At 40.8% G+C, this 68,176-nt stretch overlaps 1 protein-coding gene across 1 annotated transcript; it reads left to right on the forward strand.

Moving 5' to 3' along the window:
* Positions 1-8,973: 8,973 nt before the first annotated feature.
* LOC128298283 (uncharacterized) lies at positions 8,974-53,318 on the forward strand. Its single transcript, XM_053034028.1, has 10 exons — positions 8,974-9,585; positions 48,230-48,524; positions 48,594-49,300; positions 49,936-50,068; positions 50,161-50,385; positions 51,594-51,774; positions 51,843-52,097; positions 52,611-52,942; positions 53,026-53,198; positions 53,265-53,318. Exons 1-10 carry the CDS (start codon positions 8,974-8,976, stop codon positions 53,316-53,318), a joined length of 2,967 nt encoding a protein of 988 aa, XP_052889988.1.
* The last annotated feature ends 14,858 nt before the right edge of the window (positions 53,319-68,176 follow it).

Consider the following 68,176-nt stretch of genomic DNA (forward strand, 5'->3'; position numbering starts at 1 on the left):
AGCATGAATTTAAACAAAGTTTAACCATAACAATGAAACGAAACTTTAAAAATGTACAAACTTTGCTCAAGTATTTTGACTGTAAGAAAAGCAATTTAAGAAAGAAAATATATAGATAATTTTATATATTTCATGTTATGTCAAAATGATAACATAAACAAATTCTGTAAACACAGTATTTAAAACTGGATATCGAAAAATAAATAAAACAATTTCTAGCAGCAAAACACAACTTAGGTGACTCGAAACAACGCAAGCACTTTTTTGTAATAACATGAAATTTTATTTCATTTTTGTATTTTATTTCATTTTTATAAAAGAGAATTCATACTTTTTAATTGTTCTTTTTTAATTACATATTCTTCCACTTTTTATCATACTATTTTGGACTGCCTAGTTGGCCTGAATCTGAATTACTTACTACTTTTAAAATAAAAAGTCACTCGTCTTTTTAAATTATGGAGTAATTCGGCCACTCAATATTTCATTTTAGTTTACCAGAAATCCGAATGTCTATGTTCTTAGTAGCTAGTTACTATTAATCCAACCAAAATGTTTTACCCTTTCAGTTAGTAATCGAGGTACATTTGCGTAAAATCCACTTTCAACATACGATTAGAAAAAAGTAGATAAATTTTCTCACACATGACTAGCATGGGAATTTGGTCCGAGATTTGAGAATTAGCGTCTTGAAATTTTCCGAAGTGATGGTTTTGTGTTTGTTGAGTATGAACTTCATACAATATCAATCAAAAAGTCGATTGGATTGATAGTTCACAAAGTTGTTTTTTTCTAAGAAGTCGGTTAAGTCATTCTAAAACACGGCTTGAACCAAATTCCTCTATGTTTTGGTGCACCCTCCTGGTGTAACCCGTAGTACTTATCTACGTAGCGGTTTCGAAGATGGTAGGGAACAGTCTACACTAAAAACTAAATGTCAAAGTACGCTGCGTTGAAATTTCCGTTGTTATAATACCAAGAGGGATGTCTGCGCTTAGAGACTGTCCCCCAAACTGTCAAAGACGATGCATTTGAGATGTTTGGTATGTTCGTAGTGGAATCAGGCATTCTGTCCCTTGTTAGAGTCTTCTGCAGGTCATGTTGCACATCATGTAACTGCTGCATGACAAAAATGAATTCTTGAGCCTCGTGCCAAAAGAGAAAAATCTATGCTCGACTCAACCATATTTAAGACATAGTGCATATTTACAATAGGTTGATTTGATCGGTGTCGGATTTATTCCTTAACGCGATAGTTGGAAGTTTAAGCCCGAGGCTTTGTTAGAAAATTGTAACACCTTAAAGTAACACTCGACTCAACCGTTTTGTGCTGATCCCTCCGAAATACAAACAGCTGACAAAAAGTCAACATCACCATGCTGATTTTAAAATGATGATGTACAATATGTTTGAAAACTGTCTTCAATATAATATAAGTACAAGGCACATTCCTAATGACACATACTGATCATGATCATGATCATGAGTATATCATGTGTATATGTATCCGTGGCTATATCAGCTAAGACTCGCAACATATACTCCGGAGAAGATTACGAGTCTTATTGTGGAATTTTTACAAACGTCAGCGCCTAATCTTAGCGCCTTTGGGAAACAAAGCAAAGTACAAAGTAGTAAATACAAAAAGTATAATAAATAATCTCGAGCCATTTACATCAATTCGACTTTTATATCTTAAAAGTATCACAGTTAACTAACCTTTTTTGTAAATATTGATCCCTCTTGATTATTGTTCTTCTGTTGAAATTCGTAAAACTATATAAGTAATGCAAATAAAGGAGAAAATTGGAGAATGGATTTAAAGTGATCTCTTTTTTCCTGCCCGCAAACTCTTAAAAGTCATCAAACACAACGTTAAGACATGCCACAATTGGTTCATCTGTTCCAGCACCAGTTTCGTTCTCATCATAACCACTTCATCTCTATTACTTCACCCACGTCACTTTCTACACCGGCCACTCTACATTGCCGCTGGTGTCGATTTCCAAACGCGTGCATATGCTTTTCATTCAGGTTTGTCTTTACCCGAAACCTGTAAACACTAGCCAACCGTGCCGATGTATCTTTGAGCTGTGGGAATCTACCGACCGGCCAAGGCCGACCGATCAGCGAAACCATCGAGCCCTTCCGAGCCGGGCGGTGAGGAATCTGCGAAATGAATCCGTCACGACGGCCGGCGCGGTTTGGGCACGATTGATAATGGTGCTACAAATGAGCTTCACTTGCTGTTTGTTCATCGAAAACCGTGTAGTAAATGCGGCAGGCTCATTATTGCATATTAATTCGGTAGTTCCATGTTAGATTTATAAGGCAGTTTTGTGGGTGCAGCTGTAGTAGCTATTCTAATAAACCATGCGCATTAACTTGGCATTTAAACAATTGTTTTAGATATTTTTCGATAATTTTGTATGTACACTCCACTACTCACAAGGTGTCTATACTTTGAATTTCATTCTGAGATCTGATTTGTTTCAAACAATTTATTTATGAGATAAAATGATTTTTGAGTTCAAAGTCAATAAGCATCTTCTGTTGAAGAGACCGAAAATAAAAGCTGTTACAAAAGAAATAACTAAACTGATACATCGTTCATTGAAAGCTATATTTAGTTCATCCTATTGTGGCGGCATTAAAGTGCCACTCGTATTCAAGTCGATCGAGCAATCGATCAACAATCATAGAAACCGTGCGTAAAAAAGTGACGAATTCTTCTCGCATACGGCTTATACGAGAAACACTCTGTTTTTCCCCGCCTGATGCGTGACGATGATTCACGTCGAATGGCCTTGGATTGTGAGTGTACGCATTGCGTTTTCCTTCTGGCAGGCGCTGCGAAAGCAGAACCGCACTGACAGCTGTCAAGGATGGGGAGCTCTTCTAGGGGAAGAAGATCTCAAACTCGAGCGGAGTTTTGCTTTTAATTAAACGACTCAAAGCAGAGCGAACCATCGCCGGGTGAGTGACATTGATACTTGGCCCGGTAATTGGGTGTTTCGGTGTGTCATTTTTGAAGATGCTATTCACTTGCAGGCCCTCCACGAACTGAAGGCAATCATTTCGGTCCTAAAGAGGCTTGATGTTCTATGATAATTGCTGCGGATGCAGTGAACGCGAGGTGGGAGCAATGCAGAACACATTCGAACACCTTCGATAGATCAATCATTAGAGGGAAAAAAAATCTTCAGGTGGTCAGAACGAAGGTAAAGAACATCGAGATGTGTTGGAATTTCCGAAGAAGCTTAAATCCTTCATACATAACCAGCTTCTGCTAGGGTCAAACGTCACACTGACAACTTTTCATTATTCTAATAACGGTCCTTCCAAATACGTGTCACACCGGCCATCAAAAGAACCTCCGGTGGAACGTGTATCATCTTCGCTATGGCCGTTGGCGTTGCCTGTCACGATCGGTTGCCGAGGAGGTGTCGAAGGTGAACTCGTTCCGTTGCAGTTGCACAATTTTTGCAACACAAGTGCCTGTCAATACATCGATCCATCAAACTGGGTGGGACGATCCGTACGACAAGCGGATCATAATCACTCCCGTGCGGACAGTATAAAGCGAACGGGCCGGTCGGTAAATAAACAGCAACAGTTTATTTGTTGCCATTGACTCACATTTCATGCAAAATGTGAGAATCGTTTCCAATAGCGAAAGAAGAATGTTTTGCATGAATGTACTTCGTGTATATAGTCAATAAATTAAAAACAGTTTTTTGTTGTGGTTAAAATCTCGAAGAGATCATCAAAAACCCGATAATATCTATGGAAAACCCCAATAAAGGCTGTGATTAACTTCAAGGAAAACTTCTGAATTACTTGTAGAATGTTACCGGAATTCCCTGTATATTTGTATTACTAAAGAACGATTCCTCAGGATAAAGGGTGTCCCCGACAGTATAAGCACGATTTCTAAATGACGTATCTTGTAAACGGATGGCGTAAAACAGGTGATTCTTGATATGCTTGATTGTTTACATTCAGAGCTACTAGAAAATGCATTAAAACTATTTTTTCGATAGCGTTTGTTGAAATGCGAGGCATTTCCGTCGAAAAGCGCTAAAGTATTTTGCACAAATGATGCTCGACACCTAAGATTTCGCTAAGTCAATTAGCAAAATCGGAAGGTGTGAGTATCGGAATCGTACGAACCGCCATCCAAAAGTTTCGAGAAGAGTCCAGCGAAAAGTGGCCGGAATCCTGGTCCTGTCGATCAGCGGTTGGACAGGGACATAGCAAAAGCGTTCAAGCAAAGAAAGGAAAGTTCCATTCGCGATGTGGCTCAAAACCTGGGTAATTCAAAAAGTAACATCCAACGTGCCAAGGCAAGATTGAATTTAAAAACGTATAAGAAACAAAAGAAACCGAAACGGATTACAAAGCAGGCCGCATGCGATAAATATCGGGCTCGGAAGCTGTACGACAAGCTGCTGTGTCACCAATACTCATGCATCGTGATGGATGATGAGTCGTACGTAAATTTTGACTTCAAAACTCTTCTGGGGGGTCAATATTACACGGTGCCTGCAAGCCAGGGCATCGAAGAAGCCGAATAATCTATATTTCCAGAAAAATTCTGAAAATAGGCGATGTTGTGGCAAGCCATTTGCGAATGCGGTATGATGTCCGAACCGTTCAGTGACAACGGAGACGATGAGGACCAATTCGTAGATCCGGGAGTGTTTGAATCGACGTTTGCTGCTCATGAAACGAAAACATGCTGTTCCAGAGTTGTTTTGGCCGGATTTGGCCTCTGTTTGCTATGTCAAAGACACGATCGCATAGTATGAAGAACAGCGCGGATCAAACGGTAGGCGGAGTAGGCGGTCGCCTAGGGCCGCGCCGTGTTGGGGGCCCCAATAAATTTGTGCCTATTGTGCGATTTTTGAAAATTTTAAAACAAAATTAAATTATAGCAAAAAAATAATTTATTTACAAGGTAGAAAATTGATCAAAAATATCTTCCTTGGTTATATAAAACATTTTTTTCTATGTGATAAATTAAATGCAGAGAAGAATATCGACTTTGTGACTTTAAAGTATAAACGAAATTGCACCAGGACCAGGACACTAATTTTCCCGTTGGTCGTGAAAAATTTCTTCGAAAACTACCAGTTTCCGAATTTAAAGTACCAGGAGAGCATGCACGGTAGAGGTAGCTCCTGGTAATGCGCCGTAAGGTATGCAATGTTTATACACGAACTTTGCAACCAACTTGCAACGCAATGCGCCGTAAGGTATGCAATGTTTATACACTAACCTTGCAACCAACTTGCAATGCAAGTTTGGTGCATGCAAGAAACTTGCAGCAAGATGGCGCGCAAGATGGCGTCCAACTTCGTACTTGCATGCAAGCTTGCATGCAAACTTGCATGCAAGTTCTTGCAAGCAAATTCTTGCATGCAAACTTGCATGCAAGTTTGCATGCAAGTTTGTATGCGAGTTTGTATGCAAGTTTGCATGCAAGAACTTGCATGCAAGAACTTGCATGCAAACTTGCATGCAAGTACGAAGTTGGGCGCCATCTTGCGCGCCATTTTGCTGCAAGTTTCTTGCTTGCACCAAACTTGCATTGCAAGTTGGTTGCAAGGTTAGTGTATAAAAATGGCATACCTTACGGCGCATTGCGTTGCAAATTGGTTGCAAAGTTAGTGTATAAACATTGCATACCTTACGGCGCAGTACCAGGAGCTACCTCTACCGTGCATGCTCTCCTGGTACTTTAAATTCGGAAACTGGTAGTTTTCGAAGAAATTTTTCACGACCAACGGGAAAGTTAGTGTTTAAACATTGCATACCTTTCGGCGGTTTTCGACCAAAATTGCTGTACTAGGTGCTACCTCTTCCGTGGATGCTTTCCTGGTATCGGCAATCTGAAAACAGCTGGTTTTGTATGGAATTTCGTACCAGCTAATGGCGATCCAAGTAGTGGCGTTATCGTTCTCCTTAGCGCATACAAACGTTTATATATAGAGACTAGCTTACTAGGCCCGTTTACAGGGCTACGCAACAGAACTCTGAGATGTACGCAAGGGAGCTTTCTTTCCGAGTCTTTGCTGGTGTTGTTACGTCATGTTTGAAGTACATCTCCCTAACACCGATAATGCCGTAGCAAAATTATGGGCCCCCCTTGAAAAATTCCGCCCTGGGCCTCCAAGGGGATTGATCCTCCACTGATGAAGAACATCAGGTAAGGTACGTGCCGAAGGAAATGAATCCTCCGAACAGCCCTGAAGCCAGACCGATTGAGTTAATTTGGGCGCTAACCATGGCACAATTGAGAAAGCATTTTAAAGCTGCTGAAAACATCGACAGTTTTCAAAAATTCTGGAAGAAAGTGTCAAAAATCGTTCGTGACAAGTCTGTGCTGAACCTGATGGAAGGCGTCAGATTAAAAGTGCAATTATAGGCATACGATAACATTTTTTTATTTTTTCTTGTTGGAAATAGTACAGAACACTCCACCAATTCTATTCATCGAATAAGCATTAAGTTTCGGGAACAGTTTTTTTTTATCTAACTTTTAAATCGTGCTTATCGTGCTAAATTCGGGGACACCCTTTATGATGGGGAGGCACTGGATGATTTCCTCAAAAGTGTCATGTAGTCCGGTGAAATCACAACAGTTTGTTGTGGTCGGAACAATTCAGCAAAATCTTAAGTAACAACCATTTACTGCTCAACAGTGATTTTCCTGTAGCATTCCAAAGCTGTTGAAGCAGTTTGATGCAGTCCCGGGTAGTCCAGAGGAACTGGTGTAGTTCCAAGTTGAAAGCAGGACGAAAACTTCTTCAGAAAAATTCGTAGTAGCTTGGAGAAATGCGGAGCTGAAGCTGAGAATAAGTTGAAACGTTGTAGTGGAATAGTTGAGATGGATTCGTCAATTAATTCTAGATTTTTTTCGGGGAATCTCTGTGATGGAGTAATAATGACATTCGTTTTAATGCTGCAGTAGGGGTACTAAAATCATTACGGACTATTCCTCCATATGTCTGGATGAATAGAACCAATTTATACAAAATAATACAAGAACAGAACAATACAATACAATTCTGATTTAATTAAAATGCAGCAGTTGAAGCTAATCAAACTGATAAAGAATAAGGTTTTGTTAATGTGATCAATTACGGGGTAATACATTGGACATTAAATGCCTTGACCGAAGTTGCAACAAGCTTTCTACATTTAAATTTGTTTGTACAATAAACACGACAGAAGAAAACCTTTCCCATATTTCTCAGCCAAGCTCCATCGGGCAAAGGTGTCACAAAACAATTACAATCAACAACGAACACAGCAAAGGTGGTGGCGCCTATCTTTCCACAGCTGATCATCGTTTGTAGCACAGAATCTTCAACACCCGATCATCGAAACGAAAGCAAAAGTGAGGGAAAACGAAAAACCGTGGCAAACGTGCTCGAGGGGGATGTTCATCCCTCTCCCCCATCATAAGCAGCAACTCGATTGATGCACGAACTGAAAAGCTCACCACCTGAAAGCTCCGATCGAGTTCGACGATCGCGGCCTCCTTCGTGAATACGTGCGTTTCGCTTTCGTTGCTGAGGCAACAACCGAACAACCTGTGGGGAATGTTGTTGGGGCAGGCTGATGTCTTTCGTCGGCACGGTACCGATCGGTTTCAGTCGTTCGTTGTCTTTCGCTCGTTGCGGTCACTGGCGGTGGGTTTCACAATACGCGGGCCATATCCCCTATATCGCGGGTGCGTGCGTTGGTTCGCGTGTTTCTTGCACGCCGCACTGGTTTGGCGGCTGCAAATGGTACGCACGGCAGAAGGGTGCGTTTGCTGAGTGTTTGTGGCTGGTCGGTTTGTTGTTTCTCGCGTGAATGTTTCGAATGCTTTTCCTCGCCACTTTTCACGTGCAATTGATGTTTTGTTTGTTTGGCGGTTAAAGTGAGTGATTTTGAGAAAAAATGACGACCGCGTGAAGGATACGTACCGTAGTGCGTTAGAAACGGTAGCACGACAAGCGCGGATGGTATTTGTGTGAACAGTTTCACGGACAAAGAAAGAGGCTAAAGTGTTTGCTTGACCTCGGACAACATTGGCGCGAGGGATTTTGTACGTAAAATGTGTGAAATGGAAAACTCGTTCAAGTTTTTTAAATCAAGTTAAAGCTTCGAAATATCGCATCAGTGATAGTTTTGTGGTGAAAAGTAAATTGAGGAGCTAAATTCTACAAGAAAAAACATGTTTTTTTCAATTGATACAGTTGACAATTTTGATACAGTTGGATATTCGAAAAAGATTAATAATTCGTAAAAACATTGTTTCATTATTTTGTGTTGGTAAAAATGGTATTTTTGATGGCGATTTTTTATTGCATATTAAATCGATAATTTATATGTACAAACTTACAAACTTACAAATTAAACTTACCTTTTTTCATTCTAAAGATAACCTTAAAAACGTTTTAATAATTAAATTGTCGTCTGTAATAACCAACAAATAGGATTAAATAAGGAATTATTATCCGTTTTTGTCTTCTCATGAATTTCGCAATTTATTTCCTTGTTAAGTTAATGATATTTTGAAGTATTTCGGGTTAATTATACTTTCTCACAAATCGAAGCAATACGCTCGTTAACCTCACAACGATTTATTTCACTTCTTCTCAACTTTACCTGCACTGTTTTGTTGCCGTGAATTTTCATTTAAACAAACAAAGCCATCATAAAATGTGACAATATTGATCGTTTTTCTGCAATTTGTTCGCTTTCCCATTTGTGTTTTTATTTGTGCGTTGCGCTTGTTAAGGCGATAAAAAGTATTTAGTAAAGAAAGTGAAACACAGCACCGTGAAACCTTCGCGATATCGAACGGTGTCGTTATTGAGGAAGGAACGCAAAGCGGTAGTGAGCAGCGACTGGCTAATAAATACTTCCGAAAATAAAACACTTGCGACCAGGAACAACAACATACAAGCTGAAACAATGGTGAACAAACAATACAACGTGCATAATCCGAAGCTGCACAAATCGAAGCCGGGGTCGGGTGGTGGGGCCGGAAGTGGCAGCAGTGGACACAGCTCCCCGTCCCCGTTGCGCAGTTGCTATCCGATCATTTCCACGCGCCCGACCGGGGCCACCGACGAGGACGGGTTTTCCGTGGAAAGTGACAGCAACAATCTGTCCGATCATCAGTCGGCAGCGAGCGGAGGTGGCGCAGCCGGGTATGGTGTTGGTCACCCACGGCAGCTGCCACCGCCACCTCCTCCACCGACGCATCGACACCGAGGCACGCAAAGTACGCAGCCTCATCACCAGCAGCAGCAGCAGCAGCAACCACCACAGCAACCGCAGAACAATTTGAATGTAAGCCGCCGTTCGGCTTCGGCGGAGCTGGTGCGCGGACCGGAGAATGACGACGATGGGCTGTACGGACGCAACATTCAGTTCTACAGCGAGGGCCGGGGAGTCGGCGAAACGGATGTGGTGGGTGAAAGTGGACATACTGGACGGTTCGGTCACGGACACGGCGGCAAGGAGCTAACCATCAGCGACATTGGCCGATTTCAGTACATACTGCAGATGGATCGAGAAGTGGTGAGTGTTATTCAAATATTCCTTAGAGCAAATAGCAAGGAAGAATTACATCTTATAATTTTTAGGTTAAGAATTTGCGAAAAACTTTAAATGAAAGAATAATATTTGAGGGAATAAACAACAATTTTTTCAACGATACTGAACGATAATTAGGAATCTTCAGTAAAATATCATTTTGATCATGACATACTTATGTTCAGTTATTTATTTATAAATACATTTCAATGCATTGGCCCGACTATAATCAATTAAGCAAAAAAAATCAAATCGCATGGAAATAGTTTTTGATGATCATACATTTTCCAACCGATTACAATACTTTTTGCTCGAGCAATGTTTTATTTTTGGCCATTATCTGAAATGGTTCATTGAATAAAACTGAGCATGCCGAACAGCTAGCTAATTTAATAATAGCTACATTCTCAACAAAGCAGCATTTTCTTGAATGAATTTTTGAAATTTTCAATATTTGATCCGTATTGACAAATTGTTTAGATCAATAATCGATTGACTAAACTGGATAGCTATGGCCAAAGTTACACGAAAATTTATCGAAGATAATATTGTAATTTCAAATTTTAAGCATTCTGCATCTTTATGGAAGCTCTATAATTTGCAAAAAAAAAATAAAAAAAAATTATGAAACTTGTTTTTTTTGTTTCTGTAACAACGAAACTTAAAGGAAGCATACAAAATTAAAACCAAGTTGTATTACTTCAGAATTCCTATTGACGACGCTCACAAGAGTTCATAACATAGAAATAAAAGACTTGAATGCGAGGAAGCGAGGAACCTTTGGCACATATTTGAGTAAATAATGAAATACAAAATAATAATAAAAATTTCTGCACTGAGTTACGGAATTATCGAAATTATTCGAGGGAAGGTTTTAACACTTTATGCCAGAAAAGATTATCGTATGAAAAAGTCTTATACATTTATTTGATTTTAATGCTAACTAAATTAACCAGCTTCACATGCTCGTAATGTTTGGCATTGTTATCAAACCATAATTAACACAGGATATAAATTAAAAACATTGCTAAATTTAGTTATTTATATTACCGAATTAGGCATTAAAATCATGCCCGTCCTCGTAGTGTCAACTGATCACAGCAAAAAGACGAATTAGGAAAACATTGCTTTATTCGGATGTAGTAAACTAAGAAATCGTGACCGTTCAAGGATCGGAGTATCGATAGAAAATTAGATGGGAAAAGATTTCGATCTGCCAACAACGCATAGTGCCCCGAAACCGGCAAACCCATCGTAGCTCGTAACCAATCAACGTTCAAACAGAACAGGAGATTAGTTTTGTGACATTTACGAGAGCAAAACGGCACACAAACACCAGACAAGAAGCACGGCTTTGATTTGCCATCCACCGATGTCAGCCATTTGTTCGCTGCAATCGAAGGAAATATCAAATCAAACCGTTCGGCTTTCCCACCAACGCAACCGACACCGACCGTTCGCACGCAATATCACACCAGCGATCGGTGGGCACTTCCGTTCCAAAAATAAAACACAAAAAAAAATAAACAAGCGAAGTATTAAGACATCGAATCGCCAGCCACACGCGGTTGGGTAGTACGAGGGTCATCGCAATGATGATTTGCGCGTATGGCCTCGATCTGTCCAAAATCTCATCACCGAATAAATGGGCAAAGTTGGTTGGTCCATTTTGGGGGCATTATTTTTTAACACACGTAAAACAGCGCTCGCGCCTGAAAGAGTGTTTGTGTGTATGCATTCCTTTGTTCGACACTTGCACAGTGGCGTGTCGCACGTTGGTATACACGCATAAACGTGCAGCATAATGCGGTTCGTTTTCACACCGGCCACATTTTTCGGCAGTAGCCAGGTTAAGGTAGTCGAAAAGCCCAAAAAAATCGACAACAATTCAACATCCCAGCCCTCCTATCTGATGGGCAATCAATCAATGTGTCATGCAAAATTAGCTCTTGCTCTTGTTTTCCCCTTTGGGTGATGGGCACACAGGCAACGTAGTGCACGCGGACGCGTAATTGAACCAGTGGGACATTACTGATGTAATGCTTGTACCTCTGGGCGGACTGGCACATGGCGTTTGGGTGTGTTTCTTGAGTTTTATTTCTTTTTTCGCACGAAAATGTCACAGACGAACGCTCAAAAGTAGGTGAAGATGGTGAAGTTCATTCACGGCGTCGGCCGTCGGTTCGGACAATGCGTTTCGTTGCAGAAATGTTGCATCATCGGTTGTAGCGGCATGTTGCTGCTGTTCATTTACAATTCTGTTGTAAACAAACCCCGTGTAACGATATATCTTTCGTGTCAAAGCGTGCTTGAAAATGTGTTGCGGAGTTGTTTTTGATCGTGCTAAAATATAGCACAGAGAAAACAGACAATTAAAAAAATATTTTAGAAAATAAATAAATCAATTCACAGTACTGAAAATGATGCAAAAATTTAAAGAATATATCAAACATAGCCAAGACATAAGTCAACATAAGGCAACAGACAAGGAAGAAATGCCGATATATGGCTGATAGTACGGCAAAGAACCGTAATAAATTTGTTTTAATAAATTTCTTAATAAATGTAATTGTAAAAATGTGAAACAAAATATTAAATAAAATAAATATAATACATATAATAATAATGATATAAAATTAACCAAAACCTAGTTCTTAACTAAATATTTCTTTTCTGCATTTACAATTACTTTTTTACATTATTTGCTTTAAAAAAAGGACTTGTAACTGATACAGCATTTAAGTCACTTATACAGCACTTTAATGGTTAATTGGTTGTTTGATCTTACCTTTTTTCGTGACGATTATGCAATCAGGCTGGCATGCACCTAATACAAGATTTCAATCAAACTCGAACTAAACAACAGTGAAGCTAATGCTTCGTAATCGATTATATGTTTTTTTCTACCGACAATTCCTTGTCCGCTTCGTACGAACAGGAAGTATTTTCCACACCTCGTTATGACGCCAGCCTTCTGCGCCAGCCGGGTCAAGCCGGGCGGGTCGGTTTCGGTGCCAAATTCAACAACTTCTTCAACGCTCCTAACGGCCAGTGTCCAGTGTCCAAAGGCGCAACACAATACGCTCGACATCCATGGCCAGCTAATGCGCGCCCGTTGCTCGCACTCGAGGTCATAAATGCTTCGACAGCCGTGTTAGGCTCCCGTGCCGTATCGAGTGGGACCGCTCCGGGACGGCCGGATGACGGATCTTAGCGCCCTCAAAATCTTTAATTGGGCACGGACCTGTATGTATGTGCTTGTGTGCCCATGCACGTCTTCAAGTACGTCGCAGGGAAAGCAAAGGGCAAGGGAATGCCGGGATGCCGTGGAAAGTGGAATGGAATGGTGCCATTTATTTGGCGAGAATGGCAAACCGCAGTGAATGATTTGCATTGTGCGCGGTGAGAGTCGAATCGTGCGATTTGGATTGGTGATTTACAATAAAAGGAAATTGGGTAATAGATTATTTAGGAGAAAATGGAGATGGATTAGTGAAAAAAACATTATCCATTCCGGAATTGCTGAATATGGTGATATTTGAGGACACAAGTTTTTAATATTGGAAATGTCGTATAACGTGAACTCTAATTCATAATGTGTGGCTTTTTATCAATAATGTGATTTAAAATTTTTAAATTTAGCAACAAGATTATCGGATATAACAATAAACATTAGTTTAACGATTTGTAAAATTATTTAAATTTAAATTTATAAACCTCATCTACTTAGACATTTTTTCATCTCACGAAAAACTACACCATTTATGCTAATGTAATGGTAATAATGTCATTTAAACAGTGTGATCCTTTAAATGAACATTTAATATACTAATGAAACCTATTCAATGTATCGCTTCTACTGGCTAAACTCCCAGCAAAGGTCGCTTCATATCGCCACTGATTTACATAGCATTTACTGTGTAATCCGAGCCCTATTCGTTACATTTCCTACCCAACAGCTTCACCATTGCCAATCCCCTATGATGCGCATATTTCACAGGGCACAAGCACACCGGTCGACATTACTCAAAACTGTGCCCAATTTTGTAATGTCAGTGGAGCACACCATGCGGCATGGGCTTCTTCGGTGTTTTTCGTGTTATTTTTTCATTACGAACCGTTTACGTATCTTCCCCATCAATCTGTTTATGTTGGCAATCACTCGGCAAGTTTACGTTTACGCTGAGGGTGGCCACGAAAGAGGTAAAGCAGCGTAGAAGAAAAAAAACCCCATCACACACTCAACGTCAACCAATCTCGCGATCTTTCCTATTCTAGCGGGCAAGATTTGTATTTCCACCGCTTCCCACGCTGGAAACCGAAGAAAATCTAGATTCCCAGCCAAAAAGACAACAAAACACACGCACTCCCAGCCGAACCGAAAATCGTTGCGGATGAAACAAAAGACGAACGAAAAAAAAAAAAACAGCCACAGTGGCGTGAGGAGGAAAAAAAAGGCAACAAATCAACCTTCTCGGTGCCGATGGAAATGCATCTACCCATTTGTGCAATTGGGCTCCCACTGTTACCACGCCGCGTTAGCTGTTAATGCACATTTCTTGTGCCATACCCATGCTTTAATTCTCCCATGGCCGTCTAGAGCCGGGTGGAAAGACATACATAAAGGTCCGGGCGAGGGTTTTTGCCCCCCCGCTTTACCACTGCACTGAAATGGTTTTTAAGTGATTCTGCCGAGGTGGTGTAATGTTGCTGGCAGGTTTAACTGCAACCATAAAGCGTTTTATTAGTTCAGACGTTTTACATTCACATGGAGTAGTATTTTAAAGAAAGAACTTATTTATAATGTACAGAATTCCTGAAAACGAATACAAAGTAGGAAACTTTTATTCTAAAAAAAAAAAAAACGAGTTGAGTTGTTTAATCGATCGAAAGACTTAAATGCTAGTTAAGATAGAAACCGAATTCTTAACGTAACTAAAGGAAGGGTCCGTGATCAATTTCATTGCAGCACTTGATTCAACCGGCCGAACTGCATCATCAGGTGGTCTGGTAAGCAAATACCGATCGGATGCATCTTCCCATCGGCTTTACCGTACCGTTCGTGCCCGTTCGTTGTAATCGCGCAAAGGTCAACCACAGTCGGTCGTGACTAAGCTTAACCGCGAACAAAGCTTCAGGCAGCTTCGGTACAACCGACTGAAGCTAAGGGATGAATCCGGTTGAATTTTGTGTACGAAGCTTGCAACCCATCACGCTTGCAGAACAAAATTTAGCGCTCGTTAAATGTCATTCACGGAAAGAAGTTGTTTCACACAGGACCAATACTTCACGCTGCTGTAAATTAAACATCCTCTTTGCCTGCCACAACGGATCATTTAGTGTTGTTTGCTTCCAAAACGGCAAACAATTCTTTCAAAATCGTTTTCCATCTCCTTCGTTTTGGGGGAAGAATGTGAAGAATTTCGTCGGTTTTGGTCGACGATGTGCGCATATGGAATGTTTTGTGAATGTGCTAATTTTTTCATCATCAGCTTCATTGTATTGCAGTAAGAAGAGTAAAGAAAAACGGAAGTAAATGAAATATTATAGCTCACAGGTAGATGTGTGAAAAAAGAAAGTGAAAGTAAAGTATTGGTGAATAAACAACGGACAGCCTTTTTAATTCTTTATTTTTCTGATAAACTCATAGGTAATTAATTGTTTCAAAATGGAAGATGAAGGTTTTCATTGAGATAATTTAAAAATTAAACCACTCACTCACCCACTTTTTGTTTATAGCATCAAAGCAAAAATCAGTAGAATCGAATTTCATTCATCTTCATCTTTCATAAAAACAGACGCAAAGGCCAGATTGCTTAATAAGTAACAACCGTTTAAATCCGCATTCACAGCGTAAAGCAGCAACTAGCCGAAACATGATAGGAAGCGCACAATTTCAGCTTACCTTCGAAAGTTCAACCGCACGGCAGTGACCTTCGATACATTCCACTCGGTTCGGCCCGGTTTTGCCAGTTCATTCCACCGAGCCAACCGAACGATAGCAAAAGTTCTGCCTCTCGCCGGTCGGCCGTTTTCTTCGCGGTCGAACGAAACTGAAAGCTTGAACTTGAGCGCTTCAATATACAAAAAAAAGATGCGTTCAAGAACCAGCTCGCTAGTGGCTCTTTCCTTGGCAGCAACATTTCTTTTCTTCTTTTCTGCGAATGGTATCCGCCGCCTACCCGATTCCGTACCTTATCCGACGGTTGCGTCGGATCGAGTTATGCAAAGCAGGAAGACTCCACCCGCTGCCGGGTGCCAAAAATAAATTCTAAACCTGCCAACGCGTTCGGCAACTGGTGCGCTGGGCAGTGGGCATTGCGATAGCAGCGATGGATAGACAAAAAAAAATAACGCACATTAGCAACGTTCAGCAAACCATCAACCATCGATTCGAAGGACGGTTGGTGGAGAGAAATGTGCGAATGAAACAAAAACATCCTTCATCTGCATGTGAATTTGTCTTCGGTCGGGATGTTTTTTTTCTCCGTTTGCTGTTATTAGTGATTCCTCCATCTGCTCACACAGGCTCGGGACGAACGACGTTCAGGGCCCACCTAATGCATCATAATCGGTTCGGAATGCTGGCTAAGTGGTTCAAGAGCGCCGTGCGCTCGTCAAATTGATCTACTCGAAGGCTTTCGAAGCGTTCGAAATGCGATCATTTCGCACCGATTTCGAAACATCTTCTGCCGTATGGAAGAAGCTGAGAGGTCAACGCAAAAATAAAATCTGAAGAACCTTAGTGTTCCAGGATAAAGATGTGTCTGAAGCAGAGTTTTCAGCACAGTTCTTTCGATTTCAAGTGTCCACAGACGTTTGGATGCCGTTAAATATTGCATTGAAAATTAATTTGAATGAATGAAAAAATACCATTAATATTCATAATCTCATTTAAAATTCCAAAAGAAATAAAAGACCACTGAACAAATCTCTATACGTCCATTATGGTACCTAAATATGGAGTGCTTCCCAACCCTTTCTCTAAGTTGTCAAATCCTTTGATGAAACGATGTTGTTGATGGGCGATGAGCTGTAGCTGAAGTGATAATTTTATACAATGCTTTAACCTTAAATCTCCCTTGTATTTATCAACCGGATTGGTTACAAAAGGCGCACTTGACATTGAGCATTGAAGATCTGTTCGAGTTCGAATCCATTCCATCACCAACGATCGCTTGCAATCATCACAAACTTGAGTTGAATAGTTCGTTGAAACGATTTCCACACTTTGAGGAGCAGTCGCATGCAACAATAAAAAAATGCAACACTTTGAATGGAAGCCCAACGGCAACTTTGCATAAATGCCTTCCATCTCAACCATTTCTTCACACCGGCCCAGTTAAGTTCCTTTTCGGGCGATGGTATCTTGGAGTGCCGGATGCAAATCAATCCCCGTTCCTAAACTTGACCATCAGCACCGGGTGAATTAAGCACCATCAGAAGGTGGAGATGTTTTGCAACGTAGCGATCCAGTTCGATCGCGCCGGATCGAAGCGAACTGTCATCGGCCAACTCGTCCAATCCGATCAGCAGCGGTGAGCATTCAGCTTAATGGGTTGCTTGCTCGAAGCTCTCAGCGTTGGCATTGGCACGGGTTTCCACAAATGAACCCCCGAATGTCCTTCAACCAGGCGCATGTGTGCCATGCTCTAAACACACGCTCTGGCCAACCTACCGCTGAATGCGATGGGTTTGACCAGGTGGCTACCTCGGCTACCAGCAGCCGGACGATCGCAACCCTTCACGAAGTCAGAGTTCAAATTGATCGTTCTGTGGACGTTCAAAAGATGCACGGAATGACCCGAACGATAACTATGCGTTGACATTGAAAGTGGTGGCAGAGCAGCGTGCTTAGGCCACAAAAGTCAGACATGCTAACGATGGTGAGCTAAAAATATAAATGTATATTTATGAGCAGCTAGTTCCTCCTTTTCTTTGTGCTCATGTGTGTGTGTGTTTGTGCTTGCGTGATGCTTCCAAAAATCGAAGCTATCGCTTGTTCGAGGATCGTTTTGGAAGAAAAGTATTGCGATATGCTTGGGGATGAGGGTATTTGGAGTGTTCGGGTGTTACCAAAAGCTATTCGGCTTAGTCGTTTACTGTTGATCATGTGTGTCATCAGCGTCGTTAAGGTGACACAATTTTGGAGGCAAAACAAGTGATCGGATATCTGTGCATAAGATGTGTTATTGTACCAAAAATGGAAACATTTGTGGCGTGCATTTTGTGGACAGCTAGAAAAATTAGAACATTTTAAAACTAAATTTAAAGAATTTGAAATCGAATCGGGCGCTAGGCTAAACCCTAGCAAATCAAAATCAATTGACATTGGGCACATAACGGACAGAAACAAAATTAAAATGGCTTGGTTGGACAATAGAGACAAAATCAAAATATTGGGAATATTTTTCACTAACTCTCTCAGGCTTACAATCAAATTGAACTGGGAAGCAACGTCCCACAAATTCGCTCAATTAATTTGGCATCACAGTGCAAGAGACTTAAACCTGCACCAAAAAGTAATAGTAGCGAATACCTATTTAACATCTAAATTATGGTTTGTTGGATCAGTTCTGTCAATTAACAATAAACTTTTAGCGAATATTACATGTAAGCTAGGTTCATTTATAAGGTCTAAAAGTGCACCAAGAATAGCTCTGTATCAATTAGCTCTGACTAAAGAACAAGGAGGTTTAAACCTCATGATCCCTGAAATAAAGCTCAAAGCCTTACTAGTGAATAGACAACTAAAAAAAATTAAACACAAACTAAAGGATTGTAAAATTAGAAATAAAACTTGGAACTATTTTTGCCAAATCATTAAAAATCACAAAAATTAAATTGCCTACATTTAGCCAGCTAATGAAACCGGAGAAAAATACTATCTTAAAGGATACGACATTGCATAAATTTATAACATAATGCAACTGAATTGACATGTTTTTAAACATAGTTCGTTGAACAAAATACAAGATGTCTCAATTCCTAAATCTATATTTTTAAAATTAAAATTTGAGTAGAGAAAATTGAATTTTTGTTCTTCAGATATCTCGAGTGCTGAAGATGGGCAAATGAAAATTATGTCCTAACCCTTTGTTTTCGGGTCATTTTGGGTCATTCGGGGCTCTGGTAATGAAAGTAATGGATTTAATTCCCAGGTAAATTTCTTACAGGCTTCTATTATTATATAATAATTCTCACATAATATCCACAAACAAAGAATATGTTTATAAACTAATAACGGGATAAGGGGAAAAAATATTAAACACAATTACAAAGCATCACAAGAAGTTGTAGAAAGTTCGTGCTCGGTATTGAGATGTTGTAATAAAAAATGTGCGATCCAGCCCAGCTCGAATGGGGAGATTCAGATGGAAACGGAGACGATGACAGGAGGCTCTTGTAGGTTAAAAGAGGATAGTTAGGATGGATCTTAGACATTGTTCTGTAGAATCCACTATGCTCAGCATAAGACAACGGATAGAATATAGTGACATCCTAACGATGACAAGAGTCGTTGACAAGAGTGTCGAATCTGAGAGTTAATACGAGTAAACTTTTTTTACGATACTAACAATTGTTTTACGTTACTAACAATTGTTGATACTAACAAAAGTTCAATAGTAACACCAGCAAGAGCACAAATCTCATATCCATATTTAGTTGTAATTCTAATCCAGCGGTAGTTCCGTACCTCTAGGCAGAAGGTGGTCACAAACATACGCTGACAAACGACATACAAGACCCAGTACTATGCGCTATTACAATCATGTTACAGTCAAAGATACTTTGCCCACAAAACTATAAAAAGCTCCCGGATATGTTCATCAAATGTCAGAATTTACGAGTCGTTAAAGCCATGAGTTAATACCAACACCAACAACAATAACAAAGATATCTTTTAGAACGTCAGGAAATCCGAACTATCGCAAAATATCTCATCTGCAATCAAAACCAAACGCTCAAGGACTCACTTCACCCGGTCGGCGATTGTGATTCATGCATAGGAAATACCCATCCGCGCAAGTGCGATGGCAATCATCGCTCGGATGCGGATAAATATCTGTCCTCGGCGAACTTGTCACTCAGAATCCTTTCGAAGGTGCGCGCACATTCGCTACTCAATAGCCAGCGCAATGCGGCGCACGTGGGTAAACTTCGATGAAGGATAATGTTTTGCCGATGGAGCACAGTTTCCATCCGAGGGCGAAAGGCGCCCGGGTACTATTTATTACATCATAAAGTAGAGCTGATTTTATAACCGATCGCCCCGAGCGGATTGCTCGTGAAGATGATGCAGATGATCTTTAGCGCAACGGTTCTGGGGAGTTTTGCTTAATTCAATCGATGAACGTACCTTGTTCATCTCGACGAGGGTGTGTTTGCCATTCTCTTTTCCGTGCGAAACTGGCCCCGTTTCTTAATCGTTCTGAGTTTGGCCTACCGTTTGCTACAGTCGTGTTGGCTGAGTTTTGATGGGTTGCTTTTTTGTTTGTTTCGCTGCTCAAATCGGAAATGTTCGATCGATACTCTATTAATATATTTTTTACAACGACATGAATATCGAAGCGCTAATTCACACGGGGTACGATCGAGTGAACATATTTATGGTGCTTTATGGTGCAGACCGCAGGGAGGATGCTCGATACGTTAAAGGAATGTTATTCTGACTCGTTAAGGCATTGAGTTATGGGCATGGTTATTATGGCAGAGAAGTGTTATAAATTGTGAGGATCTTTTTAATGACTTGCCCATGCGTTTGGAATAACTATGACTAATTAAAAACTAAGAACAAATGTGATGCAGTGCCTTTTTCCTCACCGGTTGTTACATTCGCTAAAATTAACTCAAAATATTGATTCCTCATTTCACCTTGTGCGTTTGCCTCCTCAGTGCCATTGATTTATGATCATTTAAGTTGATGCTACGCTCAATTTCGTATGATTTACTGCAAGTGAGCTACTGTGCTGTTAGTTTCTAATAACCGTGCTGCTGCCACCGACGATGCAAGGACACCGACGATGAATGCTAGTTGTCGAGTTCATCCTCTTTGTCCCTTTTTATTTCAAAGGTCCACCAAAGGCAACCTTACGGAATGACATTGACCAGCTTTTAAGACGAATGTATCCTTCAGTACCCGGCAAAATAGCAGAAAATGATTCATTTGTGCAAAAAAACCCTCCGAAAGCTTTCAATTCATTTAATACCTAAGCAACAGAACACAATTACGCTACAGTCATAATGTTTCTGCCACGTATCGCTTATTTCCGAAACACACATATAGGTTGAAGGTAGAGCGTAACCGAGCCAAACCGACGCGATCGTAAAACATAGCAACACAAAGCCAAATGATCCTTTAAACCGCAAACAGATACCAAATAGTTTAACCAGCTCCAGCGTGGTAGATAAATCGAGCCACGCTCAACACACCAGGGTCGATGCAGTTTCAATCTCCTTCTCTATTAGTGCAGCGGCAGTGTGCAGTGTCGTTAAAACTGAAACGAACAGAAACCCCGAAGCAGCTGCATCTGTCACCCGCCGCAGCAGCGACGCATCTCAAAATTCCATCCCACCGGACGGAAGATACTGAACGGGCGAACCAAACCACCAGCACACACACGAACTGGTTTTCCTTGGATCAATGCCAACCATTCGGAGGGGGAGGGCGAGATGCCGCTACGATGGTAATTTCATTAGCATAACTCATTCGAACTCTGCTGCGGGTGAACCACGCAAGACCGGGAAGGCACCGTCGGTCTGATTAGGCAGTGCCCCAGCTCACCCAACCGCGCAAACCCTCGCCTAAAGACCGGTGTGTTTGGACGGTTCTGCATTTGAATAACTGGAACAAAATAGATGATCCGATCCGAGCGCTCGCTCGTTCCCGTACGGGCGGATCGCCTTCGAAAAAGGGGGACCTCGGGTTGCTCGGGAGGTCATCCGAACTAGCAACCGGTATTTTCCGTGCGGTTGGTTGTGTTGTTTTATACCGCGCGATATCCGGCCCCAAAAACCCATAATCACTGATATGGGGGAGTTTGGTGCTAGCGGGAGATAAGATGTGACATGCGGTTCGTCGGTTACGGAAGCATTGAAGTCGTTCGTTTTTCATGTCGTGCGCTTTCGTTTCCTTCGCGTTCGTGCAACGATTTCTGATGAATGCCTTGCGGTGCAACGACGTTTGGAGACTTGTGTTTATGAGACATTAGTAGTACTGCATTCGATATTTGTAAAGATAATGAGGCACGATGTTAGTGGACCTCAAATTAAATGTCGGGCCGTAAATATTTATGCGATGAGTCTAATTCAGAACATTTACGGTTGGAACGTTACAAAGGTCGATGGATAAGGTTCGAAAAACCTGTCAGAAAGTTGGTAGAAAAACAACATATAAAACTAGTCACAGAAAGCGTATGTGCTTCGTTAAGACATAAAGCCATAGAAGTTATTTTATCCTGCACTTTAGATAATGCAAAACTTTGTAATAATAATTTACCATTAACAACAACAAGAATCACATTTCTTCCCAAAACAGTCCCAAAGTAACATCTAGTACCATTCGGCACAAAGACTGACAATGACTCACAATTCCACCCCACCTTATGTTGCATTCGGAAACGCAGCAAGACAAATGACACACCATCGTACCGCGACGCATTTGCTCCAGCCCGTATCGCAAACCGCGTATATCGACTTTATTACGTGACTAATCACACCATAATTCCACACCACAATGGCTTATTTAGAGGCAGAGGGACACGGTAATGTGCCGTACGAATTGCAAACGACAGTGGAAGCAGCAAAAAATCGTTTTGCTTAGAAAACAGACCTCCTCCCCGAAGGCGCCCTTTTTTGCATCCATATATTTCTCGACGCTGCCCGGGCGACGGCAAAGAGAGCGCGGAAGTTATTTAAGCTCAGCATAAACACCAAATACGCGGGCTCCGTTGGCTATTGGCCTGGCTGGCTATTGTTCTGCTTGGTTTTAGGTGCGGGTGGAAAACCAAATACTTGCTAATAATTCGCGAACGCATGTTTTTCGCAACATTAGGCCGCTAGTAACCTTCCTTCTTGTGTCTTGTATAGGTGGGTGCAGGCAGCCTGATGTCGGTATATGTTGGTCGGTTTTGAATTAGTCTGACTTTAATTGCTGTCTTGTGAGGGGGCTGTGAGCTGTACGATGCGATGCTATACGAGAAGGCTCGCACGTTAGGAGTGTTTCTTCGACGTGAAACAATAGCCGGCCCCCCTTGATGTGCACCACTAGAGTGAAGTTGCTTACCGGCGTGACAACCAAAATCCAGACACGTCTGAAACGGCTTTTTTTCCCGAGAAAATTACCTTTCATGTCACTTGCTTAAGAAGAGGAAATGTGTGCATATGTGTCGTTGAATGAAGAGCTATTAATTGCATGTGATGTTAAATCAATGTGCAATTTAAAGGGAATTTAAGAGATCCGCTGGATTAAATCAACGATGATTATATAACAATTAACAAATATTCACAACGCACTGTTAAATGGTTCTCTTTAAAAAATATTATAAATAAAAAAAATATAATAAAAAAATATATAATATAAGTAAAATAAATAGTATTTTAAAATTTTAAATATTATTGTATTATAACTAAAGGCGCAATTGATCAGGTAGGCGTTGCAAACAAATGCATGTATCACGAACATCTCCGCGTAAATCAAATTTCCTATCATTTTAAAACATCGTTTACACGTCGTATTAAGTGATCGAATACTTATTCCAACTTTACGAAAACTTTAAGAAAATTGTTGCTTTTTTGTTTTTAAATTTTTGATGATGAGTTGAATTTTCAATTTAAGTTAAATTTTTATTTAAAGTATTTTTTATATTTAAAAAATGTAACGTGTCTTTGCAATTATTTGAACGTTGAAAGTTAAAAGTTTATTTATTATTTATAGTTTATTTTCAAAATTTCACGAAATGCCAAATTTATAAAATCCGCCTATCTCAGAATCCGTGTCGGTCGGAAACCGTGTGATTCGGGTTATTACTGTTTTTTATTTACACTAGCTAATCGGCCCGGTTACAGGGCTATGCAACAGAATTTTGTTGTGTACGCAAACTCAAAGATGTTTTAAAAAGAGGTTTTCTTCCCAATTGGAGGATGTTGTTAATTTTATTTTATTTGGTTTAATAAATTATCAAATTTCTCACCTCGGGCCCCTTTGGCTCTCATAAAAACCTATTTCGTAAAGCATATTCCAAGTCACATTGAGCTTTTGTTGTTGTTATTGGTTTTAACAGACCTTGAGCCTTGATGACTTCGTTCTTCTCTTAGTCTGATATAGCCATTCCTCTGATCTGGACATCTAGCGTCGTGTATTAGATATTTGATCTTTGTGGTTGATAAGTCCCGAACCTTGGTCATTTATCACGAATGAAATGTATCGTAAAAATATACGTCACGTCGTGTTTGCGTTCAGCTCCCATCTGGATCATATGTAACATATCATTTTAACATGAGTATTCTAAATTACAATGAAGCACTTCTTAATATTTTTGCGTCAGATCCCCAGTTGCTTGCTATGCATTTATGCTTTTCGTAGGCATCGCACATAATTTCGTCGAAAGTCGACGTCTTTCACAATCAGATAAAAGCAACTGATTGGATATATCTAAGGTTAAGTAGCCATCCACATTCAGGTACCACAGATTTCCCATGTTTTTTTTCTAACTTTTTCCTCACAGACAGTATATTTGAGTCATGTCTTTCCAGTAACAGACACACACATGTTTAAATTTCATAAGGTGCCGGTTAAATTTCATTTCATAAGATGTAGCAGCGCCAGTCTTCTTTAGACAGGACCGGTACAAAATTACAACCCAACCAATCCCTCGTTCCCAGGAACAACTATCCAGGTTGCGGGTAAATAAAGTTAAAAAAGCCCAGAATTTGCTGGCCAATATCTCTTGATGTTGTGCTTGTGTCATGGGTTATTGAAATACAGAGGATTTGAAAAAAATATTGACTCTACTAAAAATCTTTTCGGTTACCTGGTTTGATAAAAATTTCTCTATTTAAACTGAGAAGTAAACAACATAGCACAACAACAGCAATTACTCCTGAAACAATCTCGCATTTCTGTTAGTGAAAAATAAAACATGAAAAATTGCAGCGTATCAAGCAGTAAACAACTTTAAAATATTTATAAGCTACTGTAAAGCATGGTATTGTTTTAGAAAATAATGCTGCTATTTTCGTGGATTCAACGACCATTTCTGGTCTTCCTTGATTTGTATTAATCAGGATAGTGAGTCGCTCACTTGGCACATGGAAGCGTTGGAGCGGCCCGGTGGTTTGATGGTAGCGACCCTAGCGATCTTCACACGATCGGACCTGACCAAAATCCCATCCGGATCAATCACCCGTACTCAGGACTGACTATCCAGCTTCGGCAAAATAAAGATACAGAAAGCCAGAAATGGCAGGTTCAGACCTCTTAGAAGAAGTGAGTGCTGCGTACGGGGGTACGGCTCGAAAAGGTCGTTTAAGAAACCGTTCACCGTTCTGTATCACCGACCAAAATTAAAATCTTTTGGAAAATCTTGTAAAGGATCCGACTGAAAATGCAAGAAAACGCGCGAATACCCAAGGACAACACATAAAAACATTCACAAATTGCGCGTCTGTGGACGTCGATCCGTGTAAAAAACTTCCATTTGGTAAAATCATAGTATGCATGGAAAAATAAATTGTTGGCGAGGGAATCATAGAAGGCGTTGAAAGATAGCAGTTTAAAGAAGAGCTGGGAAATCAAAACGCTCCACTTAAAAAATGATCCAAGGGTGTTGGAAATAATGTTACCATGGAAACGTTATGCGTCGCCTCCAACTAAAATTTGTATAGCGATAGTTCCCGCTCGATATAATTGTTGGCTCTTTATTATTTTATTATTTTATTTAAATGTTCTTTTTTAAACCTCATTTTCTACGATAAAAACAACTATAGCATTAAGTGATTAGGTGTACTCAGATAAATCAGCAATACAGTAATGGCAATATTTTAGGTAGTAAGAGAGAGAATATTTAAAAAAAAAAAAATGTATTGAAAAAGATGTATTGTTTTTGATAGTAACGATAGCTGCTCGTTAGCCTTATGCTGGTCTTTTCCATTTTGATTGTCGCAAATGGTTCATTGCACACAAATCTTTATGAACCACTAATTGTAGCTTGCATTGAATAAATACTACAAATTATTGACATTTTACTTAAGAAGAAATAGGATTATTTTAAATCAAACACTTTTAAAATTTGCGTTTTTGGTAAGGATGTTCGATTATTGTTTTAAAACTATGCTTTAAATGTTTAAATGATCAATTTAAAACTAAGTAAATTAACAAATAAACATCAATTGAATGATTACGCAGTTATTACACTGATATTGAAATTCTGTATGGCAAGTTGTTTCACGACTAAATCTCAAACAGTAAGAACAAATCAGGAAGCCAAATCCACTTGAGTTTGCATTCAGCTATTGCCGCAATAGTCAGTCTGTTTCTCATGTTGCGAACGTTTCAATCACATGCCATCATCGCATGTGAAAGGCGAAATACGCACCAGAACGTTTCCTTTCAAATCGAAAACTTCACATGTCAAACCAACTGAAGCCCGAACGCTCGAGCTGTCCAGGAATCGGTGGGTTAAATAATCGTGACCAGTCAATTACTATCAACAGCACATGGGAAGGAACACCGTGGAACACCGTGAACAAAGCCCTAGCACCATTTTTATTTTGGCGACATTCTAATCCCGCGTAATGATGGTCCGCATAGAATGGTTTTGTGTGTCTGGTGATGCTGGTGTGTTTTCGGCACACTTTGCAAATTCATACCCACCGGTTTACGCTTAAACTAATGACCGGCCAACGATGCGCAACCGTATCGGGCCACATACCCGCACCATCGCACAAGCTGGGTGCCATTTTCCACGCCGTTTTGCGCAAACGCTCGCGATCATCATCGCGATGCGGGCCGGCTTCGGGTACCTGATCGACAGGCAAAACCGCACGCTGGCAGGTGATCCAGTGGTCATTCCGAACGGTCCAAGCACACGACCGTGGAATTACGAATCGGAGCGGCCATTGCGCTACCAAACCTATATGGATGATGTCGTTGTTCGTTGCGCCATACGGACACGCTTCTTTCCGATGCGCAGGGTGCATTTGCTGTACGGTTGAAGCGAGGGGTTTTTTTGAAATTGAAATGCACATCAGTGTCGTCGGTTTCGGTGGTGGCCGAATGGCCGAAGATGATGAATTTAATCAGGTCGGACCACGGTACCAGTGAGTTGAAAGGTCTGCCGGTGTTGTGCGAATTGCTCAGCGTTTTACGAATTCGTCATGGCGATCCGAAATTCTATGAGTGCAAAGAGCATTGGCAGTCACAAAACACTGCTTTGCTTGACGTGCACCTACCGGGACGAGTACGAGCGGTTGATTATATTTATTAAGCAAAGATTCATACTGTAGTATATAATAAATTATATCCTCATTTTGAATCGTTTGATTATATCCATCTTTTGTCTTTCAAACACGAGCAAAACATGACAAATAGATGTTTTCTGGGTCACATTATTATTTTGATGATAGTAAACATTACACTGAACATAATATTAATATTAAACTGCTTTGTTTATCTTCAGCTCCTGTTTTATATCATTTTTCAATGAAATAAATATAATTTGGCAGAACATTTGTTTTTCTAAATTGATCAGTACAAGTAAACAAAAAGTATAATTTTAAATTCGCAATAAATCTGCCAGGAATGAAGCAGTTTATAATAAAGAACAATGTGTAACATGTTATGTTTCATTGTTTTTTTCAAAAATATACTAAATGGACAATCTCAACCAATATTGTAACATCAAAGAAGATGGAAACAAAATGTTTTTATAAAGAAGTATTATGATTTAAAAAAAAATAAACATTACAATTATTTGAGTTATTTAGTTTCAGGTTTTAACTGTTTTTCATGTACAACTTCATATTTCATGATTATGATTTCTTAACATGAGTTTACCTATTATTTGTTTCTAAGGTTCTCTATTTATATTCTTTTAAGTATCCGATGTAGAAGTTTAATTGTAACTTAATGCAATACTTTGTCGCAGAAAGTTGTTTCCAATTTATTTTATAAACGTAAATGATTTTTAATCACCGTTACAGGTTTTAAACTAAATTATCTATAGCGGTGATATGTTTACTTAATGTCATAAGTAAACACTTTCTCTCTCCGGTGTGCGATACTGATAGTTCGCTTACAAGCAGTGAGCCACAAGAGAACCAATTTAACTACTTACGCTTTCAACATAACCAAACGCAATGAAAATTACACTTGAACCTGCGCTTTAACCGCAGCTAACGAGACGCGCTGATTTTCATCTTTATTTGAGAAAGTCTTACCGAACGTTTGGCTACTAAACACGCGAAACGATACCGTGGAATGGAAGAGGGAAAAAGTAAGGGGAAAAAAAAGGTTACAAACTCAAACTCCAATTGACGCCACATGCGGCTGAAGCCGGTACGACCCTGTCATGATCGGGCACCAGAGCAGCCGTCGGCGGTTATGTAAAAGTTCACGCGTGCAATTTTCATCTGGCGCAACGGATGGAGGGCATCATAACCCGGAACAGGGCAGACACTAGCTTCAGACACAGTTTTCCAACACACATGTGCACTGCGCGAAACAGCTGGCGGTGCGTCGCGGATGAATCAGGCAGCGTGCCGGTAAAGGTGGAAAAATCGAGTGCAAATGTAAGCCGTTTAACGGTGCGTTAGGGCCGTCTCCCCCGTTTGGACGGGCCCACGGTTAGATGATGAAAAACATTTTCTACCCGATTGCAAATCAATTCGATTGTGGAGCAAAATTTCGACACCGTGCGCTGCCCACCAACACAACCTACATCCTACCCTTGGTTTTGCGTTCGCTTTGGCTTGCATTTAAATCTTTCGTTTGTTCTGTTTTTTTGGTTGTGCCGTGAGGAAATGATTTTCACCAACCATTTACCTTGGCCAGTGCATAAGGCGAAAGTGGTCGTGCAAAAAGCGTCCGTTCTGGTTGTAAAATGGAGGAATAAAACGGGCCATTGCTGCGTACAAATAGCAAAAAAAACATGCAAAGTCAAATACAGCCACACATTTACGCTGACTATTCAATGCTAAGCTAATGAAACGGAACATGGCACAATATGGATGTACTGTGTTTTATGGGTTGCTTTGGTACGGTTTCATTCGCACGCAATTCGTGTCCTTGAATGTGCAAAAGGGTGCGATTGTGTGCGAAAAGCGATGCGTTGTGATTGATTCGTCGATCGGTGCAAATTTGTGGGCAAGTTCATCAGCAATCAGGTTGATGAACTTTTTTTTAACATAATGCCCGAAACTATTAGTATCAGCTCGAATCAGTCTGATTTTAGGATAACAAAATGGAAAATATTAAAATAATTATGCATTAAACTATGGATAAGCATAAAATTAGATTTAAACATTATCAACTGAACCTGGACCAACTAAATCCTGAAGTCTGAGCAAAAACGATTTGCATTAATGATCGTTGTCTTATCGATGGAGCTCACTTCTTCCATTTAATTTAATTTGAATTTGAGCTTCAGGTTCATTATTATTGTGCAATGTATAAGAAATGAGTTCGATCAACTTCTTCGATGATAATTCATTTGAAAATAAATAAATAATACTCTATAAATATTAGTTTATATAAAATGAGTAAAATATCATAGAATTGATGCTTCGTAGAAAATATACTAAATTGTAGTTCATGAAAATAAACCATTTTTAGTAAAGAGAAAAACAATTGCTTCGACACAGCCGTACAGTGCTATAAATGGAATTCAATACCAATTAGAAATCATTCAACTAATTATTCAAATATTTATTCATTATTTTTTACCAATTTTTAGGGAGTTAGATCATATCATGTTATAGCCGAAAAATAGAATACATTAAAAACTCCCGAACTTTGCAAATTTAGATCTAATTTTAGAGTAACATGTAGGGGTCAAAATGTTCTGATTCACCATCTGTAATTAACAAAATCGTACGTGAAAAAATTTGGCGGAGATGTAGTGGTTATGAAGTTTTAAGCTTTAACATGCTCTATTGATATTAGCATGTAGTTTGTTTAGCCTTTGTAATATGGCTTCCATTTTTTATAGTGTTTAATAGTATTGTTATCGTTCTATCTATGATTCACACTAATTCTATCACTAAGATAAAACAAAATTGATTTTGCCTAAAGCTATTTCTTGTTTCCCCAATTTAAGAATGAAAAAATATTAATTTTCTATCAAGTATCAATATTGTATCAAATTCAAAGCCTATAATGACGATTTTCTTCAAAATCACACATTATTATTAACGACAAACATTACTTTACAATGCTTAATATTTTTATAGTAAGTTATCGAATTCAAAATATAAACTGTAAATAATAAATTTTGGAATTAATACACGCATAATCAAACCTTGGCTTGTGCCGATATTATTGTACCGTAACTAGGCAATAAATGCAATCAATTTTGCATACACATAATTGCTTCAACCATGCGATTTTAGCTCTGTCAACATTCCGCTACCGTTACGTGCACATACGGTACAACCAGCTTCATTGAGAGCTCTATTTGAGTGTGCTATCGGCCATTGATATCAAATAATTTCTACCCTCGGATGCATAACAGAGACACGCGGTAGTATCATTAGCCTCTTCGTCGGCATTCGGCTTTTAAAACAAACAACATACCAGTTTTCCCTCAAATACATTTAAAATATTCTGCCATTCTCATGCAGCCCACGTCCTGCCCCCGTTTCGGAGTGCATTACACCGCGTTCGGAATGTGTACCAAAAGCAAAAGCAAAAAAAAGGTGGAAGAAGACTCTCACACTATGCCGGTACTCGTCAAGTCGTGGCCCTTCCTGACTGACATACTTAGTAACCAGCGGTGCTTGAACAATCCGATAACGATCGAGACGCATCGAAAGCGAAACGCCGATTACATCAGCCATCAACCACTACCAGCTACCAGCAAACACCGACCTGGGGAAATAGAAACAGTAAAACTACCCCCAAAACAGCATGCACTTTTGACAGCCAGCTCGAGGGATGCACCTTATCAGCGTCCCGGCCCGTCCCGATCCGGTGCATCACTATTACGTGTAGCCGTTTGCTTTGTTGCTTGAAGTTTCGAAAAGAAAGCAATGGGAAGTCGTCGCAGGTCAGCGGAAATTTGCATAAAAAACCGATCGAAACAGAAACCCTAAACGATTGGACTCTGTCGGTGAATTAGGTTATTGAATGGGAAGTTTATTGCTGCTCGTTCGAAGCCGCTCACGGTGTCGGGTCGTATGTTTTCGGGGTTATGATTACCCTTAACATGTCACTTTCTGTTTACAAACAAACAGTATGTTTGTTTATGATGCATGCAAATGGAGAGGAATTTTGGTGTACGCTTTTGTGAAGACATTCACAAGTGACAGGATAGTTTGTTTACTATGTTTACTTACTACGTTATATAGAGTATCTAGCATAAAAGTATCTTTCTTGAATATACAGGACTATCTTGTATTTTTCTTTTGAAATGTCTAAATGAGTAAATGTTTATAGAGAAAGAGGCATCACGCCCAGGGAACTATCCGATTCTCTGATGCGCTTCAGAACCTATGCCAAATGGAACATTTACATCAGCGATAGGTTTTCTGGAAAATATCTTGTACTAAGGGTACGAGCCATAGAGTCTCGCCGAATACCATTGAGAAAATTCTCACTGAGATAAATCGCACCATGTCTATTTGAATGGTTATGTTTTACAATTTTCGGGGATGTAATCAATCAATAATCAATCTATGGAAAGTTCTTCTAACAAACACTCTGCAAGCTTTGCGAATATTAAGGCATCACTATACACTGCACAATGCATTGAATATGATCTATGCAAATCAGAAAATATCAAAGATTCCAGATCTACCTCATCACAATCTAGTTTAAATTACGTATAACTCCAAAAATAATTTTAATTGTACTACTTTGACTCGCGAACCCTGTATGCCTAATTCGGCCAAGTGTTTGCAAACTTAATTCCATTTAGAAAGCTGATCTTTCTAAACATACATTCAGACCATACAACCATACATTCTAAACATACAACAGACATTCTCTGCCAGCTCGTTAAGTAAACTAGAACGATAATATTGAGCAGAGTCTTTAAAGGGTTGTTTTACAGAAGGTGTGGGATGACCTTACAGTCCCTTCTTAAATTAAACTGAGGTAGTAGCCAGATTGCTAATTTGTAGCAATTTTTTCATGGAGCGTTACATTTCATGGAGCTGATACAGTTAAGAATTGATCCAAACTCTTCGTATGAGGCCAAGAAATTAAATATTTTTATAATATTTGGAACAGACATTCATAATACGGTATACGACGTTAAAAAGTAGCGAAATTTTACATTTATTTATTTATTCCATGATGACGGCTTTCGCCATATTATTAGAAATAATTCTCAATTCTCGCCAAGCAATAATTTACTCAATTTAAAATTATACTTTAATTTCTAAAATTAAATGAACAATAGCAATTTGTGTGCAATTTCAGATAAAGTTACTTTTTATTACTAATTGATTAGGGGCTCGATTTAAAAAGCCAAAACAAACGTATGATCGTGCACAACATACATCATCAACTACACGCTGATGAGGCCACGACATTCTCATCTGAAAAACAATCCCTTTCGATCATCCTAACTCACGATGGCGCCTGTGCGTAATTATTTAGCGCATCTTCACTTTTACTTTCACATGGGTTTTTTATCTCTCTACAGCCAGCTAGTTGGGTGACGGGCATTGGGTGACGGGCAGGTGACATTGCCGATGGACTCGCAGCCACCAAACACGGTGGTATACCATTTGTCAAGCTGTGCTATGATCGATTCCTGGCCATGTTACGCACGATTTTCCTTTCATCTCCGCATTGCTCGCTTTAAAGCGGTGTGTCTTTTATTTCCCCCCTTCATTGCCTACATGGAATGTGCATTGACATGCGCGACATTTTGCCATCTTCTATCGCAAACTTAAAGTGCTCATCACACGTGCAACGAAGAAATCGTTGTAAGTTGATGAGTTTATGGGTAGTAGAAACAGCGAAGCCACGACTCAGCACGATGCGGCTAATAGACTAATGGTTTGCGGACGTGCCAAGCGTACCGATTGATGTACCTTCAGTACTGCAGTGCGAGGAATATCTTTCAATTTGTCGTACAAAGTCAGTTAAGAAATTATCATTTTTTGTTATCTGTTTTTTCACAATAGACTATGAAGAAACAAACAAACTTAATTGTTTTATTAAAATAAATTTTTGTATTGGAGATATCAAACACTGATTGTGATTTCATTTAGTTTAGTCACTATATGGAATAAAAATAAAATCTTCTGAAGTGCAAAACAAATGATGATCCTTTATTTGCTTGAAAAAACGACAAAAACCATCCCTGCCGTTGAACATTGCATAGATACACCATGGAATTGGAAATAAATTAAAATGAAAGCATTCAATTACATTGCATTCAACGACAAACCGTCAAACAATTACACAACAGTCTTGGCTAGACGCTGCATCAAATGATCACGGTCGAATTGCCAATCGCTATCAATTGCCAAAGCCGAAGGAAAACGGTTTTCAGCGGTGCAGTCGCGTGTGCACATTCATCTGCAGCTTTTTCACCCATGCCAATGGCGCCATCAGTATCAACCAACTAATAAAGAAGCTTTTCCAGCTCGCTGTGCAGTTGGTCTTTTCCGATGTTTTTGTTATCGCGTACGGCGAATGAACTTTACCTTCAGTTTGAACATTGTTTGCGATACCAACCAACTTAACCGACCGTGGCCAATTACTTCCACTTCCCGAAACATCGGATGTCGAAGCATAAAGGTACCAGCGTCGTCCATTGAATGGAACCATTTTTCCGATTGGAAACCCCGCACACACATGCTACGAACACGGACCGGTGTCGGAGTGTTAACGCAAGCATCATAATTGGATCATCATCGGCCCCGGGGTGGCCGGGCAGGAAATCAATCAAACAATGGATAGTTTTTTCTTTTTCGTAAATGAAGAATCAACGTGAATAAAAAATAATGAAACGGTAGCGATTACGCGATTACCGTGGCCGATCCGTGTTATTGATGGCGCTGATGAACGTTTTGGGGGCAATCATAATGAAGAAAAATTAATTGAAAAAAGCAAACATACTGCCACCCGCACAAAGGTGGGAGAGTTTGATCATTGTGTGATCAAACAGTTGTATTACGAACTAAACCAAAAGTTAATTTCTTTATTTTAGTGGAATTGAACTTTAGACTTATTGTTTTAAACTTGTATGCTAAAATATACTGAAAACTACTTAGAGTTAAGTGTAATTACGACAAAAAGTCTAAAGGTGAAGATAAATAGGAGCATATACAGTTCGCAACATAATTATACTAATTTTTATTTTACTAACAAAAACTCTTTAGGGAAAACGTTCTGCCCGTTCTTGACCGAATAAAAAAACACACAAAATCTTGAAAAGACATCAACAGTTCCAGTTAGTTGTACAAAACAAAAAAATACTTTCCTTTTTAACCTTTTTTATAACTTTATTTAGTTCCGTTTTCGTCAGATCCCAATTTCCTCCATGTAATATAATTTTAGATATACTTATAGAAATAATTACATTGTATATATGATATTTTTAAAAATCTTGCAAAAATACCAGTAGCAATACGACTTGGCCGGTCTTCTTGAAAAAAAAATCCTATAATTTTAAGATATTTGTAGTTTGGTTAGTTTTTGAGTTAATTTCAAGCGTTTGATTTGTTTTCTTTTTTTCAAGAAACTGTACATCAACAGTCTTTTTTTGTTACACTGAATTTAGGATCGAAGTTTGAATGTAGAAATTTATAATTTTCCTAAAAATTTAAATAATAATCCTTATTTTGTTAGTCAATAATATGTTTCTTTTGCTTCTTAAGCTTCTTAAGCTTCTTAAGAATACCAATTTAATTCAATTTTGCTTTTCTTTATCTCCTCGTAGGTAAGTGGCCTGTTGCAGTATGTGCGGAAAGTACAAAACCAGCCTTTCAGGCCAACATTTCTGAAGGCTACTCCCAGGCTGACTAATTTCCCAGCCACATGTCATGGCTCAGGGTCACCGCTAGACGACACATAATGACATTTTCTTTTCCCATTGACCGTAAGCGACGCAAGAAAGGGTGAAGAAAAACGACAAACACCGTCATAATGGTAGAGTATCTGGTCGGAGGCAAGAGTTTTTTTTACCGCAGTTCATAAAATCAACATACAAAGCACACGAAAAGTGTCACCCATGGGGCTTTATGGCATTGCAAAATCAATCAGTTTCATTTTATTGGAGCACCGTTGCTGAAATGTCAAACCACACATGGGAAAAGCAATTAACAAGCGTGGATAATTACTTTTTATTTGATTTTGAATGCTTCACAGTAAAGGGAGCAGTTTTTGACCGAATCTTTTTGCTTGAAACGAAACAGGAATAGTATATTGTGTGTAAATGTACAACAAAATTATTTTTTTTTAAATTATTTTAAACCTTTCCTTAATACATATGGCAACTTACTTCAAGAATTTTCCGAACGAATAACCAAAAACTGAAAATGAGTTTATGTTTAAGTTTTCCGTTAGCCATAATAAGAAACCCTGTAACCCCATCTGCGACAGTTCCCTCCCGCTGCTGATCGTCTAACGCCCTCTAGCCAGTTGACCACCCAAGAAGCTGTGTGAACTAACCGAAACTGTAGGAAAAGAGCTTTTGTTTCGTGCGAAAACAACGAAACCTTTGCGTAATACTGTCAATCGCGCCGGTGGCTTATGGGTGAGAAAATAAAACAATATCCATACCACTTACAGCGTGGTAAGCAACGGTTCGCCTGATGAAAGAATTGAACTTCTGCCCGCCGTTACCGTTGGCCAGGACTGCTCAACAATATTGTCTCTTATGTTGCACTTAGAGAAGGTACTTAAAGACCACTGCGACAACAATTGTTGCAACAAAAAAAACCACCCTTCAAAAGGCCACCAAGATGGTGTTGATGGGAGTGTGGTCTTTTTGACATTTGTGCTTTATGTTTAGCTCGAAATGTACACTGAACTGATTACAAGATCCCTCCCGGTGTACCGTGTTGCAAAAGCGATCTGTTTTAGTCAATCGTACAGAACCCGCACCATTACACCTACCCATGCGCCTAAAAATCATCGCACAACGCTTCGCTCACTTCGCCTGCGGGTTGAATGCTCATAAACCGATGACAAACCCCGGACCGATTTTGGTCACGATCCAGATAGGTCAATAAAACTGTACATCTTCGCTGCCTGTCTCCGGCGGCAGAATTTATCCAAACGAGCTCCAATCGACCGAACCTGCATAAAGATCAAATAAAATTATAAATCGATCCTCCGGCACCGGTACGGGTCTCAAAAAATGCCACTCAATGCGCGCGCGGAAAGAGTGACCGGAATTTGCCACCACGATTGGTTGAGCCCCGATGTGACGAAAGAGATTCTTTTACCGCCACCATCATCTTTTCAAGGCGCTTTGGGCGATAGAATGTTTGATCGCACTGACGCTGAACCGGTGCCGCCTGCATTGTATTGGCGAACGCGATGACGTTCGTTCGGTTGCGGTTAGATCGATCGATGCGATTTTGTGAAATGTCAAATCGGTGCCGAAATCAACCGCCCACCAAAGAGTGGATGGATGAAATTAAGTTCAAGAATCACGCTTTCGCAATGTTGTTAAATATGAAATCCCAATTTCAGGCGAGAGTTTGACGGAGTGAGTCGATGCTATGCAAAACAACCACTAAGTCGATCGTTTCATTATCTTTCGTTCGATGCTATCGTTAATGCGTTATTATCGTTATTATCTTTCCGAACTAGTTGAAGTCCAAATTACCGTACGATCTAATGCGCCGACGATTTAAGGTACAACGTTTTAGGAAAATGTTTTATGAAGTTTTCAAGTCATAGTTATAGAAACAAGTTTTTAGTAATAAAAAATAATGATTGTTTTTTACCATCAAAATCATCTCATGCTTATCATAAAAGCCATCAATTTAGACAATACCTAAACAATTATCATTCTTAAAGTGAACAACGCGTTCATGTCAATAACAGCATTAAAATAGAAAATAAGAATTTTGGTAAGCTTCTCAAATATGTTAAGAATAAAACATAGTGCTAGAAACATAGTTGAAATTCAATATCTTCGTGCTAGTTATATCAACATGGGGAAAACTGATTACCACTTCTTGCTGGCCTTGCCTAAACTTCGGTAAGCTAGGCTTTAATAATCTACCATTGGAATGACAGCAAGTCATTTAACAAAATATTGGTTCCCAAATATGTTGAGTAAAGTTATGAATTTCATGCAAAATAATGGATTTCTTTTTTCTCAGTCTAAAACCAATATCTCAATAATATCTCTCTTTAGTTGTATGCAGATAGTGCCCTGGCCGTCACCGATTATCATGGTAACGCAGGAATTTTAACGTCATTTTATTATTTTTTTAAACAAAACTAGAAACATTATTGGGTTTAGATAAATGTGAAATTGAGAGGAATTAAAGAATTGTTTAGAGTTTGAGTTTGGGATCAAATTCGAGCAATCTGTGAGGTTTCTTCGATATTCATCTATTGGTATTTTCCAGAGACTTATGGAAGTTCTCATGTCCTGTGCTGGCCTGGAATGTAGTGAACATTAGGGTATCATTTATGCAAGAGAGGGGACAAAACAATGAGTGGACTATATTCCGTTTATTGGCTTCTTACTTCTCGACGGTTGGCGAATTACTGCCTTGCTCGTCTTCGCGACGTCGCTATAATAATTCACCTTCTTCACACAGGGTGACCCTTATTACTTTTTTCCAAAACTTCTTTACATTCATTATGATACATGCAAAATTACAGTCGATTATAGATTATAGAGTCGATTATAGATGCTTTTGAACATGTATTCTTGAGAGGACTCTGTGGTGCATTTATTAGTGTTGCCCGTTCCTCATGAAAGGACCACTAAAAATCCCAACCACATCAATTCTCTGGACCAAATTATACAATAAAAAGAGAGACTTTTTACAATATCAACTATTATGCATTATCAACTATCGTATACTTTGTTCTAATAGTTTGCATATGTTTGGCAAAACATTAGGACATCTACAGTTCCATTTGTCCAAATAGATATATTGCATTACACAACACTTAAAGTACAGCATGCATTATTCAACGTAGCACAGCTGCACTATGGTATAAGCCGCGTATTGCAGACAATCCTTAAAGACGACCCAGATCGTGAGAGAAAATTTTGTGTTCATTTTTTGAAGAAGATCCCATAAACCTGTCGCACTCAGTCGATACACAGCTCATGTTCTTTCGTATCAATAATTTACCAGTGTCGTGACATGCTTTACCTTACCCTTTAGACACCCAGACAAGCCCCTGCGGATGGGAAAACACAACACATTTTAGCTGAAGTTTCTGCTTGACATTAAATCAACCGCTTGCACGGGGAACTGGTTAAGATTTCATTACCCGGTACCTTCAGTCCGACGCGGATGCTTTCGGAGGATGAATCGGAGATATTTCGCTGCCAGCGTCAGAATGGGCACAATTAAATCTGGCAGTGTGAGGAATTTCAACAACAACCCTTTAACCAAATGTCATCGATTTTGGTTTGACTGGAGCAAGTGATGCTTGCATAAGTGGCTTCTCTATTAACGACAAAAAAACACGAACTAATAGACGGGCCGCACAAGGGCCAGAGTGTAATCAGATGTGTACATGAGCCGCACAATTCACGCTCATGACACATGCAAAACGAGTTCATTAAAATGGACATTCTGCTGCTGCGACATCACTGCTTTGCACTTCGTTAAACAGCCAATTGATAGAGGACGATCGGGGACCCTTTCCCTTCGAAGCGACAGCAACTCGCTCCAGTGGTTAGCGAGCGACATTGAGCAGCGAACATGGCCAACAAGGCTGCAACCGAAACATCGTTACTCTTTCACTTTCATCTATTGATTGTCAATCGCTGTGGGGAGCGATCGGTAACCAATGTTTGGCGTGTAAAATGGATCGTAACACCGTCCAAAGTGACATCAGCCAGTTGTAAATGTTTCCTTGAGGCTTAGTACATTCAACATAAAGTTCGAGTTGAAGAAGATAAAGTAATGAGGGATAAACAAAAATGGAGATTTGTTGTCCTTCACAGCAGGTCGTCTTTGAACGATACAGGATGGCATACTGGTGATCAGGATGTTATATTAAAATAATCACTGAGAATCTTAAAAAAAATCAAATGAAGATTTTGCAACCAAAAAACAATAATAAACTTAAGCTATTGTTTTGGAAAAACTGATTGGAAATAAAAGTCTAAATTACATTCGACTATTTAAAATTATTTACTTCCATATTTTAATTTAAAAGAGGATCATAAGATCTTTACTCATAAATGTTTTTAGCACATGCGGTATTTTTCTTCATCAGATTCCATGTTTTATTTTCTAAATTATTTTTCTATTTTCTGTTCAGTATTTTGTCAAATATATTTCAAGAGTTTTAAAAACCGATTTAAAACAGTTTTTGTGCTGTGAAATTATTTGAAAATAATAGACACCATAAATCGTGTTTCAATTACCAAACCAACCCACCGTTTACTGTTAACAACAATGGATCAGTCAGAGCACACCGCATACGGCACAAGTGTGAAGTGTGCGTCTGCGACTGCCTACAAAAGAATTCCACTTTGATATAAGATGCTGCACCCATATACCCTTCAGCGCGAGGCACTGTTGCGGATTTTTATTGCAAGGAATGTACCGATTCAGATCCCACTACAATTCCTGCTTCTCGCGCAACATTCTGGCCACCGCCACCGGTTGGTGAGGTCAAGTAGGAAGCCAAAAGCCACGGACAACGCAGATGCAGCCAAGCCCATCGATTGGGTTTGGTAGTAAGACAAAAGCGTACCAAGTATGCGTATTAAGCCCCTTTTCGCTTGGTTTACGTGTGGATTTGGTGGTGAAATGAGCAGAGGAAAACAGAAACAAAAGAGCGTAACGCCATCGGTTATGAATGAACAGTGAAGCTGCAGATTTCGGAGCTGTCAATAGTAGGCGGTTTTGCACGAGTTGTCAGTTTCCACCATACTGAATGCTCTTGGCGTGTTAGTGCGTGACGGAACAGTGGACATCATTGCGCTGTTAACGCAACCACTCGATTACGATACGTAAGAAGTATAGTTCAAACCAAATGGTCCGCTCTGCTGGTATGCAGAAGGGTGTGGAAGACAACCGCCGATACGGGCTAGGTATCCACTAGCAGCACTAGTGTCTAAGTGTATTGATTGCCGCCGATCTGACAGCAAGAAGTAAGAGCTACCTGTTAATGAACTGTCAGTGCTAGGGGAAGCTAATAACTTATAGGCAATCGTCAGTAATAGGCACGCCTTCGTTCACGGCAGCTAGAAGGCGTTGAGTGTGCCTCCACAACACAACAGTGATCGATTACTATAAGCGTCTTCGTGGATTGAAGGCTTCCGCTCGATCGAGAAGCTACAGTAACGTGCAATAAAACTGTATTTTCACACTTCCGTACAGCTTTTAACACCATGTGGCGATAAAGATCCCCCTGCCACATGCGAATTCTTCCACACCTTATTATTCGTACCTTAGCAAACCGATTGTCCATGTCCTTCGCAATACGCACAGTCATTCCCTTTACCACACTTTCAGAACTCATTTTGCAGCTCGAAATAAAAAAACACACTTTTGGAAACTTTCGTTCTTTATTGGCGATTGGAGCAGCTGAAGATCTGAAGTCTTTTGACCTCCATGCCTGTTCTGTGGCAACTTGAGCAATTAGAGTCCTCGTTTCCGACAGGAAACATTGTCCAATCTCGACAGTTCACTAATTAGGGATTGGCACGATGGAAAAACCGGCTCCAATCACACGAGTACCGAAGCATCGCATCATTCAAGGATCGTCGCACAAGCGGGTACAGTCACACAGTCGCATGGTGTCGGTCTGTTTGTGCTGTCAGCTTGCCTCTGCCTACCATTGGAGACGACGCTAGCCACTCAGCCACGCAACCGACACAATTGGGTCAGCTGGGAGCGTCAAGAGCATCTACCACGGCATCTTCCGCAGCAGGAATAGATCGAGTGTAGATCGAGGGCGATCGGTTCCATTCGATTAGCGGAAGGAATTCAGGTCACATGTTTAGAAGAGCTTCTTAAATGAGTACCGTACATGGGAAAAGAAGCAGCACGCACCCATTGTGGGTGCGTTGTGTAAGATGCTCTTCATGTGCCACGACAAAAGCTCGTCCATTTCTTGCGTTAAAGCACCATTTCTCACATTCAGCGTTAGCTTTGTGTTCTGCCGGCAGATAAAATCGACACGAAACAGTTTCTCTGCCAACAGCGACATCCCCGAACAAATCTTAATAGAATGGCAAAGGCCACGGCAATTTGTTCGCACCGTGCTTGGGCCACTTTCGAAATCTAATTATCGATCGACCACCGTGCAGGGGCGGTCATGTTTGTAAGACGCAAAAGAATTAAAATTGTTAGCTATTGCTCCACGTTCCGTCGTACGTGCCTGTGAATTCGATGTTCTCGTAAAACTATGTATCTTCACCTTCGATCCATGACCTTCAGGATCGCATGGGTTTGGTCATGCAAACTTTAATCTTTGAAAAGCGGGGCTCCACCAGAAAGAGGACATTTTCTCATAAAAAGGTATGTGTCATCATCATGCATTACGCCTAGAGAATAAATAATACCTTCTTCAAGGATCTCTCACCTGCCAAAATGCCATTTGTTTGCCTCTGCAACCAGGGATAATCTTCTACAACTGCATCCAGAGTTTTTAAAAAATTCTTCATGGAATTGCGTAGTTCCAAAGTAAACCAAACTATTCTATCAAACAAATATACTGTAACTATTCTTTACGTGTGAGGATTACAAAGCACAAAGCAGCAACTAAGCCAAGGTGAGTGTAATCACTCGTTGGTGACCGAATTTTACCACCGTGCTCCTAATGATATGTTGCAAAGTTGGTTGGCGTAAAATGATCAATTATTGACCTTGCAGTTAATAATTCAATAATTCATTCTAAGAATAAATGTCTAGCAGTTTTATTGACTTGGACATCAAAGTAAAAAATAATCATTATGTCCGCTTACCGGAAATAGCAGTTTCGGATAAATTCCTAAATCCCTAAATAATGTCTAAATAATGTCCTAACACACTGTTTTGAGGTATTATATGAAAACGCATTATGTCTAATTCAAGGCCAATAGAATCTTTATTGGTTTCATCACTTGTCCGCGTTCAATTAAAAGCAACCAACACAATTATTGCGATCCCTTCACACCATCTCCATAAAAGGATCGAACGATCTGCATGCAACATTCCGTCGCACATTCGATACACGATGCATCTGGCACGGGTGAGGTGAGATGCATCGAGAATCTGTTTTACTGTCAGGCCACCCACATCTCTCGATTCCCCCCCTGTAGTTCCAGCTGAATCATCCGGTTTCGCAACTTTCGCTAGCATAAAAAACAACACACACAAACCCAACTCAATTTCCAACCCCCGCCGTGATTGATGAGAGCGATTTTACGCGCCGTAAAGGTGCGCTCGGTAAACCTGTAAGCATTCTTCTGCACACACAGGCGCACGATTGCTGTTCGAGGCAATAATTAAGCGTCCCTTAACGAATGCGAAAGGTGAGGAAGGAGTGTTCCTTGTCGCTGGTTCCGCGTTGCTCACCTCGAACGTAGCAGGTGCCACATTACAAGACGATCGCGATCGTATTTTACAATCGATGCGGTTTCGATCTTAGAGCGCCAGTGGATGACAGCAGATACCGAAGGAAGGGATCGTGATGGGTACGGACTGTCATCGTGCGCTAACATTATGGTGCGTTAGGACCATCTCCAGGGCCACTGTACGCAAAGAAGGATTGGTATGGCTTATGAATGAAATGGATAGAAGACACCATGAACGCGATCTAGTTTAAACAACAACGAATCGAATACTAACAAAACATTTATTCTAAATGCAGACAAAACATATGTCAGAGCGTATGGCACTTTATCATCTTCGAAGTTCGGTTTGAACGCCAGACATTTTTTGATTGTTTGTTTCATTCCTATGTTGATTGTACTCAGTACACTGCACTGTACTGAGATAGACATTATTGACAAAATACGGTAAAATACGTAATTTTTATTGTTAGTTTCTTTACTCACCGACAGAACATTAAAATACTTATTTGAGGCAAATATTGTAGAGAGTGGATTATACAAACAATGGACAATTCTCGGCCTGCCAGATGACGTTATAAGGGCTCAGAAATTTGATAGACCTTACAAAAATATAAGATTATTTCATACGTATATTTTGAAAAATATCATATGGACACGAATTGTGTCCTATACAACTGCGGGTACCTTTAATTAAAATTCGCTAATGGAGGCATTTGCAATAAAGAGTTTTTCAACACGCCCTAGACCTGACTTTTATCCAGACGCCACAGCAACATGAGCAGGCTATATAACTTAAAGAATTTATGAAAAAACTCATAGCTCCAGCAGCTTTGGGTTAATTTTGTGTTTGGCTTGTTCGTGAGAAATTAGTTGGTGGGTTATTTAATGTAATTATTAAGTTGTCTATATCAAGCATCTAGGGTCGTCAAGCCTTAGAGACCATAATGAACAGTATGGTTGTGATATGAAGTGATAAGTTTTAATTTGTAATAGTTTTTGAACGTTTTTGAAGGATCGAATCCTTCCTTGAGGAATAATAAATACAATAGATGACCAAATGCTATTGCAGAATATGTTAAAACATTGTCCATTAACTCCAACAGTGCGTTATTTTATATTATCCACCAATTTCTGAAGTTGATGGAAATAACTAAATGAATATACTGCACGTTATCAACAACTTAAAAATATTATTTTTTAATGTTTACAAAACTGTTGTAGAAAACAACATATTGTTTATTTCTCTTTTTAAACTTTCAAAGGTAATTTTAACTTTTAAATTGGAAGGATAAGTCTTTAAAAAAAATAATCATGACATTTTTAAATACCACCATATAAATATTATTTATTTATATTTGCATTATGACGGCTTTCGCCGTATTATCGTTATATAAATATGCGTTATCTATTTTTTTGTATCAACTTATTTTACTACTTAGCTGGATAGATAATCGTTGCTACGGGGGATTGTTCTGGATGGGATTTTCTTCCGGTCCGTTCGTGTGAAGACCGGCGCCGCTACGATTATGTCACAAGGCCGCCTGTGAATATGCGTTATTCCAGAAAGTATGAGTATGAGTTCAGAAGTAGCGATAACGTTCAGTATGAAAATTACGAAATAAGAGCATAATAAATAAAAAAAAAATTGAAACAAATTAATTTCTGATAACTGCATTACACGTATCAGCGTAACCCTGTCTAAACCATTTTGTTTTCCTTCCTATCGTCATCTAACCGCCTTTCAAATCCCCTCACCAAACATCTCTCACTTTCGCACTTTCGTTTGCGATCCATGCGCAGTGTGTTGCATCGTTAGAAGCGATACGTTGGTGTAATTGCTACAATCAATCAGAACCATCCCATTGGATGCTTTCCATTTCCTCGTAACACAGATGGGGACTCAACTCTACTCGACTTCCATAGGGAAAAATCGAAATGGATAGGAACGATAAGGAAGAAGGCATGATGGAGGTTGTTTCCTTTCAACGCCTTCCCGGTGTTTGATTACGTTAGCACCATTGCGACCGTACTCGAGGGCAAAAGCGTCGAGTGTTGCCGTTCACTCAACCTCCCATATGGTTGGATGGCGCTGGCCACATGACCGAAAGGCACATTGAGTAAGGAATTCTGGAATTTAAATCCCAATTTGTTTTTATTTATTGGTTTGATTTGTGTGATTTGTTCAGACACAGAACTACTATATTACCCGAATAAGATGTGAAACTTAAAAAAATGCCAAATTTTTACCTAAATAAAATCCACCTTTAGCGCCCACAGTGCGCTTTGCCGTTCATTTGACGGATTTAACACGCTCCACAAACCCAACATGAAGTCTGCTACGACGGGCCGCTTCCAAGATTAATGCAAATACATTACCCGTAATGCGATGCGATTAGACTGATTAGATTAGAGCGCGTCTACTTTGCGCTCACGACCATAGCAGACGCGCTTCCCGGTTCGGTCCCAAACGGCCCCGTCGGTCAACATGGGCCGAGTCCGGTGAGTCGAAGAAAATGGAGTCAATTTTGCATTTCCGCTGCTGCTCGATGGTGTCGCCGGGCGTTGGGCCAAACGACAGTCAATTAACAGCTTGACTCTTTTCGAGCGGCGAGTTTCCGATGAAATAGAATCATTAGCCCGTTGACATGGTTGGGTTTTTGAATCGAAGCAGGATAACGATCCGGGCGCACCAGTTCGGAGACGAAAGTGGAAGAGAACTAACCGGGCAATTGGGGAACATCGTGTGTCCGGATATCGTGTTCGTGTCTCAATGCTCGACAAGTCAATTCATTACGTAGGATTAATTTTTACTGCCACATTGATCGATGATCCGCATCGGAGTTCGACTGAAGAGAAGCAGAAGCAGTCTTTTGCCTTTTTTTTTGAAGAGGGTGAGATAATGGAGTGTCTTTGAAACTTAAAGCATTCATTTTTCAAGCAAACAATTGTAAATGAATGAAATTAGAAGGCACACATTGTGGAGTTTAGTACTTTTGTTTACTTTGACAATTGTGGGCTGAATTTCAAACGGTTCCAGAAACAAGGCAGAACAAATTGAATTAATATTCACTTCTTATATCGATTGTTCAAACAAAGTGAAAAAAAAACAATGTTTGTTTATTTTTGTTATTAACAGAAGCATAGAAAAAATTTTCTAATGCGAAAAGCAACAAAACCATACTCTTTATTTATGTCATACCAACTGTTTAAACACATGCGGAAAGGCATTACCAGTTTTGTTGCTGTTTTTACCCCCCATACCCAGGTGGTAAATGATTTAACTGATAGCAAATCTTAAAACTTAATCCAGTTGCTCGATACCGATCCAGTTGTCGAGCAGAGTGTATCAGTACATTGAGCTTTCGTCGGCATCCGCACAGCAACTTCGAAGCACATTCGAATTGTGCAATCAACTACACAACACGCTGAGTGTATGGGTTTGCGTTGCGCACATATGTTTAATAATACGTGAAATATTTGTACTTTTTCTTATATTTTCTGGTCGTTTATATTATTTTTAAATTAATTTCAATAGTAGCCTACAAGCTTTTCTAAAAACGCTGTAACCTTTATCCAGGGAAATAATTGAACGTCAAACTGGAATACGTCATTATGCTGCAGACGTCACCACGTTTGGTTTGTAAAGAATTCGCCCAAATCTTAAGAAATGGTATACCATTTTTTTAAGGATAAAACAGTAATTATAGTAATTCTTCATAGAATTGAGGATTAATTACCATTAATGTAAGAGATGCTTAATTTATAAATTGGGTAGCTCGGTTGTGCATTGGTAGCGGCACCGGTAGTCACTCGACAGGACCGGTACAAAATCCCACCCGGACCAATCCCCTGGACGCAAAATAGCAAAATAATGCCGGAAATAGCAGACTCCCAACAACCTCTTCAGGTTGTTGTGCCAAAAAAGAGCAATTTACCGATAACGAGGAAATAAATTAGAAATGGGTTTTAATAATTCAATAATCTAACCAGTTATGTTTTAAAGCAATAAATTTAATTCATGGCTATTGTTTCATACGTTTCACTCACTAATGAACAATTCACCGTTCCGATAATCATGGAAAGGATTACCTGTTTTTCGGGTCTTTGAAGTTTTTATCGTCTTCTTTTTTTTTTATTTACTCTGGAACGGCCAGGCCGTATTGCTTTTTTTTATCGTCTTCTATCATTGGAAAACTTCCACAAAAAAAAATCGATAACGCTACCAATATCAATGTATATAACGAAAGAATGTTCAGAATTATAAACAAGCGCTGTTTGCTTTGTGCTGTAACTGAATTGTTGCGCTAAATGTGGTTCCAAATTATTTGAAATCATCACCACGTGACATTACAGCCATTACCCATGCTGCCCATGCTCGAGATTCCGCCTATCAACAAAACAATAAAAATGTATTGCTACTTAGAAAACCTAAAGTATCCTTACCTCGCAAAATATCCTACCTCAAATCGCTTAAACTACGTAAATTGAGAACTGCGTAACTATATCATACCTTTAGGAGTTGATTCTTCGTTTAACAGCATATCACATTGACGTTTTATTTTTATTGTATAGAATGGCACCCCAGGGAGTCTCCGTCTCCAGTGGAGTCCCTCTAATGATCCTCGTTCACCAGCCTTTACATCAGGTTTTTAAGATATTCTTCTTGTTTGGAGCCCCTAGTAGCATGGTGGATAATTTTCCGTGATGGATAATCTACTCAGGATTCACGTTCTCGTTACACAAAGTGCTCTGGAGAGCGACATGCAATCGAAGAGAGAAATAGATGTAACAACCGCAACATTTCTCAATGCATAAATTTTGTTCTTAACTTTAAAAAATACTCACACTTTATCCATTCCTGTACTTGGAGATGTTCTTTCCTTTTCTTCTATCAGTTATACTATCAATTCTCAGCATTTGGCGTGTGTTTGGGTCCGATTTACGAAGATTTACGGCCGTGAAGTGCGTATTACCAATCAACAGTTTAGCCACCAGCTGTCCAGACTGATTGTATATATGAACGATAATATGCATACCTGCATATGCATAGCGTATTTTTCCCATCTAGTAAAGTTTCCACAAACATCCATTTCACAATCAATCAATTTGTGCTGCAAGGATGTTCAGCTATCATTTTTAATGCATTGAAGAAGGATTTTATCTTCCAAATGAGTTGAAACGTTCCTGAAAATAAACGATAAGTTTGCAGGACAGGATAGTTTTGCGTTGACAGATAGAATCCACACACAGCTCAAAACTGTGTTGTGCTCAAACAAACATAACAGTTATGCAGGAAAAATAGTCTTTTGTTTTCTGTTTTCTTTTGTTCTAGTAAACCAATATCTCAAATTTTCAAATCTCAAATGGTTGTATAGACAAATACAGAGATGGTTAGCTAAGACCTTTTGAGGAACTAGTGTCAGAAGAAAAAAAAGATTATACATAGAAGCAGCAATCTATTCTAATAGATTGAAAAAAGTATAAGTCCAACTCCGGATCGCGTGAGTCTTTCGTAAAATGTGACACAGCTCATCTTCACATATTTCGCATACAAGAATTACTCTGCTATACACGTGAAGATAACAAAAACATGTGATCCCGCTGTAGGTGCGTCGGAGAGATATTATATTATAGAGATATAGAGATATTATGACGGTCAATATCTCTTATGTTTTGAACGTTATTTCTTTATTTGAGTAATCATTAATGTTTCTTAATATTGTTTTCTCCAGGGCACACCTTACAGTGGTTACACGGCGGCTTCCACAGACTGTGCCAACACGTTACCGTCGTCACCCTCACCCACCTCAATCGGCAGCATTCACAACCGGCAGAGTTTCAACTTCTGGAAGGCCGGCTCACAGACACCCCTGTCCGCCTCATCCTCCAGCAGTTCCTTCTTCCGGCCAAATCAGCGTTGCCTGATGTACAAGATACTCAAAGTGATCTGGCGCTACATAAAGTGGCCGCTCGGGTTGCTGATGATTTGCGGTTTACTAGGTCTAGTGGTGTACTTCCTGGTCGTGGGTAAGTAACTTCGGAACGCACAACATTTCGGTTTGGTTTATTCCCCTAATGCCATGTATGTCCTTACAGATCGTGATATCATGAGTAGCGGATTGTTGGGCGAGGATGGATACGAGGTGGATGAGAATTTGTCAATCGATTTTAACGATTTCACCAGCACGAATGATCTGCACTTTGACCATCGTTTCGCTCAAGGAGGCACCCCAAAGGAGCCCAAGTCAAAGGACCCACAAGGACCGGGCCGAACAGTGGACACAAAGTTTTCGTTCGGTCTGGACAACGATCTGCTGGCCGTGTTTGGAACGCACGCGAAGAAACCTTCCTTTGAGTGGCCCACGACGGCATCCACGACCAGTGCGTCCCACGACGCGGACCGTCAGCGCACGGAGAGCGCGAGCGAAGAGCTGCCGGCACTGGTGGTCAAAGTGACGGATGCGCCGATTCGCAAGACCAGCACCATCTCGCTGAAGGACTACACCAAGGCACGCGTTGTGTTCGATGATGAGGACTTCCTCGACGCAGACGACGGTCAAGGTCGTACGCAGCAGGCACCGGTGCATCCGGAAGGCACGACCAAAGCTTACCAGCCGGGATACTCGATCGACCCAGCATCGGCCGCGATTCAGGTGGGAGTCCGGGCCGATCCGGCACGTGGGACGGAGGTGCGGGGATTCACCTCCGGCCATCAGAACAATTTTGGCGTCCCGATCGAGGAGGACGAGCGTATGTTGCGCAAGCTGAACGACCAGCTAATGCAACTGGAGCACCAGAGAGAAGTGAATTGACGTTTCATATTGTTTGTTTCCCGTGCTGGGTGTTGCTGCCGAGCTTGGGGTTTCTCTTTCTTTTTTACTTTCTGTGTTGAGTAACATCTCTGCGTTGCTTTTGCATGTTATATTGAACATTCGGAGTCCGGAACGTTAACAAGAAGACTTCGGGGAACTGGCGTCTAAAGCTTTCAACTCACTTCAAACTCACTTGTTACTTTTCACGAAAATTTCTCGGCACTCGTTTGGACATTAATTCCAATGCAAACTTTTCCCATTTTTTGAGCAAAAAAAAAAAACGAGAATTGTCTGCACACACTACCGGAAACCATGGGCTATATAGCCTGTCAAACACACTAAAACACAAACTTGCATGGCTACTTAGGACACTAAAGGCACTAAGGCACGTTTTCCAAATTTGCATGCCAGTAATGATGAGTGTTTGTTCAAAATGACGAACAAAATGGCGTATTTAATTCCGGTTCATCGTAGTGCGTGGGTTTCTTCGGGTGTTGTACGACTGTTGTGCACTGAATGATATTCGTTAATTGCTTCCATTTTGTTAACTATTACACAATTATGCATAAAATAACACTTGGCTACCGTTGTAATCTAACCATTCTGTTGATTTATTCACACGCTAGAAAAATGTTACCACTCCGTCGGCGACTACCGACTCAAGTCTCTACAGGACGAAGGTGTCCCCGACGCTACCGATTCTGTCACGCTTTGAGATCACCACCGAAGGATTGAAACGGTTTAACATTTCCGAAGAAGGTAAGTCATAGGAAATTGTGCGCTTCTGCAGAAAGAACCTGACTCCCATTCCACGAAGTAGTTCATCGTTTATACTCTTCTGTTCCTTACAGGTATCTGCCAATCCACATCTCTTTCGCTTTGCAGAGGAATTCTACCGTATGATCTCACGGTTTCCACAAATCGGCAACTGACTCCACTCGAGCACGACCACTTCCAGTATTTGATCAACTCTAAGTGTTCGATACGCGTTGCAGAATTCGTGTGTCTCGTGCTGGAACCGGAATGTCGACCAACACGCATGGGGACACTAGCACCGTGCAAGCGAATTTGCAAATGTACGTATGGACATCGTTTTGAATGGGGTTATCAGTCAGTCTTTTATTGATTATTGTATTAAATGGTGCCCCCGAAAGTATAAGCACGATTTAAAAGTTAGACAAAAAAAACCTGTTCCAGAAACTTTATGTTTATTTGATAAATACAGTTTATGGTATGTTTTGGAATATTAAAAAAATTAAAAATAGTTCAATCGTACGCTAATGATGATGATCGTGTCTTTGACATAGCAAACATAGGCCAAATCCGGCCAAAACAACTCTGGACTAGCATGTTTTCGTATCATGGGCAGCAAACGTCGATTCAAACACTCTCGGATCTAGGAATCGGTTCTCATCGTCTCCGTTGTCACTAAACGGTTCAGACATCATACCGCATTCGCAAATGGCTTGCCACAACATCGCCTATTTTCAGAATTTTTCGGAAAATATAGATTCTTCGGCTTCTTCGACGCCCTGGCTTGCAGGCACCGTGTAATATTGACCCCCCAGAAGAGTTTTCAAGTCAAAATTTACGTACGACTCATCATCCATCACGATGAGTATTGGCGACACAGCAGCTTGTCGTACAGCTTCCGAGCCCGACATTTATCGCATGCGGCCTGTTTTGTAATCCGTTTCGGTTTCTTTTGTTTTTTATACGTTTTTAAATTCAATCTTGCCTTGGCACGTTAGATACGTTTAGTTACGTTTTGATTTACCCAGTTTTTGAGCCACATCGCGAATGGAACTTTCCTTTCTTTGCTTGAACGCTTTTGCTATGTCCCGGTCCAACCGCTGATCGACAGGACCAGGATTTTGGCCACTTTTCGGCGTATTCTCGAAGCTGGACTCTTCTCGAAACTTTTGGATGGCGGTTCGTACGGTTCCGATACTCACACCTTCCGAATTCGCTAATTGACTTAGCGAAATGTTAGGTGTCGAGCACCATTTGTGCAGAATGGTTTTGCGCTTTTCGACGGAAATGCCTCGCATTTCAACAGACGCTATTGAAAAAATAGTTTTAATGCATTAGCTAGTAGCTCCGAATGTAAACAATCAAGCATATCAAGAATCAGCTGTTTTACGTCATCCGTTTACTAGATACGTCATTTAGAAATTGTGGTTATACTTTCGGGGACACCCGTTAGAGCTAAATAATGTTAAGTGTAATAATACACAAGTCTAAGTTCTGACTTAAAGTTACTAATAACATGCACATCTTTTAGCAATTTTGGAACCGTGTGCCCACATCATTGCAAGTTCGGAAGCGCTAACGGCGACTTTCGATTGCGATAGCTACCCGGACTCAGACGATCGGAACGTTTGCGAAGATCCAACGCGATTAGGCCAGTGCTATGCCAACGAGTTCCGGTGTGCCGATTCTAGCTGTATACCGCTGCAATGGAAGTATGTTGTAGAACTTTATCCTTTCTAGTAGAACTGGGCTTTCACATCGCCATCGGTCCTTATTGCAGGTGCGACAACATCAAGGACTGTCACGGTGGTGAGGATGAGTCAGATTGTAAGCAGTGCGAACGGGACGAGTATCGATGCATGTCGAATGACAAGTGTATTCCGGACAAGTGGCGATGCGACCAGTACGAAGATTGCCCGGACGCATCAGACGAGCTGGATTGTTACTACGACGAACCAACGACATTCCCAACGGCTTACGGTAGCCAACGGGAGTATCCCTTCGTGCAAGTACAGGTTCCCAACAGTCCGAACGGGTAAGCGAATGGGTGATGGGCAGTGCGCTGGGCGCGCTTGCTGTTGTTGTGTAGCTGTAGACAGGCACCAGGACCTTGACACAACGGACATGCACCGTGTTGAACGTTTGGACGGAACTTCCTATTGCACCGTAGAGTACCTGCACAAACCACGAATCACAATGCACATTGAATGGAGAGGGAGGGTTGATGAAGAAAACCGAGATGTGTTTGATTGTATATCTATTTCTCCAAGCTTTCGACATTTGGGACAGTACGGGACACAGGTGTTGCTACTAGTAAATGTGTAGGTGACGGTGACGCTACTAGTGGCATGAATCTGGTAAGAAACTCACATAGTACTTTTATGGACGATGATGCTCCACGACTGCGGACACTTTGTGCCTTGTTCGACAGCTTTCCGGCGTTGCGTGATTTCTGTTTCCCACTGCTCTTTTGGGAAACAGTTTAGGTTAAGCACAGCACTGTAAGTGTTCTACTGCGCTTTGACAACTAATTGCCATCTCCTTGCAGTCGTCCGTACATAACGATCACGAATGAAGATCGTTCCCATTCGGAGGGACATCGAAACACTCAGGAAACCGTCCCATCCGGTGCACGGGAGTACGCGAACTATGACACCTCAGAAGAAGCTGAAGAAGGTGACAAGTACGAACCAACAGCGGCAGAGAACGCCCCATTCGTGAATCGACACCGGAATCGTACTAAGGACGGCAACGACGATGAAACGACTGCTATTGCTGAAGGCACGGATGTGACTACCACCGTTCGGTCGAGGGGAAAACCGATCGAGGATCAAACAGAAGCCGAAACAAGCCGTACAATATCGGTGCCAAAGTCGTTAGGTATCCAAAGCGACCAACAAAGCGTAAATCCGGAGAGACGAAACAGCTTTTAATTTTCTTTCCACCGGACGTTGGTTTTTCAGTGAACTTTCAGGACAGTAAGGAAATCATGATGACGTCCGATTCGGAGAATGATTTCAAGATCAGCAGCACCAGCCGGGATTTTCTAACGACGGCCCATGTGTCCCCGTGTCCGGAGGGTGAGTTGCGCTGTGTCAGTGGTATCTGTATATCCGTCAGCCAGCTGTGCGATCGGGTAAGGCGGTTCGAAATGTGGACATTTGAGTACATGATTAATGATTCCGTTTATGTTTTTGTGCAGGTCGCTGACTGTGCCGATGGAGCTGATGAGGCTGGATGCACCTACAAGGAATAGAAGAAAGAAGCCAATAGCGCGTTTTACTAATCATCTGTCAGCGATGTAGATGTTTGATTTTTTTTGGGCTTCTGCCAGCGATATCGTTAAACAAACACTGTTGTTTGATTTTTTTTTAATTGTTGATTCGTGTTAAAAACGCATATAGGAATATCACTCGGAACTCAACATTCGTTGTACCATCCGCAGAAGAGCAATCGCAATGCAGCACCTCATGATGATGCGAATCGTCTGCTTCCCACAACAGCAATGGGTTAATATTCATTTTAATCGTTAAAGAACACACGTTCAACACACTTTCATCGTGTAGAAGAATGAGCGCGCACAGATATCAACGTCCGTTACCATCATTTTTAAGACAGGGCTGTTTTATTACCACTGTAATGCAAGATGGTTGCATTCCCATTGTATGTTCGTTACAATCGTCATTCGTGCTAGAATTTAGGAAAAGTTTCATCTTTGAGCTTTGTACATAGAAGACACTATTTGACACTCATTTCATTATTATCACTCTCGAGAATCTATTGTAAATGTTTTATCTTTATCAGTTAATAAATACAGTGAAATTAATGCATTGTTTGTTGTTTTTTGACGTGAAAGTTCTGAAAGGAGAGCTCTAGAAGGGATTATTTTTTTGTGGTCTCATGTGCAGCTGGCAGCAGCTATTACAGTTTCTATTACGATAAAGCACGTTAATTTTTCAACAGTCAATATTAATTATGGTTTCGGTCTGATATATGCCTGTATTATGGGTTCGGTTACGACTGATTGAATAACAGTTATATCGTCTTGAATTTCGACCAGCCTGTATGTGTGCATGTATGATCAACAATATAATATTATTGTAACTTACCGATTTGTTCAAATATGAATAGCATTACGTCCCTAATTACCAAATCGTTTCATCTTTTGATAAAAATGATTTTATTGTTTGTTTGAAAAAAATATAGTATCAATTATATATTAATATACAACAATAATTGTTTGAACGGAAAATGTATTAACGTATACGAAAACATATGTTATGATATTACGAAAGCATTAGTGAGTCATAAATATTTTGATTTCGTTGAGTTGAGCCAAAACTTCGATTCCGGTTTATGTTTAACTGCTTAGAAAAGCTTTATTTCCAAACTGAGACCGTCGGGTCACAGTCAACAACACAGAATGTCATTTAATAAATGATATTTTTAAGTTTGAGAAATAAAATTGAATAAATAGGAAAGACACCACATCGAACAGGTGATTGCATACCCTCAGGGGTACTGATTCTGGCCATGTATTTATTCCACATGTTATGTTATTTAAAAAGTCCGAAAGGGATGGTAAGTTGTAGGAGATGCGGTGCAAGGACATTGAACCGAAGTAACCGCCGATTAAAGTAACAGCGCTTACGCTAAAGGAACCGTTGGCTGCTGCGTATCGATTTCTCACAGAGGATAGAAATCGACTGAACTTTATCGATAAATTTTTGTAAAGTACTTGTACGTAGAATAAGACTTTGTTTAAAGGATTCTGATGCACAATAAAATCACGTAACAACAAACGAGTTTGGAAATTTTCAGTTACAATTAGCTGATGGAAAACAGTTGGACAAATACGGGTCTCCGTATGTATCAGAGAATACAAATTCTTTGAAATTGATTTCTGCTTTGAATTCTTTGAGTTTGAAAACTTGCCTTTCGATAGCACGTTCTGCGCCCCATCATCCAAAGTTTGGATGATTCTCTATGGAAAACGCATTGAACATGTTAAAGCTCATTTCTCAAACAGACTTCACAAACAGAAGTCATAATACGATTCTTCCCTTTTTTAAAACTGATCTATACAATTTGTCCCACCTAATTGACCTATGAGATCGACCTTATTATGGCATAACCACACAGTGATCTGACTGCATATATTGATCCCCAATAATCGTTGCCACGAACGTCCCGATAGTGAGAAGGCAGACTCGGATTAACTACGAACTACTTACACATTGACGATGCCATTGACGATTTCTCTGAGTTTATGCGAGCTACCCCATCGAGGTCCTCCCTGGGGAGACCGCTGAATTATATCAGTATACATCAGCAAGATTTTGTCCCCAGAAGGTCAACTTTTCTTGTGCAATTCGTGAGCAACTGGTACAAAACCATTGATGCTGATTTGCAAGTCGACGCCATTTAGGGCTCATTCAATTATTACGTAACGCAAAAATTGTCAATTTTCGACCCCCTCCCCCCCTATTGTAGCAAAACGTAACACTGGACGCAACCCCCCTCCATAAATTACGTAACATTTAGATGACCCTTTCCCCTTGTTTTTAAAATAAATAAATTTTCTTAAGTAATCTATGTAACCCCATCGTATTTCGACTAATGCAAAAAGAAACAAACATACTATCTAATAAATTCTAACTACTCACGCCAGGATGACTTGCTTGATCGTTGCTAATAATTTGAAGCGGTTTTAGAACCTACTTCAATCTATACAGCTACGATTCTGCGTACGATTCTTTCTTTTGCGTAGTTGTCTTCTGTTAATCCTCATTATTAATTAACATTTTTGACTAACTTTTGTTTTTTTATAAAACACAGATTTAAAGAATCTAAAACACTGGCGAAAATATAAAACCATTTGTTGGTAAAGTAGATTTAGTGAATAATTTTCAGTTGAACGAAGCCGGGAGTATATAGAACTTATACAGCTTTAGTACTCACATACGCCTGTGAGACATGGACTTCGTCCAAAACTGACGAAACTGGCTCAGAAGGTTGTTTTGGCCCCGTGTGTGTGGAAGGACAATGGAGCCGCTACAATGATGAGCTCTATGAATTGTACGGTGAACTTACCGTCGTACAGCGGATTAGACCAGCCTGGGCCCCTGGTCACGTCATGAGAATGACACCGGACGAACCTGTCAAAAAACTGTTTTAGGTCGTCCTCATGGACAGAGGAGGCTTGGTAGGCCCAAATTAAGTTAGAGGGATGCCTTTGATGAGTCCAACAGACAGATTATGGATTGACTAACGACGGCGCTAGACCGTAGGTGGTTTAGAGGACTCCTGCAGCAGGCCAAGACCACGAAGTGCCGGAAAACTCAAAACTCAAACCCATTGTCCCATCATTTAACACCCAATTGAACATCATTCATTTAGAATGTCAATTGAAAAACTGCATTTGGTTAAATAAAACGGTTAAATTGAATTGATAAACATCGTAAAATTCAGCACCATTAAAATCAACTATGTTAGCTGGTATGCGAGTTCAAATACTGCCACCGATCACGATGTTGCACGTTCTAGTTGGCAAAAGTTATTTATTGTACTGTGAATAATCTTCCGAGCACAAAATTATATTGAATAATTAACGGATGTATGGTTAATGATTAATGATAATATTGTATGAAGCTCTGGATAATGATGATATTGTATGAAGCTCTTTACGATAGCGGATAACTTGGATGCATCATTCTAAGACTGTTTAGAGCTTTTCAAGCTCAATGTAAGTTTTAAGAGTCGACGATGCTTGCTATGAGACAATGGATGCAAACTGGATCCACTACAACACATAGGATCAAAGGTCTGTGTAGGATAGAGGTCGGGTAATATAAAGCAATTTGACAAGTAGCCTAAAGTTCGTTACACGTGATTTGTCGTTTGGAAACACTTTTCCATTTAAATGTTTTGTGTGTAGTTGTGTTCATTAAACGGGCCGGTCATAGCAACAAGATTTTTATTGTTTTAGATTTGGTTGGAAATTTGTGTCGCTGTTTTTCGATTTTTGTCTGGAATAAGATCTGCATATCTTATTGGCGATTGGTGTTAGGTATGATTGGTGTTCAAGGCCGGTGAAAAGGCAGAGAATCGGATTTCGTAAAGCGATAATTTGGCAACGAGTAGGTGAGGCTTTTCACATATGAGGCTCATCATATCTCCCGGTTCACAGTACGGCGTGAAGGTCTGGTACCGTGCGATCAACCCTTGGTTCAGAACTCTAATAGGTGATGATCATACACCACTTTATAAAACCATCAACAGCTTGCAGCAACTAAAGGCATTCGAAACGAAGGAAAACTTTAACGACCAAACTAATTGTGAAACTTTGCGAAATAGTACAAGCAGAGGTGCCGAGCCGAAGTCTATTGCTGTACTAGGTGCTACCTCTTCCGTGGATGCTCTCCTGGTACTATACAGTCGGAAACTGGTAGTTTTTGCAGCAGTTTTTCGGTGGTTTTCGAGCAAAATGGCTGTACTAGGTGCTACCTCTTCCGTGGATGCTCTCCTGGTACTATACAGTCGGAAACTGGTAGTTTTTGAAGCAGTTTTTCGGTGGTTTTCTAGCAAAATGGCTGTACTAGGTGCTTCCATTGCCGTGGATGCTCTCCTGGTACTATACAGTCGGAAACTGGTAGATTTCGAAGCAGTTTTTCGGTGGTTTTCGAGCAAAATGGCTTTACTAGGTGCTTCCATTGCCGTGGATGCTCTCCTGGTACTATACAGTCGGAAACTGGTAGTTTTTGAAGCAGTTTTTCGGTGGTTTTCGAGCAAAATGGCTGTACTAGGTGCTTCCATTGCCGTGGATGCTCTCCTGGTACTATACAGTCGGAAACTGGTAGTTTTTGAAGCAGTTTTTCGGTGGTTTTCGAGCAAAATTGCTGTACTAGGTGCTACCTCTTCCGTGGATGCTCTCCTGGTACTATACAGTCGGAAACTGGTAGTTTTTGAAGCAGTTTTTCGGTGGTTTTCGAGGAAAATTGTTGTACTAGGTGCTACCTCTTCCGTGGATGCTCTCCTGGTACTATACAGTCGGAAACTGGTAGTTTTTGAAGCAGTTTTTCGGTGGTTTTCGAGCAAAATTGTTGTACTAGGTGCTACCTCTTCCGTGGATGCTCTCCTGGTACTATACAGTCGGAAACTGGTAGTTTTTGAAGCAGTTTTTCGGTGGTTTTCGAGCAAAATGGCTTTACTAGGTGCTTCCATTGCCGTGGATGCTCTCCTGGTACTATACAGTCAGAAACTGGTAGCTTTCGAAGCAGTTTTTCGGTGGTTTTCGAGAAAAATGGCTTTACTAGGTGCTTCCATTGCCGTGGATGCTCTCCTGGTACTATACAGTCGGAAACTGGTAGTTTTTGAAGCAGTTTTTCGGTTGTTTTCGAGCAAAATTGCTGTACTAGGTGCTACCTCTTCCGTGGATGCTCTCCTGGTACTATACAGTCGGAAACTGGTAGTTTTTGAAGCAGTTTTTCGGTGGTTTTCGAGCAAAATTGTTGTACTAGGTGCTACTTCTTCCGTGGATGCTCTCCTGGTACTATACAGTCGGAAACTGGTAGTTTTTGAAGCAGTTTTTCGGTGGTTTTTCGAGCAAAATGGCTGTACTAGGTGCTTCCATTGCCGTGGATGCTCTCCTGGTACTATACAGTCGGAAACTGGTAGCTTTCGAAGCAGTTTTTCGGTGGTTTTCGAGAAAAATGGCTGTACTAGGTGCTTCCATTGCCGTGGATGCTCTCCTGGTACTATACAGTCGGAAACTGGTAGTTTTTGAAGCAGTTTTTCGGTGGTTTTCGAGCAAAATTGTTGTACTAGGTGCTACCTCTTCCGTGGATGCTCTCCTGGTACTATACAGTCGGAAACTGGTAGTTTTCGAAGCAGTTTTTCGGTTGTTTTCGAGCAAAATGGCTGTACTAGGTGCTATCTCTTCCGTGGATGCACTCCTGGTACTATACAGTCGGAAACTGGTAGTTTTCGAAGCAGTTTTTCGGTAGTTTTCGAGCAAAATGGCTGTACTAGGTGCTATCTCTTCCGTGGATGCTCTCCTGGTACTATACAGTCGGAAACTGGTAGTTTTTGAAGCAGTTTTTCGGTGGTTTTCGAGCAAAATTGTTGTACTAGGTGCTACCTCTTCCGTGGATGCTCTCCTGGTACTATACAGTCGGAAACTGGTAGTTTTCGAAGCAGTTTTTCGGTTGTTTTCGAGCAAAATTGCTGTACTAGGTGCTATCTCTTCCGTGGATGCTCTCCTGGTACTATACAGTCGGAAACTGGTAGTTTTCGAAGCAGTTTTTCGGTTGTTTTCGAGCAAAATTGCTGTACTAGGTGCTATCTCTTCCGTGGATGCTCTCCTGGTACTATACAGTCGGAAACTGGTAGTTTTTGAAGCAGTTTTTCGGTGGTTTTCGAGCAAAATTGTTGTACTAGGTGCTACCTCTTCCGTGGATGCTCTCCTGGTACTATACAGTCGGAAACTGGTAGTTTTTGAAGCAGTTTTTCGGTTGTTTTCGAGCAAAATTGCTGTACTAGGTGCTTCCATTGCCGTGGATGCTCTCCTGGTACTATACAGTCGGAAACTGGTAGTTTTTGAAGCAGTTTTTCGGTGGTTTTCGAGCAAAATTGTTGTACTAGGTGCTACCTCTTCCGTGGATGCTCTCCTGGTACTATACAGTCGGAAACTGGTAGTTTTTGAAGCAGTTTTTCGGTGGTTTTCGAGCAAAATTGTTGTACTAGGTGCTACCTCTTCCGTGGATGCTCTCCTGGTACTATACAGTCGGAAACTGGTAGTTTTCGAAGCAGTTTTTCGGTTGTTTTCGAGCAAAATTGCTGTACTAGGTGCTATCTCTTCCGTGGATGCTCTCCTGGTACTATACAGTCGGAAACTGGTAGTTTTCGAAGCAGTTTTTCGGTAGTTTTCGAGCAAAATGGCTGTACTAGGTGCTATCTCTTCCGTGGATGCTCTCCTGGTACTATACAGTCGGAAACTGGTAGTTTTTGAAGCAGTTTTTCGGTGGTTTTCGAGCAAAATTGTTGTACTAGGTGCTACCTCTTCCGTGGATGCTCTCCTGGTACTATACAGTCGGAAACTGGTAGTTTTCGAAGCAGTTTTTCGGTAGTTTTCGAGCAAAATGGCTGTACTAGGTGCTATCTCTTCCGTGGATGCTCTCCTGGTACTATACAGTCGGAAACTGGTAGTTTTCGAAGCAGTTTTTCGGTAGTTTTCGAGCAAAATGGCTGTACTAGGTGCTATCTCTTCCGTGGATGCTCTCCTGGTACTATACAGTCGGAAACTGGTAGTTTTTGAAGCAGTTTTTCGGTGGTTTTCGAGCAAAATTGTTGTACTAGGTGCTACCTCTTCCGTGGATGCTCTCCTGGTACTATACAGTCGGAAACTGGTAGTTTTTGAAGCAGTTTTTCGGTGGTTTTCGAGCAAAATTGTTGTACTAGGTGCTACCTCTTCCGTGGATGCTCTCCTGGTACTATACAGTCGGAAACTGGTAGTTTTCGAAGCAGTTTTTCGGTTGTTTTCGAGCAAAATTGCTGTACTAGGTGCTACCTCTTCCGTGGATGCTCTCCTGGTACTATACAGTCGGAAACTGGTAGTTTTCGAAGCAGTTTTTCGGTAGTTTTCGAGCAAAATGGCTGTACTAGGTGCTATCTCTTCCGTGGATGCTCTCCTGGTACTATACAGTCGGAAACTGGTAGTTTTCGAAGCAGTTTTTCGGTGGTTTTCGAGCAAAATTGTTGTACTAGGTGCTACCTCTTCCGTGGATGCTCTCCTGGTACTATACAGTCGGAAACTGGTAGTTTTTGAAGCAGTTTTTCGGTTGTTTTCGAGCAAAATTGCTGTACTAGGTGCTATCTCTTCCGTGGATGCTCTCCTGGTACTATACAGTCGGAAACTGGTAGTTTTTGAAGCAGTTTTTCGGTGGTTTTCGAGCAAAATTGTTGTACTAGGTGCTACCTCTTCCGTGGATGCTCTCCTGGTACTATACAGTCGGAAACTGGTAGTTTTTGAAGCAGTTTTTCGGTGGTTTTCGAGCAAAATTGTTGTACTAGGTGCTACCTCTTCCGTGGATGCTCTCCTGGTACTATACAGTCGGAAACTGGTAGTTTTCGAAGCAGTTTTTCGGTTGTTTTCGAGCAAAATTGCTGTACTAGGTGCTATCTCTTCCGTGGATGCTCTCCTGGTACTATACAGTCGGAAACTGGTAGTTTTCGAAGCAGTTTTTCGGTAGTTTTCGAGCAAAATGGCTGTACTAGGTGCTATCTCTTCCGTGGATGCTCTCCTGGTACTATACAGTCGGAAACTGGTAGTTTTTGAAGCAGTTTTTCGGTGGTTTTCGAGCAAAATTGTTGTACTAGGTGCTACCTCTTCCGTGGATGCTCTCCTGGTACTATACAGTCGGAAACTGGTAGTTTTTGAAGCAGTTTTTCGGTGGTTTTCGAGCAAAATTGTTGTACTATGTGCTACCTCTTCCGTGGATGCTCTCCTGGTACTATACAGTCGGAAACTGGTAGTTTTTGAAGCAGTTTTTCGGTTGTTTTCGAGCAAACTTGCTGTACTAGGTGCTTCCATTGCCGTGGATGCTCTCCTGGTACTATACAGTCGGAAACTGGTAGTTTTCGAAGCAGTTTTTCGGTAGTTTTCGAGCAAAATGGCTGTACTAGGTGCTATCTCTTCCGTGGATGCTCTCCTGGTACTATACAGTCGGAAACTGGTAGTTTTTGAAGCAGTTTTTCGGTGGTTTTCGAGCAAAATTGTTGTACTAGGTGCTACCTCTTCCGTGGATGCTCTCCTGGTACTATACAGTCGGAAACTGGTAGTTTTTGAAGCAGTTTTTCGGTTGTTTTCGAGCAAAATTGCTGTACTAGGTGCTTCCATTGCCGTGGATGCTCTCCTGGTACTATACAGTCGGAAACTGGTAGTTTTTGAAGCAGTTTTTCGGTGGTTTTCGAGCAAAATTGTTGTACTAGGTGCTACCTCTTCCGTGGATGCTCTCCTGGTACTATACAGTCGGAAACTGGTAGTTTTTGAAGCAGTTTTTCGGTTGTTTTCGAGCAAAATTGCTGTACTAGGTGCTATCTCTTCCGTGGATGCTCTCCTGGTACTATACAGTCGGAAACTGGTAGTTTTTGAAGCAGTTTTTCGGTGGTTTTCGAGCAAAATTGTTGTACTAGGTGCTACCTCTTCCGTGGATGCTCTCCTGGTACTATACAGTCGGAAACTGGTAGTTTTCGAAGCAGTTTTTCGGTTGTTTTCGAGCAAAATTGTTGTACTAGGTGCTACCTCTTCCGTGGATGCTCTCCTGGTACTATACAGTCGGAAACTGGTAGTTTTTGAAGCAGTTTTTCGGTTGTTTTCGAGCAAAATTGCTGTACTAGGTGCTTCCATTGCCGTGGATGCTCTCCTGGTACTATACAGTCGGAAACTGGTAGTTTTTGAAGCAGTTTTTCGGTGGTTTTCGAGCAAAATTGTTGTACTAGGTGCTACCTCTTCCGTGGATGCTCTCCTGGTACTATACAGTCGGAAACTGGTAGTTTTTGAAGCAGTTTTTCGGTTGTTTTCGAGCAAAATTGCTGTACTAGGTGCTATCTCTTCCGTGGATGCTCTCCTGGTACTATACAGTCGGAAACTGGTAGTTTTTGAAGCAGTTTTTCGGTGGTTTTCGAGCAAAATTGTTGTACTAGGTGCTACCTCTTCCGTGGATGCTCTCCTGGTACTATACAGTCGGAAACTGGTAGTTTTTGAAGCAGTTTTTCGGTGGTTTTCGAGCAAAATTGTTGTACTAGGTGCTACTTCTTCCGTGGATGCTCTCCTGGTACTATACAGTCGGAAACTGGTAGTTTTCGAAGCAGTTTTTCGGTTGTTTTCGAGCAAAATTGCTGTACTAGGTGCTACCTCTTCCGTGGATGCTCTCCTGGTACTATACAGTCGGAAACTGGTAGTTTTCGAAGCAGTTTTTCGGTAGTTTTCGAGCAAAATGGCTGTACTAGGTGCTATCTCTTCCGTGGATGCTCTCCTGGTACTATACAGTCGGAAACTGGTAGTTTTTGAAGCAGTTTTTCGGTGGTTTTCGAGCAAAATTGTTGTACTAGGTGCTACCTCTTCCGTGGATGCTCTCCTGGTACTATACAGTCGGAAACTGGTAGTTTTTGAAGCAGTTTTTCGGTTGTTTTCGAGCAAAATTGCTGTACTAGGTGCTATCTCTTCCGTGGATGCTCTCCTGGTACTATACAGTCGGAAACTGGTAGTTTTCGAAGCAGTTTTTCGGTAGTTTTCGAGCAAAATGGCTGTACTAGGTGCTATCTCTTCCGTGGATGCTCTCCTGGTACTATACAGTCGGAAACTGGTAGTTTTTGAAGCAGTTTTTCGGTGGTTTTCGAGCAAAATTGTTGTACTAGGTGCTACCTCTTCCGTGGATGCTCTCCTGGTACTATACAGTCGGAAACTGGTAGTTTTTGAAGCAGTTTTTCGGTTGTTTTCGAGCAAAATTGCTGTACTAGGTGCTTCCATTGCCGTGGATGCTCTCCTGGTACTATACAGTCGGAAACTGGTAGTTTTTTCGGTGGTTTTCGAGCAAAATTGTTGTACTAGGTGCTACCATCTTCCGTGGATGCTCTCCTGGTACTATACAGTCGGAAACTGGTAGTTTTTGAAGCAGTTTTTCGGTGGTTTTCGAGCAAAATTGTTGTACTAGGTGCTACCTCTTCCGTGGATGCTCTCCTGGTACTATACAGTCGGAAACTGGTAGTTTTCGAAGCAGTTTTTCGGTTGTTTTCGAGCAAAATTGCTGTACTAGGTGCTATCTCTTCCGTGGATGCTCTCCTGGTACTATACAGTCGGAAACTGGTAGTTTTCGAAGCAGTTTTTCGGTTGTTTTCGAGCAAAATGGCTGTACTAGGTGCTATCTCTTCCGTGGATGCTCTCCTGGTACTATACAGTCGGAAACTGGTAGTTTTTGAAGCAGTTTTTCGGTTGTTTCGAGCAAAATTGTTGTACTAGGTGCTACCTCTTCCGTGGATGCTCTCCTGGTACTATACAGTCGGAAACTGTAGTTTTTGCAGCAGTTTTTCGGTTGTTTTCGAGCAAAATTGCTGTACTAGGTGCTATCTCTTCCGTGGATGCTCTCCTGGTACTATACAGTCGGAAACTGGTAGTTTTCGAAGCAGTTTTTCGGTAGTTTTCGAGCAAAATGGCTGTACTAGGTGCTATCTCTTCCGTGGATGCTCTCCTGGTACTATACAGTCGGAAACTGGTAGTTTTTGAAGCAGTTTTTCGGTGGTTTTCGAGCAAAATTGTTGTACTAGGTGCTACCTCTTCCGTGGATGCTCTCCTGGTACTATACAGTCGGAAACTGGTAGTTTTTGAAGCAGTTTTTCGGTGGTTTTCGAGCAAAATTGCTGTACTAGGTGCTTCCATTGCCGTGGATGCTCTCCTGGTACTATACAGTCGGAAACTGGTAGTTTTTGAAGCAGTTTTCGGTGGTTTTCGAGCAAAATTGTTGTACTAGGTGCTACCTCTTCCGTGGATGCTCTCCTGGTACTATACAGTCGGAAACTGGTAGTTTTTGAAGCAGTTTTTCGGTGGTTTTCGAGCAAAATTGTTGTACTAGGTGCTACCATCTTCCGTGGATGCTCTCCTGGTACTATACAGTCGGAAACTGGTAGTTTTCGAAGCAGTTTTTCGGTGGTTTTCGAGCAAAATTGCTGTACTAGGTGCTATCTCTTCCGTGGATGCTCTCCTGGTACTATACAGTCGGAAACTGGTAGTTTTTGAAGCAGTTTTTCGGTGGTTTTCGAGCAAAATTGCTGTACTAGGTGCTTACCATTGCCGTGGATGCTCTCCTGGTACTATACAGTCGGAAACTGGTAGTTTTTGAAGCAGTTTTTCGGCGGTTTTCGAGCAAAATTGTTGTACTAGGTGCTACCTCTTCCGTGGATGCTCTCCTGGTACTATACAGTCGGAAACTGGTAGTTTTCGAAGCAGTTTTTCGGTGGTTTCGAGCAAAATTGCTGTACTAGGTGCTATCTCTTCCGTGGATGCTCTCCTGGTACTATACAGTCGGAAACTGGTAGTTTTTGAAGCAGTTTTTCGGTGGTTTTCGAGCAAAATTGTTGTACTAGGTGCTACCTCTTCCGTGGATGCTCTCCTGGTACTATACAGTCGGAACTGGTAGTTTTCGAAGCAGTTTTTCGGTGGTTTTCGAGAAAAATGGCTTTACTAGGTGCTTCCATTGCGTGGATGCTCTCCTGGTACTATACAGTCGGAAACTGGTAGTTTTGAAGCAGTTTTTCGGTGGTTTTCGAGCAAAATTGTTGTACTAGGTGCTACCTCTTCCGTGGATGCTCTCCTGGTACTATACAGTCGGAAACTGGTAGGTTTTTGAAGCAGTTTTTCGGTGGTTTTCGAGCAAAATTGTTGTACTAGGTGCTAACCTCTTCCGTGGATGCTCTCCTGGTACTATACAGTCGGAAACTGGTAGTTTTTGAAGCAGTTTTTCGGTGGTTTTCGAGCAAAATGGCTGTACTAGGTGCTACCTCTTCCGTGGATGCTCTCCTGGTACTATACAGTCGGAAACTGGTAGTTTTTGAAGCAGTTTTTCGGTGGTTTTCGAGCAAAATGGCTGTACTAGGTGCTTCCATTGCGTGGATGCTCTCCTGGTACTATACAGTCGGAAACTGGTAGCTTTCGAAGCAGTTTTTCGGTGGTTTTCGAGAAAAATGCTGTACTAGGTGCTTCCATTGCCGTGGATGCTCTCCTGGTACTATACAGTCGGAAACTGGTAGTTTTTGAAGCAGTTTTTCGGTGGTTTTCGAGCAAAATTGTTGTACTAGGTGCTACCTCTTCGTGGATGCTCTCCTGGTACTATACAGTCGGAAACTGGTAGTTTTTGAAGCAGTTTTTCGGTGGTTTTCGAGCAAAATTGCTGTACTAGGTGCTTCCATTGCCGTGGATGCTCTCCTGGTACTATACAGTCGGAAACTGGTAGTTTTCGAAGCAGTTTTTCGGTGGTTTTCGAGCAAAATTGTTGTACTAGGTGCTACCTCTTCCGTGGATGCTCTCCTGGTACTATACAGTCGGAAACTGGTAGTTTTTGAAGCAGTTTTTCGGTGGTTTTCGAGCAAAATTGTTGTACTAGGTGTACCTCTTCCGTGGATGCTCTCCTGGTACTATACAGTCGGAAACTGGTAGTTTTTGAAGCAGTTTTTCGGTTGTTTTCGAGCAAAATTGCTGTACTAGGTGCTATCATCTTCCGTGGATGCTCTCCTGGTACTATACAGTCGGAAACTGGTAGTTTTCGAAGCAGTTTTTTCGGTAGTTTTCGAGCAAAATGGCTGTACTAGGTGCTTCCATTGCCGTGGATGCTCTCCTGGTACTATACAGTCGGAAACTGGTAGTTTTTGAAGCAGTTTTTCGGTGGTTTTCGAGCAAAATTGTTGTACTAGGTGCTACCTCTTCCGTGGATGCTCTCCTGGTACTATACAGTCGGAAACTGGTAGTTTTTGAAGCAGTTTTTCGGTGGTTTTCGAGCAAAATTGTTGTACTAGGTGCTACCTCTTCCGTGGATGCTCTCCTGGTACTATACAGTCGGAAACTGGTAGTTTTTGAAGCAGTTTTTCGGTTGTTTTCGAGCAAAATTGCTGTACTAGGTGCTACCTCTTCCGTGGATGCTCTCCTGATACTATACAGTCGGAAACTGGTAGTTTTTGAAGCAGTTTTCGGTGGTTTTCGAGCAAAATGGCTGTACTAGGTGCTTCCATTGCCGTGGATGCTCTCCTGGTACTATTACAGTCGGAAACTGGTAGTTTTTGAAGCAGTTTTTCGGTGGTTTTCGAGCAAAATTGCTGTACTAGGTGCTACCCTCTTCCGTGGATGCTCTCCTGGTACTATACAGTCGGAAACTGGTAGTTTTCGAAGCAGTTTTCGGTGGTTTTCGAGCAAAATGGCTGTACTAGGTGCTACCTCTTCCGTGGATGCTCTCCTGGTACTATACAGTCGGAAACTGGTAGTTTTCGAAGCTGTTTTTCGGTGGTTTTCGAGCAAAATTGCTGTACCTAGGGCTTCCATTGCCGTGGATGCTCTCCTGGTACTATACAGTCGGAAACTGGTAGTTTTTCGAAGCAGTTTTTCGGTGGTTTTCGAGCAAAATGGCTGTACTAGGTGCTATCTCTTCCGTGGATGCTCTATACAGTCGGAAACTGGTAGTTTTCGAAGCAGTTTTTCGGTTGTTTTCGAGCAAAATTGTTGTACTAGGTGCTTCCATTGCCGTGGATGCTCTCCTGGTACTATACAGTCGGAAACTGGTAGTTTTTGAAGCAGTTTTTCGGTGGTTTCGAGCAAAATGTTGTACTAGGTGCTACCTCTTCCGTGGATGCTCTCCTGGTACTATACAGTCGGAAACTGGTAGTTTTTGAAGCAGTTTTTCGGTTGTTTTCGAGCAAAAATGGCTGTACTAGGTGCTTCCATTGCGTGGATGCTCTCCTGGTTACTATACAGTCGGAAACTGGTAGTTTTTGAAGCAGTTTTTCGGTGGTTTTCGAGCAAAATTGTTGTACTAGGTGCTACCTCTTCCGTGGATGCTCTCCTGGTACTATACAGTCGGAAACTGGTAGTTTTTGAAGCAGTTTTTCGGTGGTTTTCGAGCAAAATTGTTGTACTAGGTGCTAACCTCTTCCGTGGATGCTCTCCTGGTACTATACAGTCGGAACTGTAGTTTTTGAAGCAGTTTTTCGGTTGTTTTCGAGCAAAATTGCTGTACTAGGTGCTACCTCTTCCGTGGATGCTCTCCTGGTACTATACAGTCGGAAACTGGTAGTTTTTGAAGCAGTTTTTCGGTGGTTTTCGAGCAAAATTGTTGTACTAGGTGCTACCTCTTCCGTGGATGCTCTCCTGGTACTATACAGTCGGAAACTGGTAGTTTTTGAAGCAGTTTTCGGTGGTTTTCGAGCAAAATGGCTGTACTAGGTGCTTCCATTGCCGTGGATGCTCTCCTGGTACTATACAGTCGGAAACTGGTAGTTTTCGAAGCAGTTTTTCGGTGGTTTTCGAGCAAAATTGTTGTACTAGGTGCTACCTCTTCCGTGGATGCTCTCCTGGTA

The sequence above is a fragment of the Anopheles moucheti genome, chromosome 2, assembly GCF_943734755.1.
Source record: "Anopheles moucheti chromosome 2, idAnoMoucSN_F20_07, whole genome shotgun sequence".
NCBI classification, from domain to species: domain Eukaryota; kingdom Metazoa; phylum Arthropoda; class Insecta; order Diptera; family Culicidae; genus Anopheles; species Anopheles moucheti.

Bases quoted from the DNA above. Each gene is read 5' to 3' on its own strand.
- LOC128298283 (XM_053034028.1), top strand. From the start codon at position 8,974: ATGGTGAACAAACAATACAACGTGCATAATCCGAAGCTGCACAAATCG. The intron at 50,386-51,593 runs GTACGTATGGAC...CACATCTTTTAG, and splicing joins GTGCAAGCGAATTTGCAAAT to CAATTTTGGAACCGTGTGCC. The intron at 52,098-52,610 runs GTAAGCGAATGG...ATCTCCTTGCAG, and splicing joins GTTCCCAACAGTCCGAACGG to TCGTCCGTACATAACGATCA.